This window comes from Macrobrachium rosenbergii, chromosome 2 (assembly GCF_040412425.1).
Source record: "Macrobrachium rosenbergii isolate ZJJX-2024 chromosome 2, ASM4041242v1, whole genome shotgun sequence".
NCBI lineage: Eukaryota > Metazoa > Arthropoda > Malacostraca > Decapoda > Palaemonidae > Macrobrachium > Macrobrachium rosenbergii.
Window position 1 is genome coordinate 71,366,616 of NC_089742.1, and position 72,089 is coordinate 71,438,704.

The 72,089-nt window shown below is 40.3% G+C and overlaps 1 protein-coding gene across 3 annotated transcripts; it reads left to right on the forward strand.

Moving 5' to 3' along the window:
* Positions 1–16,291: 16,291 nt before the first annotated feature.
* Positions 16,292–58,101, forward strand: TBC1d7 (TBC1 domain family member 7). 3 transcript variants are annotated; one of them, XM_067120667.1, is made up of 3 exons: positions 16,292–16,432; positions 38,688–38,780; positions 52,640–58,101. In XM_067120667.1, exon 3 carries the CDS (start codon positions 52,957–52,959, stop codon positions 53,935–53,937), a length of 981 nt encoding a protein of 326 aa, XP_066976768.1. In that variant the 5' UTR covers positions 16,292–16,432; positions 38,688–38,780; positions 52,640–52,956; the 3' UTR covers positions 53,938–58,101. The 3 variants fall into 3 exon arrangements, with proteins under 3 accessions (XP_066976768.1, XP_066976770.1, XP_066976769.1); XM_067120669.1 differs by having other exon boundaries at positions 16,312–16,546; XM_067120668.1 differs by lacking the exon at positions 16,292–16,432 and adding an exon at positions 16,523–16,657.
* The last annotated feature ends 13,988 nt before the right edge of the window (positions 58,102–72,089 follow it).

Sequence of the window (72,089 nt, forward strand, 5' to 3'; positions counted from 1 at the left end):
GTAATGTTAACCTTCATTTCTCTTACATTTTTCTATTTTAAAAATAGTGGTTTTTCAGAACAACTGTTAACATTATTATCTGATAAGAAGATTATTTTTTATTATTAATTTTCGGTTCCATTTTCCAAAAATTGAAAAATTTTCCATACCAATTTATTTTTGTCTATACACGATTACTCATTGAAAACAAGAATAAACCAATTATATTAGTGGTCCTTTCCCTTAAGAATATAATTTTTCATTATCCAAGCACAATAGATTCGAATGTCTGGAAATAAAATAATTCATGAAGTAATGAAAATCAATAAAGTAAGAAAGGAATATACTCCGAGAAAATGGCTTCATCAAGGTATGTTATGAAATGAAGACTAGATTATTATCAATTCATATTTCCGAGATCTTTGTGAACACCATTTCAAATTGCGTATTTAACTACGAAGATTTTATGTTGGAAGAGTCATGTATAATTTTTCACTAAGACAAAACCCTGTTCCTTCCCTTTCCTCTGCCACGTTATACTTTTCTTTCATTTACGTTTTCCTTTCTTCTGTAAAGCAACTTGGTGTTAAGATGAATATTCTTGTTATTAAGGAAAATTTTTTTTCCAATTTGTACTTTTATTAAAGAAATTTTATTTTCCCCCAAACTTTGCATTCTGCCATGAGGTCAAGTGCTGTTTTCATTTTGAGCATCCGTAGTAATCGGGTGATCAAAGGCAAACGACATCTAATCATGCCATAAGAGAGAAAGCAAGAAGAAGAAGAAGAAGAAGAAGAAGAAGAAGAAGAAGAAGAAGAAGAAGAAGAAGAAGAAGAAGACGGCAATGTGAACAGAAGTGGAAAGAGGAACTACCGAGGAGCGAAGCGAAAAGAAATACTGTACTTCAGTTGTTGTTCGCTTAACTCTCATCAGCCTTTTCCTTCAGGATTTTGAAACTATTTCAGACACTTCTAAGGATCCTAATAATGCCATTAACATGTAGCCGTTTATTTCCTTATGATTTATTTCTGGATCGATCCTCTGAACTTTGACTATTTTAAAAAAAATGTGCACATAGTTGAATGTATAGTCGTTAGAGAAATTCTTTGTGAGAGAGAAAAATGGTATGGACGAGACGACCCTTAGTGTTACTGATGTGTATAAACCTGTAATGTTATTTTTCCCCTGTGAATCATAATAAAGGAAGGCTGGAACAAATAAAGCTAAGATTATCGTCCTTTGTTAGGTGAGGGTTATCCAAGCATCATGTCACATGTCACGAAAGAGTTCAAACGTGAACGCACGAAGGATACTATTAATTTTAGGATATGCAAAAACCAAATCATATCAGGAGAAACGGCCAATGAAGTAAAATCTCCCAGTTTGTTGAAATAAATAGATTATTTCTCACTGTTTTTCATTTATCCCCGGGAAATAAAGTCTACATGGGACTTTTAAATGGAAAACCTAACGTGACTTGAATGATGTTATCTCATTTGGAGCTCAAAAAAGTTTTCCTTCGAGAGAAACAAACAGGCAGATAATAAAACGATACAATAATAAAAATTAGATTTATGATAATACGAGGTTACAAGACTTGATAAGATGATGTTTTCAACATAAGAGAAACAGTGCCACAGTGATAAGAGATCACGAGGCCAAGTAGATTGTTATGTTTGGTTTGCATGATAAGTCGAATTTCATTTTTCATCGCTACATTTGATAACCCTTAGAATGTCTAACAGTATCATAACACGGAGATTCAAACGATACAGGTTATGGAGTAATAAGCTAGTGATAATAGCGTGCTGAGGTGTAATAATCATGCTTCAGCAAACGGTGATAAAAAGTAATAAGCAAATAAGATATGATAAGAAGCATTAAGTAGGAACGCTAAAAGGTATCTTCAAAAAATAAATAGGAGACAAAAACTAGACGATAAGAATTGATATAAGATAATAAAAGACGACAATAAACAGATATAAAAAAGTGATAAAATACAATGAAAACATACTCAAAGCAGAGATGAAAGACAGTCAAAACTGGATAATCTAATAGAAAGGTACAACATCCCCATAAAATAAAACAAGGGGATGTGAGAAGCAAGAAGCAGTTTAAGAGAAAGACTGGATAAGAAATGATAAACTTCTCACTTTGTTATAAGGCCGAGGAAAGGTAAAACAGAAACAAGAAAGAATTAGGCAAGTGGTGACAAGGGTATGCTGAGAAATAAGGATCGTTTCACAGAATGACAAAACGAAAAAGGAATACGGGGATGATAAGAAATGGTCAGGCAATAATAGAGGGTAATGAGAATCGGCAAGATCATGAAAAATCGTATCAGGAGAAATGAACAGATGGCGATAACAGACAGTTAAAGAAATAGGCAATAAAGGATGACACGCAAAATCCACGAATAAGGAATAACTATAATACACGTGGTAACATAAATTGAAGTGGTAACTACCTGTGACAGGAAAAAATAATGAGACAATATCTCTACAAAATGAAACACAAATTGTATGCATATATTTCTCTCTGTAACCATCTACCAGCCAGGGACGCATATTCCCGAGATGTATACTAGTATTGCACCAACCCCTATTTTTTTTACCATGCCCCTAGGTTAGGCTAGGTTAGGTTGGGTTAGGTTGGGTTGGTTATAAACGTCAGTAGTAATTTGGGTGTGAGAAACGCAATGAGATCATTTTCAAGAAAATTCTATGGTTAGTTTGTAAAATATGGCGTCCCGCTTTTTTTCAGGGAAAGGTGCAACGCCCGGTTACATCTCGGGAAAATGTGCCCTGGCCCAGCCTCTTTCAACTCTGGCCTCTAGATAAGTAAGCAGAATGAAGGTACCTTGCTCCGAGCTTCGAGATGGTACATGAGAATGAATAAGATAACACATGTGCGATAACACGTCAGATAACAGATTGTAATAAACAGACCACCATGTGATAGCATTCAAGAATTTCTCGTCCTCTCATGTAACCTTGTAACACCTGCCAGACGACCCATCAATCATTTCCCGGAATTTTCGACTCCATTATTTTTTTTATTTTTATTTGCCCCCAACGACAGGTTTAAGAAATTTCTTCCTCGTGTTTTTTCCAATTTTCTGTAATCTTCCTAATTTCAAGAGGCGTTTGTACTTTCTTCTGAGTTCAGTCACCATTATTTTGTGGTACTGCTTCTCATTTTCTATATAGCCCAGTGTGTATATATTTTGTATATACTGCTTCTCATTTTTATATATAGCCTAGTATATATATATATATATATATATATATATATATATATATATATATATATATATATATATATATATATATATATATATATATATATATATATATACATTATATATAGTGTGTGTGTGTGTATGTGTGTGTCTTTTGCAGATGATATAGCTTTTTACAGATATATACTTTTGTACGGAATGAGAAGGAGCACTGATATACTTAAATGATTGTTTAACAGAAGCGGGACTAAGAATGAATATACGAAAAACAGAAATATTAACGGTCAGCTAACAACCTCAAGCACCAACAAACATCATGACAAGGAACACAGTGATGACGGACACCGACTCATTCAAATATCTAGGACGTGTGTTTACAGAGCAGGGCGATAAGAACAGAGAGGAAATCACTGAAAGAATAAAGAAATATAACAGATGCTCTGGAGCTCTGTATCCAATGACGAGAGATGCGTATATACCGAGAGAAGTAAAGAAAGCTATATTTGAGGGATTGTTAACACCAATAATGACATACGGATCTGAGAGCTGGACAATGACAAGTAAAGACAGAAATAGGGTCCAGACCTCAGAGATGAAAAGCCTGAGAACAATAATAAACAAAACAAGGAGAGACAGAATGAGAAATGGGAACGTTAGGAGAACAGTAGGAGTGGCACCTGTGATGAACAAGATTGAGAAGGGACAGCTGAGATGGCTGGGTCATCTAATGAGAATGGATGAAAATAGAATTGCAAAGAAAAGATAGAACTGGATACCTGAAGGCAGGAGATCGATAGGGAGACCTTGTAAGCGCCGGAAGGATGGGGTGGAGAAAAAAAAAAGTTAAAATAAGTTCTTCGTTGGGCTATTGGGTTCCGTTCTCAGCTAGCACCCTGCTGGCCGCGAGTTCAAATCTCCGACCGGCCAGTGAAGAATAAGAGGAATTTATTTCTGGTGATAGAAAATAATTTCTCGCTGTAATGTGGTTCGGATTCCACATTAAGCTGTAGGTCCCGTTGCTAGGTAATCAATTGGTTCTTAGCCACGTAAAATAAATCTAATCCTGGGTTGGAGGAGATCCTGACAAAGCACAACATGCCAACAATTGAAGAGCTTAGAAGAAATGGAATATTGGAAGCCAGAGGAGATTGGGGAAGACGACTGACCCCACTGACAGGCTGAAAGCCTACATGGGAGTGGAAGTAAAAAGTAAGTATGGTATACTGTATATATATATATATATATATATATATATATATATATATATATATATATATATATATATATATATATATATATATATATATATAAATATATATATATATATATATATATATATACATATATACATGTATATATGCATATATACATCTGTACATATACACACATACATACATATATATACACACACATATATATATATATATATATATATATATATATATATATATATATATATATATACACATATATATGGCGGTAATATAAAAGAGGGTCGAGTCGCAAGAACTAACCTTAGGAACGCCAAGTCCTGTCCTGAAGCTCGGAGCAAGCGCCTTCATTCTGCGTACTACATAGGGGCCAGTGGCGATAGTGGCTGGAGCCTGGTTCCATGGTGGACGATATCTTTCCCACAGTAATAATAAACATATGGCTATACATTGGATGTTGTCAGAGATTAGAGACCGCAGATTCCTATAGAACCCGTCTGAAGATTTATTTTTAAATGAGAGGTGAAAATTGGAGAAAGTACAATTCTAAAAGTTGGACAGCTAGGTGGGAAGAGACCAGGTGGAGCAGATGTAAAATAAAAGGAGGAAAGCAATGCAGATGGTGCTACAGTACACCTCTCACGGCACCATGCAGGTGGTACTCAGTTGCAGGGTCTGGGGTCTGTTTGGGTTAGATAAGGCGTAGAGTGGCTTGCTTTACTTAATAAAAGCAATAAGAAAAAAATAGAAAGAATAAACCGAGAGTAACCCCGTGGAGGTGGGGGGTGGTTGTTTGCTAGTACCGTCAGTGCACATCATGTGGTGCACTGCAGGCATTACTTAAGGTTCTTTGCAGTATCCCCTCGGCCCTTAGATGCAACTCCTTTCATTCTTTTTACTGTACCTCCATTCATGTTCTCTTTCTTCCGTCCTGCTTTCCACCCACTCCTGACAATTGTTTCATAGTGCAACTGCGAGGTTTCCTCCTGTTACTCGTTTTGAAAATTTTCTACACTCAATTTCCCCATCAGTTCAAAGACCTCATAATTATGTTCCAGCGCTCGGCCTTCGGCCTAAATTCTACATTTCTTTCTTCTGAACCGAGAGTAGTGAAACAGATCAGGAGGAATGAGCAAAAGAGATCAAGAGACATCGGAATGCAACAGAAAAAGCAAATAACAGAAAATGACAAGAAATACACGTTAAAATATGGCGAGGTACACGACAAACATAAACAAGTCATGAGAAGAGGCTAAAGAAAAGTAAGAGCTAGTTAGATATGAGAATGCTGAGCAGCAGATCAAGATATGAGATCTTGATAAGCAAATAAAATAAAGCAAAATAAAATCATTTATAGAGAATGGGAACGGGAACATTACATGACCTTTAGCAATTATAAAGAGCTTATGAAGAGTGAAGTTCCAATATACTCGTACAGACGCTGATGAGTAGATGAAGTTAAAAGGTAAAGAGCATCAAATAATTGGGCTAAAAGATGAATGAACACTGACAATGAAATTATTACACAGGTAACTGATGATAAATTAACAACCAGTAGATAGAGTCGGATGAAATAATAATGAGTAATTAGAAAAAGATAATGGAGTCGAAAAAGTAGTAACTGAAAAAGAGGTTAAGAAGTGATAAATGATCAACCATAAGAAGCGATGGTCAGTGTTAATTAGGTATCATTAAGATGATGATAAAAAATTGTAATGAATGAGGACATATGATCAGCAATAAGAGTAATGGTAATAAATAATATGGATAAGCAGAACGTAATATAAGATGATAAGAGACTGGAATGCCGGAAGGGATATTTTGTAGCAAGCGTCCACAGTCTGTTGGTCTAGCAGAGTCAAGAGGTCCACATCAGGCCTCTCACCCTCTTCAATGCCTAAAACCAAACGCCAGGAATGGCTAATAAGAGATGGAAGGAAAGAGTAGGGTGGCGATAACGGGTGATAAGGGATAACAGGAAGTGATAAGCAGATACTAATTAGTAATAAGAGAATCATCAAGAGGGGAAATATAAACTAAACAAAGTACTCATCATATGGTGTTATGAGAGCACACCCATTAAACAAGCATCTAATAACAATATACAAGGAAGAAGAAAAATCAATGATAATAACAAGAAGATAAGGTATGATAAACATGAGACTGCAAAATTAAAACTATTAAGCAAGGTAGTAATAGAATAAGAGTAAGCAATAGATACATGGCAAGTAAATATGTACGCTGCTTCCATTAGTTCCATTTAACGATGTATTCTGAGCCCATCAGAATGCATCCACCCTCGTAGATACAGACAGCTTACTGCTACCGTCAAGACCAGCTGTTCGTTACTTCTGTTACTGTATTCCCAAATTCTGACATTTGAGTGAAGGCCAAATATCGATGGTTCATCTGATTCAAAATTATGTCCATTTTCACGTTAACAACAAGCATGATTAGGCAAGACGAAAAGCTTGTATAAGTGTCTGAGAAGGAACTGGGGATGTTTTGTGAAAAGCAGGATCAACTGAATACAAACGGTTGAGTCAAGAAGGGCGCCTGAAGGGGCCTATTAACGAAGAGGAAGTAAATGGTCGGGCAGAGGGATGGTACGGATCCCCTGGGGTTACAACATGAGATAAAGAAAATACAGAGGTAGTATCATCGTTTACAGAGGACAGAAAAAGTCATTAGAAGGAAGTTGACATGACAGGGCTTTGTGTCAGATCACGTCGATACCAGTGACAGGAGATTTTCCAAACTTTAAGGTAAGATGATCAGATATGAATGAGATAGCATTAGTTCAACCTGATAGTCGCTTTGGCAAAGGGTTTGGAACTGTACACTACAAAATTTTAGACAGACCGGCTGTCTCAAGAGAAATATAATAAAAACAAAATATGAAAAAGAAAAGACTTTGTAAAATGATTCGGTGCTACTTTGGCTTGTTATCTATACTTCACCTACTCCGAGGTGCTAGTACTAAACACCGTATGGTAAATGTAAAATAGACGGCCTCGCGAAGATATTGTTTGTTAATATAATTTGTCGACCACATAATATAGAAATGGTGTATATAATACTTTGATCCCCAAGGAGCTAGTACTAAACACGGCGTCCCAAGGAGCTTCCGCCATGTTTAGTACTATTATAGCACCTCGGAGTAGGTGACGCGTAGATAACAAGCCAAAGTAGCACCAATGACTCTAAGTCAACCTTGAACTTTTAAGAAATCTAATGCCTAATATGGAAATGATAAGCATATTCCCACGCTTGGACATTAAGAGATTATCTTTGATATTCTGAGGTAAGCATGCGAAACGTGAGTGTGTAGATTACAGCACTTTGAGAATGAGTATGCGTGAATAAGAAAGGTAAATAATAATAAGTAAAAATATAATTAGAATGAGTTTAAGGAAGAGGAAAACACATGGCAAGGGAAATCGTGAGAAAGTAATGGATGATTTACAGTTCATTAACTTAGAAAAAGTTTCGATACTTTTCTTTTATCAAAAAGTAGATACAGTAGCGGAAGCATAAGTTCTTCAAGTGATATGGCGAGGTGGAAATTCCGGTGAAAGAAATTGAGAGAGAAACTCAAAATAAATATGGAAAAGAACAAGAGAAAAACAATTAAAAATGGCCGAAAGAAACCGTGCGCAAGCTGTGAGTCGAGTAATAGTGGACTAAAATTGATTTTTTCTTGCATGTTGAAAGATCAGCTGAGATTTTGAGCATGAGTACGCACTGGAATGTTGCCATTTAGCGTTCGTTGTGCACAGAGTTTCTCAGTATACAAAGCGCTTATCAGAGGGCATAGTGTTCGTTATAATCATGGTCGAACTTCGACCAGCTACAGATAAGGCATTTCGACAAGATAATATGTTTCTTTTTAGCGCCTAGAATTCACACCCATCATATGTTCATGAAAGATCTTGTGGCAGACTATGGCTGATTTATACATACATACATACATACATATATATATATATATATATATATATATATATATATATATATATATATATATATATAGATATATATATATATATATATATATATATATATATATATATATATATATATGGATATATTTAAATTTCCATAGCTTTTAAACTTCTTAGGGATCAGGCACAGCACATAGATATGCCCAGTATCACTCTAAGAATTAATGGAGTAATCTTGATCTCATCGCCGTTGTATGATGATTTCAACTCAACCCGTTCATTTTTTTAAAGATATGTTTACCTGCAGTATATATATGTATGTGTGTGTATGTATACATACACACACATATATATATAAATATATATATATATATATATATATATATATATATATATATATATATATATATATATATATATATATATATATATATATATATATATATATATATATATATATATATATATATATATATATATATATATATATATAGCAGGTAAACATATCTTTAAAAAAATGAACGGGTTGAGATGAAATCATACAACGGCGATGGGATCAGGATTACTCCATTAATTCTTAGAGTGATACTGAGTTATATCTACGTGCTTTGCCTGGATCCCTAAGAAGTTTAAAAGCTATGGGAATTTAAAGCTTCACGGTAACACGTACCGTCTTTGGCATTTCGATAACACGAAAGAAAACAGATTCGATGGCTGTGCTGCCATTGGTAGAAGAAGCATGACCTCCATCAAGCGGCCTTCTTGTCCAAAGGGTTTGTATGCTGATATTATTCCTCGTCTGTCTTTGAAAGCTGAATTTGTCCAGGGCTTAAATTATGTTTCACCTGTCTGGTTAGTCATCACATTTAAAAGGTATTTCCTCCTGCCGAAACAGAAGAGGTACTTCAGGTCCCACGAATCCTTTCGCTTTGCCCTTCGTATCCTATCGAGGAGTATTTCAAGAATTGACTTTGAGTAAAACAGTTTACTGTAATTGTTCTTTTTGTGAAACAATGCGTTAAAAATGCGTGTTTCCTATGACAGTTAAGAGTATACTTTATGCGTTAACTTTAAACGTATACCATGTGCTATACATACATGTTCATATATATATATATATTCATTCATATATATATATATATATATATATGTATGTATGTGTGTGTGTGTGTGTGTATGTATGTGTGTATGTATGTATGTATATATATATATATATATATATATATATATATATATATATATATATATATATATATATATATATATATATATATACATATATATATATATATATATATATATATATATATATATATATATATATATATGTGTGTGTATATATGTTATGTATGTATCTTTGTTTGTTTGTATATTTTTCATTTATTAGAAACAGTAACCATCTATATAGCAATATGTCAGTGGAAGGGACCCAAGTTCTTATTGAAAAGATACATTGTCTTAATGCAAGCGTGAATATGCACGATCGTTACCGGAACTTATTAAATGAATTTAAAAACAATATTTCGATAAAATGAGTATGTAGGATAAAAACATATACAAAGTATGACCGAATGACGTCATCACATATCGTATCATTTGTTACTAAATCAAGGACGCGTATAGGTTCTTTGATAGGAGTTCATAAATAACACAGTAACTCTCTCTCTCTCTCTCTCTCTCTCTCTCTCTCTCTCTCTCTCTCTCTCTCTCTCCATTCAAATACCAGGCAATACTATTAGGGAAACAGATACCCTTAGAAGACTCCAATTTCTATTCAAATTTCTCCGCCCCATTTAGTCTAAATTGCAGAACGTGACAAGAGTTCAATAGAGAATATTACTTGTGTAAATAGAAACCGCTCGAGGATATTCCGCCTCACAATGGTTTAGTTTTAGCATCTTCTGCCACCATAAGTGAACCCTTGAATTGGATATGAATCGTTTATCAATTGTTCAGCAAGCTTTCTTTTGTAGACCATGCAGTGCTTTTTTAAAACCTAATCTCTTCGGATAAATACAGTTGCAAGTCATTCGCTAACATAATCGTTGAACTGACTGATATTTAGCTAATAACCTTGTGTGTGTGTGTGTGTGTGTGTGTGTGTGTGTGTGTGTGTGTGTGTGTGTGTGTGTGTTTTACCAGGCTTATAGGTACCATTTGGCAAGGAAAATGTTGGCCAATAATTTTCGTCAAATTTGCAATATCTTTTTTTTTCCCCCGACGGTCGTTTTCATATTCTGAGATATCTTATCATCCAAGTTGGCAAAATGGAAAGACTCCAGATAAAAGGCCCAAGACGATCAATAAGAAGAAACGAATAACAGTATACCGTTACGGAATAACGCTGTTGCTTATGAAGGAAGAGACCATCAGCCACGCAAGAGCTGCACGGACATACCGTTAATGCACGTGAGGTGTCTGGAATGACGCCAAGAAGCAACGAAGGTGAAGAGAGGAAGCGTTGCTCCTTTTGGCTCATAAAATAAGAAAATGGCTCCCTGGGGTATGTTTTGACGACCTCCCAAGTAATGTTCAGCCTCCTTTTCTGGGAAGCATGGTTTCAAGAGAAAGCTAGTCACCAAAATGTTGCTTGAAATTCATCACGTAGAAAAGACTATTGTCCAACTGAGGATCTTAATGTACGCGTAAATATGCACGGTCGTCACCTGAACTTATTAAATAAATTTAAAAACAACGCTTTGGTAAAATGAGCATGTAGGATAAAACGGTCATTCCCAGTATGACTTAGATGGATGGAAATCGTCAACAAAGGCCAAAAATCTTTCTCAGACAACAAGGAACCAGGTGTCGAATGGAGGATAACTGACAGTAGGCATTTCTCAAAAGAAACAGAAAAATGATAAACTACCAGGGAAAGTCACCAAGTTATGAGTACTTTACCAAACTTACCAGTTGGGCGGGGCCAACACTTTTCGCCTCTGTCATCAAGAATGCAGCCGGGGCCAACGACCCCTCTCCTCAAAACCAATCTCTCAGACAACCCTGCGTGATGGATATTTATATACAATAATATCAATGCAAATCAGAAAAACGAACTCCTCAATGGTGGACAAAGATTTGAAATAGTGTAGCTGTGAATTATCTTCTCCGTTTTAATCATCAGTTGCAAAAACGATGGTTTCTTTTTAAGACAGAAGAAAATCATGAATTTAAGTTCAGGACATAATCTATAAGAAGCTGTGTGTGTGAGAGAGAGAGAGAGAGAGAGAGAGAGAGAGAGAGAGAGAGAGAGAGAGAGAGATCCTTCTCTACTATTGACTTTATCGAAGTAAGTTCTCATCCGTTTTGTTTAACAAGCGACTCATTTTGCTTCCCTGCTCTATAACACTCTCTAGTTTTCATTCTAATTGAACAACAAGTCTTTAGTTGCTCTTTCTATTAATTAATTGTTCCCTTTTTTACCTCTTGCTACTTTCGCTGTGTATCTAAAATTACTCTTTGCTCTCATAATTGTATTATATGACAGCAATATTGATATCAAGATTAGTATTAACACCAACAAAAACTCTCATACCATTACCAAACTTGAAGTCATTATCACCACCAATGGGAAATAAGATGTCAACCCAAATATCAATACTGATATAAAGTACCAATACTGATATAAAGTCTTATGGGCGCAAGAATACTCTAAAAATGGTTCTACACTCATTTCCGCAGCCGACTGATCAGAGAGGCAGACACTTTGCTTAACCGGGATTAATGAATCCTTGTCAAAAGCTGGATGTTACAGACTAAATACAAAAAAAGTCTTACCTTCTAAAAACATAACAAACATCTCACACGTCTCGAACTCTCGCCATACCCGAAACTAAGAAGGGCTTGGGTAAAAACATGTTTTGTCAGGCACCTACTAATTATCTTGTCTACTATGAGACAAAACATCCATGTCTCGCCCCCTTTCATTTATTAGGTTTTTTCCCTTTTACTTATTTTCCATCTCCACTTTTATTCACACTAGGCTAATCCTCCATTTGTATATTACTTTAACAACATCTGTATATGCGCCTGTTTTTTTTTTTTTTATTTTTGACAAACTCGTATCTCTAACACGGTGTAGGCCCTGGGAGGTCAATTCCGCAAACTTCGTTCAGTTCCCAGATTCAGTTCCCATTAAGTAGCTACTCACACCTAACCATTAGCTCTTCATTTACTTATTTATTTATTAATTTATTTATCTATCTATCTATCTATCTATCTATTATTATTATTATTATTATTATTATTATTATTATTATTATTATTATTATTATTATTATTATTATTATTATTATTAACTTCACTGTTTCAAGACGCCATTCCCTCGTGAAAGTGATGGACGTCTTTGTGACTAATCTGAATTTTTGAAGGTGTGGAAACAATACAGGGGCAAGGTGTGAAAAATTCTCCATATTCATTCTAGGTTGGGAACCAATTACTGGCTAGGCCTGGCATTTTCGCTGAGCCAAACGTCGTGGACGTCCGTAGGTCGAAGATTTTGTTCCTTTGGTGACATGAGTCAATGGATGACTATGACTAGATATGATGCCTTCAAGTCGTTGCTAATTGCAGAGTTTCCACATCACCATCATCAAGAAAGCAAAGTGTTGTAAATTCGGACTTCATCTTGCATCTGTCGTACCACCAACAAATTTCTTTTGAAAGTGAATAAGGATAAATTTCACTTCTGATACCGGAAGTCACGCGCAGGAAAGGCCCTGGAATAATGTCTTAAATGCTCTTGCAAAAGACCTAACCTTTTTTTATTTATTAAATGTGGCTTTATTGCAGTATTTGCACACTCAACATATTATTAGCATCCGTTAACGTACATCGAGCTGTTTTTCATTTTAAAGCTATGTCGATCATAGCTATAACACATGACAACGTCTCGTGTAAAATTTTTGCAGATTCGTACGTAATATAAGAGGTACTCAATTTTTAAGCCTCATTTAATTCTCTCCTGATCAAAGATGAACATGAATTTGTAAACCAACATGTCTGTTAATGCATACTTCTGAGAATCTTTTTCATTTGTGCACATACCTTTACTAAGCTGCCATTCAGTCCAAAATAGGTTTTACACATCAGGGGACTCTTCCACAACGTGTAACAGAATCAAAGAGAAGTTAAGATTAGATATCCGGTACACTGCAACCAATTTTTTACACCTTAAATGCTTCAGCTGTATACAAATCACTTGTATCTTTTATATCTCTTACTTTCGTTTACAAGTTATCGTTGCACTTACGACCGAATTTGAACTGTGCATAATATACTGAGCGCTAAACTGAAGCATTTTCTAGATTACATGACGTTATGTCGATATTAGCCAGTCTGCTTGTTAATTATTATTCTGATCATAATGTGTTTTTAATAATAATAATAATAATAATAATAATAATAATAATAATAATATTATTATTATTATTATTATTATTATTATTATTATTATTATTATTATATTACTACTACTACTACTACTACTACTACTACTACTACTACTACTTGCAGGTTTGTACATCATTTTTTTCAAAGAACATACCGTAATATAGATTTTTCACTTATTTCCACTTGCTTTCGAGTGTCATCTGGAGAACAATCATATGACAGAAAACTTAATATGCATCAGATATAAAATGGGCCTTTTAATGAGATATTTCCGTTCTTGAAGAGTTGTTATATTCTCGTGTGAACCTACATGTCAGCCCAGACGGAAAACAGATTTCCCCTTATTTATATTGCATACGGAAATATACATAAAACACCGGGGGGAGGGGGTTAATCCTCTTCAATGGGAAGGGGTCCCGAGCCTGGAATGGTGGAGATGGTTGGGTCTTTGTTTGGGGTCGAAGGGGATCCGTCCGTGAGACATCTGGCGCGGCCGGCTATTTAGTGGACTGTACAGGGTGGGGATGGCTGCGGGTTGAGGGGGAGGCTCTATGGGGGCATTGGTCCCGCTGCATGATGGGAGAGGGGAAGGGGAAGAAGACTATGAATCTGTATCCCCCAACAATTCAAAAGGTAAAACAACAGAACTGCTACTGCCACGTTCATGTTTTAATGGCTGAATCTTGGATGAACCCTCGTGCAGCAAGCATAAACCTTACACAAGCACCGTCACCCTCAGGTTTGATATATTTTGAAAGTATATGGCATAGAATGTTTACTGATTTTATTTGCTTTCGATGTCTTCGAAAGGCAATCATAGGCTATAATTGGCACAAAACACAATAAGCACTAGATATAATATAGCTACATTTTTAGATATTTTTTATGCTTTATGTATTATCATATTCTCTCATTGCTTACTATCAACTGAAACAGAATGTCCAAAAGTTGTACAGATTTTCCCTCGTTTAATTTTGCTTAAACATATACAAAAAACTATTACGTGATAAGATAAAAAAAATCATCCACTTCCTGCGTGATTCATTACTGTCATGTGATCAGAACCGTTCCATGAGCTAGAATTTTATTTATACTCTCTTCCTCGATTCTGTGATGAAACAATGATGCCAAAAAAATTGACATCCAGATACGTTTTGGCATGAAAAATAAAGAAAAGTAATTAAGTACACTGCATTATTTCTATCTAAAGTACGTGTAGTCATTTGATATCCTGTATAATTTCAAAACTACAAAATTCTCCATAATTCGTGGACAGGGAATCTTTACTATTGGATGTACTCGTAGTTGTGCAATTCCTATTGTAGCCTACAGTAATGCTGATATACTGACTTTTTTTTAAACCAAACAATTTTTATGATTATCATGATGTCATAAGCATTCTGTGTCTTCATGTCTTATGTTGTTTTTTTTTTTATAATAAGAAACTCTTGAACAAATCAATTAGTTTCCATCACGCCACCATTTGATTAAATAACCACCTAAGATGTCACACGAACTCTCTCTCTCTCTCTCTCTCTCTCTCTCTCTCTCTCTCTCTCTCTCTCTCTCTCTCTCTCTCTCTCTCTCTGATTCTCACATTATTTCTATATATTCATAAATGCATTTGGATGTAGATGTACAAACGAACCTCCAAATAGGTAGAGGCTGCGTTTATCATATCTATATCAATATAAAAAAGATTACGTTCTTGACATGTCTTTTAGCCTTTCAATAACTTTTCCTTTTCAGCAAAGATTGTTTTTCTAATACACACACAGAATGCTCTTCATAGTTCGTACTACTAGATGTAATTTTGTCCATGTGGCGAAGGCACAATCTAGGCATAACTGCGTCCATAACAGAACAGCCACAATGTTAATCAATCCACTCAACATACATGCTTTGATAAATGACAATCACTTGTCACAATCAACAGCTAGCGAAAAACTCTACGGATGGAATATAACATATCTCATCATACTGCTTTTTTCTAGTACGTATGTGAATCATCGGGTGAAATCTGGTTTCATGAATTCCAGTGTTAATAGAAATGGCAAGAAATAATTGGGTAGTATTTCCTATTTGTGTACCGGTCCTTGCATTATGTTGATGTTACACAATTTAAATTCAACTAAATGTTAATGGTGTGTTAATTTTGCATGAATTTTGTCATTAGTGTGGGAAGGTGCTATCACTGAAAGTCAGGGTCGATTTATGAACCAAGTCTGCACCTGTTAGCCTACCCGTAAATAAAATTAATATTCCTCTGAAAAGAGGAGGAGAGAATTGTGCCAAGAATGCCAAACACGTAGTAATAATAATATGAAAACGAGAATGACTAATTTTTTTAACGGTAACAAACACACACATACATATACCTATGTATATATGTATATGTGTATGTATATGTATGTATATGTATATATATATATATATATATATATATATATATATATATATATATATATATATATATATATATATATATATACATATATACAATTTATAATTAGGTTAAGAATGTTATGCGGGAATAGGAGGTGCCGTTGCAACTACAATTGTCAATCTCCAACAGTACACTGACGGTCAGCAACGAACTTAAGTCGTTACCCCCGTACTTTAACGGTTCGCAAACGCCTACAGCAGAAAAGAAAGAGAAATTAAAGGTGATTAACAAAGAGAAGCCTATAGCTAGCACATTTGAACAGACACACCACGAAGTTTTCCTTTAGTCATAAAAAATGGAGCTGGAATCCGCTGCCCAAAAGCTTGAGCTACGTGTAAGTAGAAGTGGGTTGGACCAGGCTTCCAGCTACTGTTGGCCCATTTCCATTTTCATAGGCTGACCTTCCGCTGGTACAGGCGAGGAAAAATGTGATCACAGTGTACATGTAAGCGTACGAATTTAAAAATGGACCCCGGCCATTCTAGATAAGGTTTCTTTTCGTCCCCTGTGATTTGAGACTTCCTCAGGCCTAGGGGGAAAGATTGTGGATTAGGCCTACCATCGAAAGGTTAGGTTAAAAAGTGACATGCTGACTGGGCTGAGGGAAGGGTTTTCTGGTAACATAGAAAGAGGTCTGGCAGACAGTGACAATTTAATTAGCTACCCAGTCTTATATCCAAACTTGGTAGAGCAAAGTATTAGCTCCACGTCGGGTAGGGTATTGGTTACTTTGGAAATTGACTTTTTCTACCGTAGGCTATTTTGGTTGCTTATCAAGCATGTACCGATATTTTTTGTCGCTCGACTGATTTTAACCTGTAATGAACATCAGAACTGATTATATTTTTGCTATTGTGCATGTGCATTGTTATAGAGCAACTTTTGGTGAAACATGGAGTTTCCTTTGCCGGGGGTCTGAGGGCCAGAACCCCCAAGTTAAATAATTCAGCCTACTACGTTAGGTTAGGTTAGGTTACGTTAGGTTAGTATGGTTCCTTTTATAATAGATTTCTTTAATCACTCCATTCTTGAGCACATGGGTCAAAAATGTCTATCGTATTTGCGGAACCATTCCATACAGGCCTTGCAGAGCTAATACTGAGAAATACCCCAAAGTTAGCTGCTGATGTAAACTAATGTAGCAGAAATAGGTTAGTCTAGTTCTAGACTAGACTAGATGTTCCTAGCATGGTTTTACTGAAATAGAAAATAAGGTGGATAAAAAACGTGTGCAGGTGATATAAACAAAATGTTCGCCTTAGGCTTTCAATTCTTATACCACTGGCAAGGTGCTGCCCACGATAAAACTGGAAACTAGCCTGCCACCATTTCCCACTTGTTCAGTCACTACCAGTGTACGTGCAAAAGAGGCACCATGTTTAGTAGTACAGCTATGCTCAAATCTGAGGCGACACAACTCTTTTAGTATTGTCCAAAATCTCAGACTCAGCGTAACGTTGCCAAGTAGGCCTAGTGTTAAATTTTTTTTTCTTATATTCCAATGTCATACATGTTGACAAGTTTGCGAATTCACAGGTAGCACTATTTTCCCAATGGTTATGTAAATATGATCCCTTTTATGCACTGGTATAATTTGTAACTTGTGTGATTTGAGCTTTTTTTTTTTTTTTTACATTGCTGAGCTCAAAGCTAAATATAAACAAAAGATATAATAAACATAATAAAAAACATAAATAAAAGGCAGTAAATATTCCAATCAACGATTGGCGGGTACTAGGCCGCAGTAATAGTTTTCGGTTTTACCTGGCCCATAGCCTATGTTAAACTTCCGGTTGTTGCTGCCTGTACCCAGTCAGGAAGGATGTGGTGTTAGAATGCATCCCTGTAAATACTAGCTTTCTAGTATAGTTTTTAAGAAAGGTTAGCCTATATGTCCTCAATGGCCAGATGGCTTGGGATGTGCCATCTTAGGTTGGGGTAGCTTATGGTAAGGTGTATCCATTCTAATTAGCATTTTATAGGCCACCTACAATGCTTATAATATTCTAAAACTCCATTTTGCCCCATTTAACTTATATATACATTATGCTGTTTCTGCCCTTGAACTCTTTAAATGATCAAACCTTGAATTCAAGGCTTGATAGTATGTTATTGATGAAATACTTTGAGATGAACAAGCTGGTTTTAAAAAAGGCAGGAAATGTACAGATCATTTATGTGCATTATATTGCACAGTTGTGCATGAAATTGGAAAATCTGCTCTGGCTTTTGTTGAATATGAGAAGGCATTTGACAGTATCCACAGACAATTTTATGTCAAATCTTTGGTCATTATGGTCTTATTTAAAGATAATTGAAATTATTCATGAAAAAAGTAGGCCTAGACACTAAGCTAATGTAGATGGGGTCTTGTCAAGTGAACTTACATAGATGGGGTGATACTTAAAGGAATGTTCTTTCACCTGTGCCAGTTGCCCTTCTCATAGATTTTGTAATGAAAAAAATAGTTGGCGGCAAAAGAGATTTAAATTGGAGTAACAGTTGGAAAGGTCAGGCTGAATACAATATGTAAATCAGATAAACAACTTTCATACAACAGTAAGGTTATACATTTGAAAGATAGTGGAATTTAAGGATAAGTTGCATTCTTGTATTCTATTTTATGACTTCCAGCACCCAAAGGTCAGGTTAGGTTGGGAGTTAGTCCTTGTCAGAGAAAACCTGATGCCTGAGATTAGGTTAGTAGGTATCTCTGTATTTAGCCTTGTGACTCTTTGCCCTTTATAATGTGTTTGGTGATTGATCCTTTTTATAGACATGAACCATATATTTCAACAACTGATTATTCAGTGACGTATTCATTTTATACCATTTCTGTTGGTGCAGTTCACTTGTTTTAGGTTCTCCCCATACCCCTGCAAACCCCAGCTTTTCACAGGGGGGCAGGGTTCAGTTAATAACTGGAACATATAGGGGCTTCAGTAAATGCAAAGATGAGTAGTTTGTAACAACAGTAATGGTAAAAAATGCATAAAACATGAGCTGCCAAAAGTTGGTTCCAGTTTTTTGGCATGAAATTTAATTATTATTATTACCCTTTAGGAGGACATGACCAGCATAGGGAGTAGGTTTGCTGGATACTACTTTGATTAGCAGGCTTTTTTTTTTTTTTTTTTTCTCTCTCTCCTCTCTCTCCTGAGGACTTTGGATAAGAACATCTTCATGTTGTCAAGAAGATACACCCTTGCCTGACCAACCAGGGTATTCTCAGGACTCCCCCATTAACCCTGCTCTTCAGAAGGATTTCTGGGCTTTAGTATTTTATGAAGACAGTTCATATACACAAAATGTGGAGTGAAATTGTGGAATCCAAGGAACCCTGACTCCTCCTTTCCATCAGTGTAGGCAATCTATATAATATTAAATTTACACCTTTAACTTGTTGCCTACTACTGTCATTTTGTTTCCCTGTAAATATTACTTACATCATTTCTGGCCAGTGTTAAGGGCCCCTGGCCAGGTTTGATTGGCATGTAACCCTGTTATAACTACTGCCATATTTTCTCATTGTCAAATGCCGTTCTGCGGTGAGAGGTGTTAAAATGCAATTTCAAACATGTAAAGTGTAGTTTTTGATGTTGCTCTGTTACCACTAGGTGGCAGGACTTTCCCAAGGTCATTTTACATTTTTCAATCTACAGTATTATTTATTCAGTATGTACAGAAGTTACTCGGTAGACATAAATGTAAATGGCTGCATTCCACCCCTCCATCTTGCACCTAACATGTCATGTATACATGTTCACAACATTAGACAATGATATTTCACTCTTGAAAGCTGTAATGATTGTCTTGACAATTAGTAGGTACTAGTTTGCCATACCAGGATGAGGATGGGCACATTTTTAACAGTTACAGCAGCCATATTGTGTACATCTAACCTATAGTGTTGTGGTATTGGGTAATATAAGCTAGGTCCTAAGCCTCTGGTAATCTGTTTGATGAATTTAGAGTTTAGGATACAGAAAGTTATATTAAAGCATAGGATACAGAAATTTGCATTAAACAAAGCCAATTAGCTGAGCTTTTATTCTGATTTTTATCATTACTTAGTTTTAATTTTTTTAGTAAATGTATTTAATGTGTACGTTTGTTCTAGTGTAGAAGCACATGCCTTTTGCATATTTATTTTTAAAATTTCATTTTTCATTCATCATTAGTCCCAGTGCTTGGCCTATGGCCAAACTTGGTACTCCATTTCATTTTAATCCTTTGGGCCAGCCCTACGAGAGCCATTAATCAGCTCGGTGGTCTGGTTAAACTATGTTAATGATGATAATGAGCCTAGGGCAGGCATTGGTAGTATAATCACCTAGGCTATCTTGTAGGTTAGCATAATTGGGTACATTAACCTAGTGCATGTAAAATAATTGGCAGCATTAGATGAAAATCAGAGGTTTAACCTATGATCCAGTGCTTTGGGATTTGTAATTGAAGGTAGGTGGTTTGGGTTATTCTTTCTGGGCTCGACCTGTGTCACCCAGTGAAATGGTTCCAATAGCACACATTTCTAAGTATAACTATTGCTAAACATACCAGAGAAAAAGCTATCCACAATGCTGGGGTTACTACCCCCGGATCGAGCACCATAATGGTGTTGGTATGCACTAGGGGTGAGTGGACACCACTATCACAGGTCTTCATCCTATAGATCTCTCTATTCTCAAAGCCCCAAATTTGGGTGAGCCGTACCAAGGATTGCCTTCCGCTCACCCACTAGGCACCCTACGCGACCGCCATTTTCATTCCAATTTTAGCACAAGCCACGCGAACACGTAAACTTTTTGCATTGTGATTGTGTTCTGTTTTTTGGCAGCTCATCATGTCCTCCACCGAGAGTTTCCTACCATCTAAGTTGAGTACTATTTCTGATTGGTTTGTTTAACGCAAGAGGCATTGTAATTATGAATTGTACGTAAATATTGTTTACCAGTGTAAACAGTTCTGTTACGCATCCGAGCGTGGGCTGTATGTGTGCCTCTTTCCTGTTTTCGACCTTCATCTCGACTTTTCTATTAAAAGAACGAATTCTCCTAGTTTTTATCTATACTCCATTCAGTTTGGATCTTAATTGGAGAATTTACCATGTCGCTGGTAGGAGATGAGGATCCGGGTATCATGGCAGATCTAGGCTCGCCCCTTTTCTGATAATAGAATTTGAGTCTTTTTATTGGTCTCCTTCCTCCACCAGCGAGCTGGTACCTTCTCGATGGTGTAAATTATTTGATCATGATGATAGCTGATATGTACAAGGATGGATGACATGTCCATTCCTGGATTAATTTATGCATGTGATTCAGCGTCAGGGGAGTCCATTTTGGTACCTAACGTTACCAATATAACCCATGTTTCCTGGACCTTCTCTGCCGCCGAGTCAATTATGTATTTATATATGTATTTATATATGTTAGTCTTTAGGCTAACCCACATCACGAATGGTTAACTTGTATATTTTTGTTGTTCATATACTAGGTAGTTTTAACTCTAATATAAGGTAGTTAACTAGCCTAACCTACCGAGGCTAGGCATGACAGTGCTCTTACACGATATTCAGGCTACCTAGCTCTCCCGACCAGGCCGTCTTACGGTTTGGGGGGGGAGTTAGGCTAGTGAGGGAGTTTCCCCGTTCACACTTAGCCCACCTGACCAGGCCGTTAGGTTTTTGGAAGGTGAGGTTAGGCTAGTGAGCGAGTTCCTCATTCACATTTAGCCCACCTGGCCAGGCCGTTAGGTTTTTGGAAGGTAAGGTTAGATTAGTGAGAGGGCTCCTCACTTCATATTTTGCCACCTGACCAAGCTATCTCGGTTTTGGGGAGTGTGGCTGAGTTAGGACGTAGGTCCTTCTCTCCCCACACCTGACCAGGCCAAGATGCTTTGGTTTTTGGAGGGTAGGCTAGGATCAGTTAACTCCGTATTTTTGTATGTAGCCTGGTCCCCGTGTATGTAGCCTGGTCCCGTTGCCTGTGCACATCCTCGTAAGGAGGTTATAGTCGGCTTCCCCGGAGGTTATAGTGCTACCCACCTGACCGGTCGCTATTCGCGGGTTTCCGCCACTCAACTACCTTTCCCCTACGGGCGGTGTTTCGTTAGCTCGCTTCTAATTGCTTTTAGTAGTTAGTAGCTGGAGCGTCGAACATTGTCCCGTGGATGCATAATAACAGTTACGGTATGTTAGAATTCACTTCTCCGCCGGGCTAGTCTGATCTTTTGTTGTTTTTTGTCCATTTAACCACTCCGGTGGGTATGGGTCACTGTTGTTTGGCGGTTTCCATTTTATGGTTTCCGCCATGGGCGTTTGAGAAGGGGCTATATGCGACCCCCTACTCCGCCCCTATTACGCCGATCCCATATTATGAGACACAATGAGATTTCAGTGACTAATCACGGCGGAGTATCATAGATTACATGTTTATAACATATATATAGTAATTAACCATTCGGTAGTATAATCTATGTTTTTAGACTTTTGCTGCCAGACTCAGTTCTGGCGGGTTTTGCCTTATTGATTCACATGTATCATCACCCATAATCTATGTTAAGGTAAAAAGTGACCGCCGGACTTAGTCCGGCGGGTCTTGCCTTAATGATATTCATGTACCATCATTCCACTTACAGATGGTACGTTGTCAGGAGCCAGGGTGCTCGGCCGTTCTCCAGCAACCCTGCGGCCACGAGGTGTGCCGCTCGCACTCCAGCTGTGCAGTGCATGTTGGGGACCTGACTGTTTGGCACCCGGATGGCTGTGAAATTTGCTATGCTCTTTACGAGCTAGTGTCCGATGACTCGGTAAGTGATAGGAGACTGCTAACCTTTAGTCTCCTTTTTGATTTTGATGGCTCATATAGATATATATATGAAAATTGGGAGAATATTTTCAGTAAGTCCTACCTTCTCTTCCAGTCTAACCCAGCAATCCGTGCCTCTTCGCTGTCGACCCTGAAGACCTGGGTCAGCGGATTTGGGAGGAACGTTGCATCTGGCAACCCCTGCGTGCTGTCGGAGGAGATCTGTAATCTCCTCTATCCAGGTGCCCGGATCTCCGCCACATTACCGAGGGAGTTGGCCGCCCCACTCATCGAGAAGATCAGGCAAGAGACGCAGCCCTCCCAAGACGACAACCTGTGCGGAGAGGTGGCGGAAGAGGTGGCGGCTATTAACATCAACCTGGAACCCATGAGTGTGGATGACCAACAGGTAGAAGGTAGGGTGGTAAGTGAGGCAGGTGAGGTTAGTTTAAATAGAACCCTATTTAGTTCACCTTCTTCTTCTTCCTCTTCCTTCCAGGGATTTCAGAAGTCAGCTAACCTTGGGGACATATCTTGGTCTGTTATGCCCAAGGTGAAATCTCTGAAAAGAAGGACTTACCAAAGTCCTCTAGACCTCAAAGGTCTAATCCGCCAGCTCCCTCTAGGTCGTCACTGGGTCCCAAACCGGTGGCGTCCTCAATAAAACTACTCCCTCTTCTAAGGGTCGAGGTCCAGAGATTCAAAGGCTAAGCCCCCACAGCCTAGCTTTGACTCTGAGGCCTTTGTCGAACTGCTGATGCAGAGGATCAACTCAAGGTAGAAGCTAGGCTACAAGATCTTTCGACTCAGCTTGTCACAAGCTTGCAGACCTCGGAGAGTCAGTGCTGTCATTGGCACAAAAGGTGCAGGCCCAGGAAAGCTTGCTCTCCGGATTCATTCGATCGAAGCAGCACAACAATCACATGTTGTCCCCGATGCCTCCAAACTGCCCCCCTTTGATAAGGGAAACATGTGGCGGCTGGCCCCGCATGCTCCCCTGCATAATGGCACACTGACTATTGAGGGTTTGGGCACTCGTCATCTGGAAGAACTGGAGTTCTTTCCAGCCGACCTAGTGCCTCCCTATCCAGGCTTTGCCAGGTTAACTGAGGAAGCCTGGATTATGGTCTGATAAGGTCCCTAAAGAAACAGTCATTTTCCCAGGGACCAAGCTCAATCCACCCTAATCGCACTCTCACCGACTGCGAGTGTGAGAACACGAAACTTACTCCCTTTAAGGGAAGTTTCACGATGTTCTCCGTGGTTCCCTACCCCTGCGACTAAGATTGCAGAGCTGACCCTCCAGGCTGGGATAGATAGCAAGCCATCCAGATCCTACTTCCCTTCTCTTCCCGGAGATTCGGAGTGTTGGTTGGGAGCTCTGGCAACTAAGATTGATCCAGTGTACCTCCACCCTGTTCAGCGAGCATCTTCCCAGAATTCCGGAGGCTCTGCTCAAGGCGGAGTTTGAGGCTAAGTGCAGGTTGAGTCGCTCCTGCATTCCATCACCATCTCAGAGGTAACGGCATTAGCTTATAATGACGAACCTGTTTCAGGTCCTCACGAAGTCGTTATTGGCGTCCTTCCAATCGGACCTTTATGACTTTGTGGTTGCGAGACAGAACTGCCGGAAACACATCTTCGCAGACGCCACCATCAGGCATGAGCCCAATAGACTCATGAAGAGCTCTATCTGGGGACCTAACCTCTTCCCAGAGGATGAGGTCAATAATGTTATGGCAGAGGCAACTAGAGTGAACCAGAGTCTTCGCTCTTGCTGGGGCCTTCCTTTCAAAAGGAAGTTCTCTGAGACCTCCGGACCTCAACCTAAGGAAAGGAAAAGGTTCAGGAGATTCCAGGGCTATAAGAAACCTCAGGCTCAAACAGTGCTTCAGGCGGTACCGGTCTCACAGATCAGCCAGCCTTCTACATCCAAGTCACAACCTCAGCAGCAGTTCGTACTGATGCAGCCGGCTCAGCAAGCTTCTGCTCCGCCAGCCTTCGTGACATCCCCAGCTTTCAACGCCTCGTTTGAAAGCCAAGGGGCGTTTCGGGGCTACAATAGGTGTGCGAGGGGAAGCAGGGCTAGAGCTGCCTACAGAGGTAGAGCAGCATCCAGACCTCTCTCATGTGGAAGAGGAGGCTGTGGAAGCAGAGGAAGTAAGGCCTCTCCCAATCAATGAGACCCCACAGGTAGGCGGGAGATTATATCTCTTCATGGACCATTGGACCTTCAGCCCATGGGCCCACGGCATAATCTCCAAAGGACTGGGATGGAGCTGGAGCAAGGGCCTCCTCCCGCCAGTCAGATTCCATCAACATCCATCCAAAGACTCACTGGACTTTGCAAAGAACTTCTGCAAAAGAAGGCAATAAAGAAAGTCAGACGCTTGAAATTTCAAGGCTGTCTGTTCAGTGTCCCGAAGAAAGACTCAGACAAACAAAGAGTAATTCTGGACCTGTCTCGTCTCAACTTATACATTCAATGCGACAAGTTTCGCATGCTTACAATCTCGCAGGCGGACCCTACTTCCCGTGGGGCCATCACCACCTCTATAGATCTTTCAGACGCTTATTATCACGTCCCAATTGCGAGAAACTTCTCCCCTTACCTAGGGTTCAGACTAGGAAAACAAGCATATTCGTTCAGAGTCATGCCATTCGGGCTCAACATAGCACCCAGAATCTTTACTAAACTGGCAGAGACAGTAGTCCAAGAGCTACGGGCCCAAGGGATTATGCTGGCTGCATATCTGGACGATTGGATAATTTGGGCATCCAACGTCAAGGAATGTCGAAAAGCAACTTTCACAGTAATCAACTTCTTGGAATACTTGGGTTTCCAAATAAACAGGAAGAAATCCCGTCTAGTTCCGGCGGCTCAATTTCAGTGGTTGGGAATCCAGTGGGACCTAAACACACACAAACTGTCACTTCCGCCAGCCAAAAGGAAGGAAATAGCCAAAGCTACCAGACAGTTCCTCAAAAACAAAAGAGCCTCTCGTCCCACCCAGGAAAGAGTTCTAGGCTCTCTTCAGTTCGCTTCAGTAACAGACTTGCTACTAAAAGCCAAACTGAAGGATATAAACAGGGTATGGCAGAAACGAGCCAACAGCAGAAACAGGGACAAGCTGTCTCTGATTCCGCAGATATTGAGGAAGAGGCTTCGACCATGGTCGACAGTCAAGAGTTTGGCAAGGTCAGTGCCTCTTCAATTTCCCCCTCCATCACTAGTGATCCATACAGATGCTTCCCTAAGCGGATGGGGAGGATACTCCCAACACAAGAAAGTATTCCGCCAGTTCCATATCAACATTCTAGAGGCAATGGCAGTATTTCTAACATTAAAGAAACTGCATCCAGCCAGACAGATTCACATCAGACTGGTGCTGGACAGTGCAGTAGTGGTGCATTGCCTAAACAGAGGGGGCTCCAAATCGAGCCATATCAATCAAGTAATGATTGCAATTTTCTCTCTGGCAAGGAAACATCTTTGGCACCTGTCAGCTACCCACCTGGCAGGTGTTCGGAATGTCATTGCAGATTCACTGTCCAGGACAACCCCGCTGGAGTCGGAATGGTCCTTGGACATGACGTCGTTCGAGTGGATTTGTCTTCAGGTACCGGGTCTCCAGGTAGACCTGTTTGCCACAGAGAGCAACCACAAGCTTCCGTGTTACGTTGCTCCCAATCTAGATCCTCTAGCTCATTCCACAGATGCGATGTCAATCAACTGGAACAGATGGCAAAGGATCTATCTGTTTCCACCAATAAACCTGTTGATGAAAGTTTTACACAAACTCAGATCATTCAAAGGTCAAGTAGCACTTGTGGCACCCAACTGGCCGAAGAGCAGTTGGTTTCCTTTACTGCTAGAGTTGAAGCTCCGGCACAAACAGATCCCCAATCCAAGATTGACACAAGTAGTGCAAACTCGGACTGTGCCAGCTTCCTCAAGAATTCTGAATGCCCTAGCTTTATGGACTTCATGAAGTTTGCAGCGCAGAAAGACGCTAACATTGACCCTCTTAATACACTGTTCATAGAATCAGATAAGAGGGAATCTACTCTCAGACAGTATGACTCAGCAGTTAAAAAGTTAGCATTATTTCTGAGGGAATCTGAAGCTCATGAAATGACCACGAACCTAGCAATCTCTTTCTTCAGATCATTATTTGAGAAAGGATTGGCAACTAGTACTATTACTACAACAAAATCTGCTTTAAGAAAAATATTTTTACATGGCTTTAATATTAACCTTACAGACTCATATTTTTCATCAATTCCTAAAGCATGTGCTCGTCTTAGACCAGCAACCCATCCACACACGGTTTCCTGGTACTTAAATGACGTACTTAAATTGGCATCAGACACTGATAACGAATTATGGTCATACCTGAGTCTGTTAAGGAAAACGTTATTCCTAGTAAGTCTAGCCTCAGGAGCTAGAATTTCTGAACTGTCTGCTCTTTCTAGAGAGCCGAATCATGTTGATTTCCTCCCGTCAGGTGAAGTTCTGTTGTCTCCGGACCTCAGTTTTCTAGCAAAGAATGAGGATCCACAAAATAGATGGTCTCCTTGGAAGATTATTCCCCTTCCACAGGATCTGTCTTTATGTCCAGTCAATACTTTAAAAGCTTATTTAAATAGAACTTCTAAGAGAATTTCAGGCCCTCTTTTTGTTAGGGAAAATGGAGGTACCATTTCCTTAAAGGCCATCAGGTAACAAATTCTTTATTTTATTAAACAGGCAAACCCCGATTCAGTACCTCGGGTACATGATATTCAAGCGGTGGCCACCTCAGCTAACTATTTCCATAACATGAATTTTGATGACCTTAAAAGGTATACGGGCTGGAAATCACCAACAGTATTTAAACGCCACTATCTTAAGTCCCTAGAGGCTCTTAAATATTCCACAGTAGCTGCAGGAAGTATTGTTCCTCCTGGTCCAGCTCAAGACTAGTTTATGTAACTTCTTTGTCCTTTTGGTTTGTAATCCTCGTTTACCTATTGGTATATTCTCTAGCCTACCTGCCTCGCTTGCTTGCCCTGCTTCTAGCCTTTAGGTCAGGCCTGCTTCACAGCCTGACTCCTACCCGTACCGTGGATATCCTGTTTTCAATCATAACTTGTTAGCCTTAAGTGTCTTGGTATTGGTTATTTTATAATTTTTAGACTGTGTGCCTTATAGTTTTGATTATGTTGTTGATCTTATAATTTGGGACTATTAAAACAGTAATTTTTCTCTTAGTTTTATTTAGCTCCATTAAGGTAATCTTTGGGGCATACCACCAAGCTCTTGTATGGCTGATTCTCTGTTACTATTTCACTGGGTGACACAGGTCGAGCCCAGAAAAGGGATTTTGACAAAGGAAAAATCTATTTCTGGGGGAAGACCTGTGTCACCCAGTGACCCATCCCTGCACTTCCTTTCCCACCCGGGTGGTATACCAAGCTTGGTGGGTGCTAATATTGGGATGAAAATGGCGGTCGCGTAGGGTATCTAGTGGGTGAGCGGGAGGCAATCTTTGGTACGGCTCACCCAAATTTGGGGCTTTGAGAATAGAGAGATCTATAGGATGAAGACCTGTGATAGTGGTGTCCACTCACCCCTAGTGCATACCAACACCATTATGGTGCTCGACCCGGGGGTAGTAACCCCAGCATTGTGGATAGCTTTTTCTCTGGTATATTTAGCAATAGTTATACCTAGAAATGTGTGCTATTGGAACCATTTCACTGGGTGACACAGGTTTTCCCCCAGAAATAGATTTTTCCTTTGTCAAAATCAATCCCTTTTTTGTTTCATTTCCCTTAAAAATGGTGAGGAATTTATTTGTTTGCATGGTTTCTTTTATCAGAGTTGCTAGTTTAACCCTACTTAATGTTAATTTGCACAATTTGTCTAGGCCAAATAAATGTATACACTCGTAAATCTACAAACTGTAATAGGATGACAAATTCATTTGCAAAAACATAGAGCAAACAATTTTTCGATTGCTTATCTTGTGGTGTTGTGTGTTTATCATTATCATTGGTTGGTAGAGTGAACCACTTTTTTTCTGTGTAACCCTATCCGTACCTCAACAGTTTTGGTGGTGACAATAATCACAGAACATTCGTGTATGGATTAAGGAAAATGAAAGTGTGATCAACACAGAGCATTGGTGAAGTAGTAGTAAAAGTATATGCTTCATATGTCATGTCACGAGAGACAGAGAGGAAAATAAGTTGAATGCATCAGAGGCTAAAAGGGTTTAATCCTAAAATAAGTGAACCTCACCAAGTAAGTAGTTCCTGCCTGATGCAGGAAGGGGATTTTGTCTCCCTGGACCCTTTGAACTTACATAACCTCATCTAAGAAATGAGTTCTACCTGACTTTTGGGATTTGCTTCTTATCATATAAGATGCTATGGCATACCTGACCCAGGGCTTTGCAAGGATAATAAAGATGCTTTTAAAATTATGGATATATATGTTATGAACCATTTTGTATGGTATTGAAGAATTTATTATTGTGGCTGATGGAAACCATGTTTAAATTCCAAGGAAACCTGAATAGAATAATAAGTCCGAACAACATAACTCACTGGCACCTCAACTTAACAGGCAATTAGGTTGTCTGCCCTCCTGGTAACAAAATCCACTAAGTAACAAAGGTTGGTTTATTGCCAACACAGCACAGTACCCTCTCTTAGGGGTACAGTGAACAGCGATTCCATATAAGCTTATCAGCTTGCTTCTAAAAATGTACATACAGTACAGTACTTTAGGCTTAGCCTAACAAAAACATAGCCAATTGCAGTACTGTACAGTAATTTAGTTCTCCCTACTTAACAGGCGTGGTTACAAGATATGTGAAATATATTAAAATAATGCTATTTAGACCCCCCCCCCCCCCCGCTCTCTCTCTCTCTCTCTCTCTCTCGTAAAGAATTTGGCATTTGCCCTCAATCACAAATGTTCCCTTATCCTCTTTTCCTGCCAGGAGCAACCAAATTTGCCGAACAGCAGTACCAATATGCAGTAAATGTACCTCATTGTTGAACTTCTCAGCTCCAGAGATCCTTTATTCCTCATGGTGCTGGACTGTGGAAGACTCTCTCTGAAGATGTGCAAATGGAACCTCAAAAGTTCAAGTGGAGATGCAATGCTTTACTACCCTGAAACAATTCTCCTTGTACTGTATTCTGATAATTTACCTAAATTTTTATCTATTTATTTATTAATAAGTTAATTTGTTTTTTATTTTCTTTCTGTATTTCCCTTACCTTCTGTTACTTCTTTTTAATGAACACCATATTCTTTAGAAGTTTGAGATTCAAATTAGTGGCCCCTGTGGGTTTGTTCCATATGAATAGGGTTCATCTTCTGAATAATAATAATAATAATAATCTTTCTGTCATGCTTGTATAGATAGACACTTTCCCCAAAAGTGGGCGGGGCTAGTCACCTACCCAAATCAAAAGTAGTGCTACTGCAGATTTCAAAATTTTAGCTGTCGTATGAGTTGAAACTAATAAGTGTAATTATTTGGTAAGTATATATAAAACTTTATTTTATAATATATACTTACCAAGTAATTATCTAGCTATAAGTTTCTACTTTAAACGGCAGCCTAAGATTTGAATATTCGCAGCAGCACTCTCTTGTCTTGGTGCAGGTAAGTGGTCTGCCCACTTTCGGGAAAGAATAGGTACAACGTAGCTGAAGAGCTCAGTTTGTTTCTGCCGCTTGATGACTGAACATCAGTTGTTCAGCAGCTTTGTTTTGTTAATTCAGGAGTAGTTTCACCGGATGGTTTGGTTGTCTATTGAAGGATTTTGTGAAGTATTCTTTCATTTGGTAGCCTTTGAGCTATATTTTCATAGCTTAGCTTTTTTCAATTTTTTGGACTGATTTGGATTATTATGTCAGACACGAGTGTGACCAGTAACCAGTATTGCAGCAATGGCTGTAATACTAGCTTGACTTCATTTAAATATGACGAACATTCTATTTGTTTTCACTGCTGTGGACAAGTATGTTCCCCCAACTTGACTTGCGAGGAATGTAAGGATTGGGACGTAAGCAAATGGAAAGTGTTGACCAGTCATTTGGATAATTAGGGAAAGCTAGGCTTAGGAAAGTATCCTCTACCCCTAAACCAGCTTTTTCGACATCTTTGACTTCTCATTCCCCGATTCCTACTTCTCTCACTTTTCCTACAACTCCGTTACCTGGCTCCTTTCCCTCTGAACTTAGTGCCTTCACCAGTCTCAGAGTTCGGATGGGTAAGAAATTCGACGCTTTAGTAAGTACTGTTGCTCAGATAGGAACTTCTGTAAGAGTTCTTTTGGACAAAGCAAGTGCAAGTGTCAATGCAAGTGCTGGTGTTAGTGTTGTGGAGGGGATGGCTACTTGTCCCACTGATGCTCCTTAGACAGAGGTCCCTGCCAAACTCCCCTGCACCTGGGAGGAGGCAAACTGTAAGTCCAAGGGAGGTCGGTGGGGTTTGCCCATGAGTAGTTTCCTTAGCCAAACCTCTTGAGGTTTCCCAGATTTCAGCAACCAAATGCTGGAAAGGTGTCCAATTGGATCACACCTTATCTTCCAGTGGTTCGGATTCTGAACCCAAAGGACAGGGTCAACGTTTTCAGGAGTCTTCTAGGCCTTTGAAGAGGCATGTTGTGGACATGCATCCAGCGGTACCTCGTAACTGCCATAAGGATCAAGAGCCCTCTTGCAGCTATTGGGACAACAGAGAGCTCCCATTGGTTCGTAAGTGCCCATTGGCTTGTAAGCGTCCAGTGGCTCCCAAGTGCCAATTGGCTCCTAAGCACGCTTTGGGATCTCCCTCTCCCATTGGATCCGAGCTCCCATTGGCTCATAAGCCCTGCTGCAGGTTCAGTTCGTGCCATAGCTCCAGACATTCCGTTGACTCCCAGCTCTCCAGGATTGAAACACGAGTCTGAGGCTTCAGATTCAGATGTCCCTATTGCTGCAGGTCAACCTGTTTTGGTGCCATCTGTGTCACAGATCCCCAAGGCCATGTCCTCTTCACCTGTCGCTGATCGCACAAAGTCTGCAAGTACATCAGCACCCCAAAACTCTTCTTTGCTTCCCATTCACCAATATTTGGACAACATCCTGGAACGGTTGAAGAAACCCTCATCTTCGAAACCAGAAGAACTGCAGCAAGATTTGGCACTTTCCACTGTATCTTCAGTAGAGGAGGAACCTGAACGAGAACAGCCTTCATCAGCTTATGCCTCATTATTGAATTATTTTCTGTTCTACTTCCCAACATATTTCTCCACCGCGGCCCCTTCTTCTCTGGGGTCAGCGTTCTTGTTACGTCAGTCCTCGAGCACCACTAGACTCCCGAAGGTGGCTCTCTCCATCTCGTCCAAGATGTCCAAGAAAACGTTGTCGGGGATCGACTCTTGGCTGTCTGAGAAGAGGGAGTTGGGCAAAGCTGTATTTTGTTCTCCTTCTCGGTTTTCCAAAAGGAGGTATGTATTTTGTACGACCGGGGAAGCTCCTTCCTTGGGAGTTTCTGTCTCCTCTCAAGGGGACTTCTCTGGTCTGATTGACCCTGCTCGTCATTTGGCCTTCTGATGCAGCAAAAGTTATGTTTTCGTCTTCTGAGCCTTACCACCTAGTTAGGGATATTTTTAAAGTATTCGAAATCTTCAGTTTCCTTGACTGGACAGTGGTTGCATTAACCAAGAAAATTGAGGATTGTTCATCCCTCCAACCCTCCAAGACAACTTTGCAGCAGACTGGCTTGGAGTCCTGTCGTGTGTGGACAAGGCGATTTGAGATGGGCCACAGGAGTTAGCTGCTCATTTTTTGTCATGTATGCTGAAGGAAAGACATGTGGTGTTCTTTCACCACTAAAGGAGTGACACCATCCTAGAGATCTACTCTTCTTTTCACTCCTCTGAACAGTACCAGCCTTTTTCCTTGAACGACATTAGAGGGGGTAGCTATAGAATTCCAAAAGGTTACTTACAACTTGCTTCCGCAGTCGTCCAAGCAAACAATGAAATCTAACCAAACACCTGCAGTTTCATTTAATCCCCAGCCTTTCTCTCCTCTCCAGCCACGGCCCTTCTAAGGTAACAGAGGAAGAGCTTCTTCGCGCCCACTCACGAATCCCAGATCAGTTCACCCCATCAGCAAGAAGTCCTCTTCTAGACCAGTCTCTAGCAAGTGAGACTTCTGTCCTCCGTCTACCTGTGGGCACCAGACTCCCACACTTCTGGAGACAGTGGGAGGCCAGATCGATAGAACCATGGGTACTACGGGTACTCAAGGAAGGATATGCGATTCCCTTCAAAGAGAGTCCACCTTTGTCGCCTGTGCCCTTCGCCTTCAAGGCGAACTTGGTAGGCTCCGAGAGGTTTTCGGTCCTCTCTCAAAGGAAGTCACAGTTCTTCTCTACAAGAGAGCTGTAGAGGAGGTAGAAGACTTGTCATTGGAGGGGTTTTGCAACCGCCTCTTTGTAGTCCCCAAAACCTCCGGGGGTTGGAGGCTGGTCCTGGATGTAAGCGGTCTGAACAGCTTCGTCCAAACCACGAAGTTCAGGATGCAGACAAACAGCTCAGTTCTCGCTGCAATTTCCCAAGAAGATTGGATGGTCTCGATAGACATGAGAGATGCTTACTTTCATACTCCAATACGCCGGGATTCCAGAAAATTCCTGAGATTCATCTTTCAGGACAAAGTTTTCCAATTTAGGGCTCTATGCTTCAGATTGTCAACAGCCCTCAAGTCTTCACCAGGACTAATGGGTGTGAAAGTTTGTCTATATCTGGATGACTGGCTCCTATGATCATCATCCCAAAAGAAGTGCACGGAAGACCTCAAAACCCTTCAGTTAGCCCGGAAGTGGGCATTTTAATCAACCAGGAAAAGTCCCAACTAGTCCATTCTTAGACAATAGCCTATTTGGGGATTAAGATTGGCTCTCGGGCTTTTTAGGTTTTTCTGTCAGAGAAGAGAGTACTATCATTCACCTAAAAAGTCCGTTAGAAAATTTTCTGAGTCTTCAGACCTGCTTTGCCAACAACTGGATGAGCCTGCTAGGGACTCTCTCCTCCATAGAGATGTTCGTTCCTTTGGTGATACTGCATGAGAGGCCTTTGCGGTTCTTTCTGAAGGCCAGTTGGAACTAAAAGATTCTTCCAGATTCCTTTGTGTTTCCCATCACACAGGAAATAAAAGATCTTCAGTGGTGGCTCGTAGAAGGAAGGTTCCACTCAGAGAAGTCCTATCTTATCTGAACCCGAAACCGAACCTCTCATTCTCCGACACATCAAACCTAGGTTGGGGAGTGACACTAAATGATTGGAAGTGTCAGGGAAGTGGTCCCATCAAGAGGGGAAACTGCAGATAAATCCGGAGTTGAAGGCGATTCACCTGGTGCTTCAACATTTTGCTGCAGTAACTCGAGACTCTGTGATTGCGGTTCATTCTGACAACACGACGGCTCTGGCTTATATTCGAAACCAAGGGGCACTCACTCTCTGTCACTGCGAGTTAGCCAGGGATCTCTTTCTTTGGGCGCACATCAGCAGTACAGAGATTCTCACTCGCTATGTTTAGAGCAAGTTAAACGTATTGGCGGATGAATTGATCGCTGAATCCACAGGTGTGCACCGACCTGGAGAAACATTGGGGAACACTGTGGATAGACTTATTTGCAGCGTCCAGGAACCATTGCCTCCCCCTGTATTGCTCTCCGGTGCCAGACCCTCAGGCTTGGGCAACGGATGCAATACTTCAGGTTTGATCACACCTGGAAATGTATGCCTTCCCTCAGTTCAGTCTAGTAAGAGATATGATCAACAAATTCAAGACTTCTCATCACACATCGATGTTCCTAGTAGCTCCTTTTTGGCCTCAAAAGGAGTGGTTTCCAGATATGGAACTTCTGTCGGACTTTCCGCGGCTCCTCCCACAGAGAAAAGATCATCTCGGACAACTTCACTTCAGCATTATAAACAGTTTGTCCACTCTCGCTCTAACAGGCTTTAAACTGTCAGGAAGCATGATAGAGCGAAAGGATTTTCAAGAGAAATTGTGAATGCTATCGCAAAATATAGATGTGACTCTTCTTCAAGGCTCCACCAAGCTAAGTGGGCAGTTTTTAGGAGATGGTGTAAAGAATGTAACATCTCTTCTTCTACCTCTATAGCCCCATTAGCTGAATTTTTACTTTACCTAAGATCTTCAAGAGGCCTTTCAACGTCTGTGATAAAGGGTTACAGATCTATGCTGAACTCGGTATTCAAGCATAGAGGTGTGAACATTTCCTCAGAACCAGACATTTCAGACTTATTCAAGTCTTTTGACACCAGGAAACGGAAGTCTCAGCAGCCAGTGTCTTGGAACCTAGACATAGTCCTACTTTGGTTGTCAGGCCCTCCTTTTGAACCTATGCCGATGTCCTCCTTTAGGGATCTGTCTAGAAAGACACTTTTCTTAATCGCTTTAGCCACAGCGAAGAGAGTCAGTGAGTTGCAAGCCCTTGACAAACAAGTTTTTTTTGCAAGAGACAGCTATTTGCTCATCTGTTTTAGACTTCTTAGCCAAAAATGAGTACCTGTCTAACCCTTGGCATCATTCTCTTTCTGTCCAGGGTCTTGCAGAACTGGTAGGACCGTTGGAACGAGAGCGTATCATGCCCAGTGAGAGCATTAAGATTTTACTTTGAGAGACCCAAGAATATCAGAGGGGATTCTCGCAACCTCTGGCATCCTGTCAAGAACCCTTTACGTCCTCTCTCCAAGAATGCTATCTCTTTCTTTTTGAGACATTATTGTAATCTCACTTGGGAATTCAGGAGAATAATTTACAGTCATTAAAGGTAAAAGCACATGAGGTATGGACAGTAGCACTTTGTTGGATTTTTAATGCAATCCCTCTAGCTACCATAATCCAATGGACTTATTGGAAGTGTCTCTTGGTCTTCACCAACTATTATCTGCATGACGTTGAAACTGTGTTCAAGGACCATAGTACGTGGTGTGGCACTAGGGAATGAGGGGTAGGAGTGATCCTCCTTTTTCTCTGTCTCCTAGCCTTGATTAAGGTTGTTGAAGTTTTGGGAAGCTGGGGGTACTTAGTACTGGAGTACCCTCAGATCTTCGTTTTTAATGGATGGGTAATACTGTATATGTTTTTTAAATGGTGTACAGGTAATATAGTTTTCTGGTCGTCTATTTTTCGCCCAGGGCAAGGGCAATTGTTTTGTTTAAGCTTTGTTGAGTCATAGAAGCACTCCCTGACCACAATGCTTCCACTGAAGTAGAGGCAGTCCTGACACTACTGGTCATGTCCCTACTGGATGGGCAACGACCAAGAGTCAGTATCTTCCTGCTCTTGCTTTCTCCCCAGGTAAGGTTACAACAAGCATTCCTTTATAATATTTTTTGAGTAGCACATGTCCATTCTTCCACCTCCTATCAATGTGGGATTCAGCTATGTACGTAATTACTTTTTAAGTTTTATAGATAAAAATTACATTTTTATAATAAAATAGGTGTTATATATACTTACCAAGAAATTACATGAATAGGGCCCATCCCTCCTCCCTGCACATGAACATAGGGCATAAACAAACTGAGCTCTTCAGCTATGTTGTACCTATTCTTCCCTGAAAGTGGGCGTGTTACTTATCTGCAACAAAACAAAAGAGTGCTGCCGTGAATTTTCAATTCTTAAGCTGCCGTTTAAAGTAGACACTATAGCTATGTAATTACTTGGTAAGTATGTATAAAACCTCATTTTATTATAAAAATGTCATTTTTTAACAGTGATTTCCTATTCTGTAGTACACATACTCATTGTAACCACAGGTCTTAGAATTTCAGAGCATGTGCTTACTCAAGGAAATAAATCACTTAAGTAAAATTCATGCAAGGAAATTTTATACATTTGATTAACAGTGATTTGCAGTGTTGTGATTGCTGTGATTGCATATTCTGAAGTACAGTACAGTAAATGATGTGCTCTATATGCATATAATTACACTTTAGGCAAACATCTCAGAATATTTAAGTATGTGATAGCCAGATGAACAGAGATTGACAGCTTTTAAGTTTTGAATAATTGCTTTTTAAGCACAAGTTTACCAGTGCACAGCAGGTACATAACATCAAGTAACTATATTGTACACTGTAGTAGGACCTTTAACACAAAGGGAAAAATAAGACTTGACTTGTAAAACCAGAAACCCAGATGCACAAAATTTTTGACAAAATCCGGTAAGTTGAGGCCTGTTAAGTTGAGGTACCAGTGCTTTCACTATGCAGCTTTTATTGCAAGAAACATGTAAAGTTTTATGAAGAACTTTTCTTATTTACCCTTAGGGTTATCTATTTTAATGAGCCTTTTCGAGGTGTTTTTATCTTTTGTCTTTCTTTCATCTATTTATGTGTCTCATCCTCTCAAATGCAGTCCTTACAACTTTTCGTTGGCCTTTGTCTCCTGCATTTCCTTAGCTCCCCCTTTTCCACAATCTCCTGAAAAATGTCACACATCATATCCCCTTCTCATCAGGTGCCTAAACCATATCAGTCTAGACTCTTTGGCCTTCTTTGACACTTAAGTGAGTTTTACCAATTCCCAGATGTACTCATTTCTATCCTTTTTCTTCTCATCACTCGTCCATCTGAGCATCCTCATTTCTGCCACATCTAACTTACTTTTTTCCGTTTTCTTGAACTCAGTGTTTGAGCTCTTTATCCATATAACTCTGCATTTATTATTTAGCCCATAGACTTAAACACACTCTAGTTGTTCACTTCTGCCAGCTTAACCTGGCTTGCTGGTCTTCGTCAATTCTATTCATCACTCATTCAGTCTTTGTTCAACTTATCTTCAGTCTTCTACTTTATAATGCATACTGTATCTCCACTTAACAAGATTCTCTCCAGCGCACACACGTTGCACCTGTTCATGATGCAGTTGGCCTTGCATGGCCATGGGCTTAAGGCAGTTAATTTGTTGAGGGTTATTGATGACAATTGCATAATTTTTGTGATGAAAAACAGTGTGCTTCCAGTGGTGTTTTGTTTTCATGGATGAAAGGTTTAATTTTGTTAAAAGATTGCTTTGTTTTTAATAATGCTATGGGATAATACTGTATTAGGCTTGCCTTTTCGCTTCTGCAAAATATGATTTACAATCCATTTTTTCACATGAGAGAAAAGGCATGATATTAGATACCAATACTATAAGGAGGTATTTTGCTTTCTCTTATGATTTTTGTCATTCAGTATTTGCTTCCAGGCATACTAAACCCTAATTCTGTATCCTTTTGGTTATTTTGCTTGATTAAATGACATTTGATATTCTTGAAAATATTGATTTTTTTTCCAGAAAGAGAGTATGATAGGCATAAAAAAACTGCTTTCCAAAGAATATCCCCATGCCTCATTGTAAAATTTTCAAGTGTAAAGCTCTGGGAATTTACAAATATAATGTTTAATGTGTTTTACACTTGCTTTTTATTTAAAGTAATCAGAAGTTCTTTATTGTGAAATATTTTTCTGCCTTAAAGTACAAAACATTTAGAAGTAGTATTGCAAAATGCACTTGTCAGCTATTGGAGGTTCACATACTACAATAAGCTTTGTAATTGTATCCTTAATTTTTTATTCTTTTTTTTACAGTTCAGCAAGGCAGAAAGTGAACTGACAGCACTTTCGTACAAGATCGATCAAGAATACAGTACCTTGGCTGCTGAGGAAGGAAAAGGTTCCATTGTTAGTATATAAGAATTTTTTATTTGGGATGAATCTTGCCTACTGTTAAAGATAGCTTCCATCTCCGTGCCAATAGGCAAGTCGGCATTCAAACAAAGATCATTTGGTTGATCCGGGAGACTGTCTAGTTCACCTGTTCTCCACCAGGTGTGTTTTGAATGTTTTAGCTCTTGTCAGAATTCTCCTTGCTGCCATTGTGTACTGTATAGGTGCTTGTTGGTATTTCATGATTTTTGGCTGTTTGCTCCTGTCATGGTATTGTACTATTTTAATCTTCCTAGGATGTCTTCCACTGGAAGCAAAACTAAGAACATCAGGTTCTGTAAGAATGATTACTGTATAACCAGAATGTTGAATTTTGAGGTGGATAGACATACTGTTTGTGCTGAGTGCATTGGGTATAGAGTGTGATCTAGAAATTAGATTCGAGGAATGTAGGAGTTGGTCTAAGGACTTGATGCTTCGGTTCATCAGATATAGGACGAGAAGGGAAGCAGATAGATTGTGGAAGCAAATAGTTATTGTAGTTCAGGTCCTAAACCTGTCATTTCTCTCTCCAAGTCCTTTGTCTGTAGATATCGCTATTCAGTCTATGACTTTTTTCTCTCCTGGACCAATGCTTTATTTAGTATTGATACTTCCTTTAGCTCTGCCTTCTGCTCCCCTTTCAGTTCAGGGAAAGCATATCAAGAAGCTAGAGCAGGATGTAAACATTATTTTAGAATCAATTAAAGGTATGACAGAATGTATGTGCCAGGTCCCGCCATAGTGTGCAATCATTTTTGAGTTCCCTGTAAGAGGCCAGGTGTTGGTGCCCTCACCCATATGTAGCCCAAGCGTAAAACTGCCCAACGACAGTTGGAAGAGTCCGCTGTTAGAGAACTGGGTTGGTTCTCAGGGTGATGGGGTTCTGTGCCCTCCATCATCTGCCTCTCATTTTTTGGTAAATGTAAATCTTCACACCATATTTTGAATTCTCTGTCATTGGCATCTAGTATGTACTGTAATGAGTTTATCACTGATAGGAATAATTTTTTAGGTATAGACGTTGTTGTTAATAATAATACGTCTGTAGTGAGTTGTTCTAACTCTGTTATGTTAACTGAGGCGATTGATAAACCAATCTCATCTATGTCTACTTTCCATTCTAAAACCTTGTCTGCTATTCCTGTTTCTCCTTGAAATGCACCTGTTCGTTCTTTACGTGCTGTTTCTTCGGTTATTGAAGAGTCACTTCCTTCTGATTCTGTTAATGTTTCTCTTTCCATTCCTACTATGGTTGCAGATTCTAATGATGTTTCCAGGCTAGATGCTATTTGTAGCTGCTTTACTTTCTAAGGATGTGTCATCTGGGAATGCTTTTGAGTCGGTTGAGATGCATTTGGATGAGGTGGGCGAGTTAGGTGTTATTGTCACTTCTCTTCCTCCCTCTCCCCAAAATTTCATGGTTTCTTTGATGCCTGGTAGCACTTCGTCTTTAGCTTAGCCGACTTCTATTATCTGAGGTGAGCAGCTGCAGACTGCTTTTCGTACAGTATCCTCTTCCAGCGAGTCAGAGATTTGTTATAAGGAGTTGGCTGCTTTTGCCCCGACTCCACCACTGGTGGAAGAGGAGGTCGAATCGAGGAGTCTCTTGGTTTTTTTATGTTTGTTGGAGCATTGTGCTTCAGTTTATCCTCATTTAGTAGAGAAAAGAAGTTCTGTTGAGACTAGTCTCTGTTATCTTTTAGTATTTCGTTGCTTGATAAGTCTTTCAAGTAGCTCAAGCTTTCTCCTTCAGTTAGAGCACGTTTTAATGAGGTATCTTGTATTGTAGCACACAAAGCTTCCTTTAAGTCTGCCAGCTCTAGTCTTCTTGTTTTTTGAAGTCGTGGAGAGCCACCTCTTATGATACAGGCACGTTACCTTGTTTTTTGAAGTCGTGGAGAGCCACCTCTTATGATACAGGCACGTTACCGGTGCTTAAACCGTCTTCGGTTGACAATTCTGATTTCTTGCTTGTCTTCATCCTGTGAAGAGACATGCTCTTGAGACTAGCAAGGTGCTTTGGTCTAATGCATCGGCAGAGACTTTGTCCTAGTCTTTGTTTAGAATTATCGAAGTCTTGTCTTTTGCTGAGTTTTTGCGCAGTACAGTCGCCACTGCTCTGTGCCATCTTAAGGAATATCTGGTGCCAGCAGGTATCAATGCATGAGAGGAGTCACTAGAATTTTTGACTCGCCTGGACAAGGCTATTTTGGACTCGACTGGTGATTGTTCTTTTTCTTTCACTAACACGGTTTTCAAGAGAGAACAATTCAGGCGTCTAAGGAGAAAGGGGCGTATATGCCAGAAAAATAAAAAAACATAAAACGTTGCTCTAGTCATGCTCTTTCCAATGGTATGACTTATAAGCCCCTGCACCATTATCTATAAGAGCTATTCTAGGTTGAAAACCAATGTTTTTTTCATCTGAAAGATTATGGCCAAAATTGGCTTGTGCGGTTAATTAGAAAGGGATTTATGCGACTCAACTCGGTGAAAGGTAAAATGTGGCATACTACAGCCGTAGATTGTGCACATACAATTTGGGCTTCTTTAACATAAAGAATTGGGATGCAACTATGTACATCTGGGACAAAGCAACAGCAAAGAGGGGCTCTATTGACTGGATTAAGGATAATCATGACCCAGAGAAATAGACAAAACTAGTTATTTTCACAGATGATACAGTAGTTCTGGACAAAATAAAAACTTGAATGTGACACTCTCATTACTCAGGTTGATTCATGAGAAGTGTTTCTTCACCATTGAGCATTACTTCTTAGTTCTGGGACATTCGTACATGCCTTGCGATTGCAATTTTGGGAATATTGAACGTGCACTTAGAAAGCATGCAAACATTGAAACAAAACAAGACTACATTCGCCTGATAAAGAATGCTGTCAGGAGAGGCTTTAAAGCCAAGGAGCTTGAACAAAAGGACTTCCTTAATATCAATGAACTCATTGATATTAAGGAAGTCCTATGTTGTAAAAACACGTAAGGCCAAGGAAATGAATTTTAAGGGATTCAGGGGTCGTAGTTTATGATTGTGGCTACAAGGAAAGCTTTAAAATAAAGGGGTCGTATAGTGAAGATGCCCCTCTTTATAATATTCGCATGATGAGAGGGAAAGCGAAATTCAGTGCAAAAGCCTTCAACCTTGTGGAAGTTGCCTTGCAACCAATATAAAATGGCCCCATTCATATTGCCAGTGACAAGTTGGAGGACCTTGAAACCCTTTGCCTGTACATAGCTCCTGTAAAGCAAGAGTATTTCCGGCAAATTATTGCTGCACAGAGTACCCTCCCCGCCCCCCCTCCTGAGCCTGCACCTAAACAGGGCGTCCCAGTCGTCGTGAGCAAGATGAATTTGCAGAGGATGACGATGATGAGGTGCAGGAGATTCTTTTTGACTACTAAGTCAAATCAGTGGGGGGAGGGAGGGGGGTTGGCGTTTGGAGCAGATGCAAGATCTTCGGGAGGGTGAGTGTTATCATTAATTATTTTGTTTTATTGCCATTGCATTAATGTTTTTGTCCTTGTTCATTCAATTTACAGTCTTATTTTTTTTTCTAATGCTTAATCATTGCTTTAGGGTAAGATTGTGTTTGTTGTTTTTGTGTTTGCTTGCATGCATGCAATTTTATTATTATCTTATTCCAATATTATTTTGTGGTGATCAATGTGTTACAAAATATTCTTATTGTACATTTAATTTTATAACAATGTTTTTTTCATTGTACTGTTTAATGTTGCATATTATGAAAATGCTGTTTGCCTGTGCTCCCTTAAGGCAAATTAGGGAATTCTTAGGGTTAGGTTATTAAAATGAAACAACGTAACAATAAAAAAATACCTTTATTGTTATTTTATTTTATTATTTTTTTTTTTTTACTTAAAACTGTAAATTGCTTCCATTTTGCTATTTTGCGTATGATTTTACGAGAGCTTGTGCACCTGCAGTACATATTAGGGACTTCTGAAGGTTGAGGGATTAAAATGAAACAATGTAACAAGAAAAAATGCCTTTAATTTTATTATCTTTTTTTTCTCGTAAATTCCTTCCTCTTTGCTATTGTGCGTATGTTTTGACACGCGCTTGCAAATCTGGAATACAATTTTAGGACTTTGGGGGTAGTTGGGGTTGGAATGAAACAACTATCCACCAAAAAAGTCTTTATTTCTAAATTACAATATAGAAAAATATTCGTTTTTATTGTACTATTTTGCGTGTGTTTTTACACGCGCATGCGCGCCAATAATGCAATGGTGTGTTCTGAGGGATGCGAGGGGTTATGGTGAAATGATTTTATAGCAAAAAATCTTTATTGTCATTTACAACCCAAAAAGTATTAATTATTTAATGATTTTATTTTATTGTCTGCTTTGATGCACGCTTGTGTGCGCGCAAACAATTCCCAAACAAATTTTGGGGGTCTGTAAAAATTCCAACATCATAATCTATAACTTGCCACAAGTTTCATCTTAATATCTTTAATGGTTTTCCTGCTACAAACTTTTAACTTTAACCCTTTGTTTCTCATTTTCTATGGCCTTTTTATATTTTTTAAAAAATGGCATATTGGCCCCTATCTCCTTATATGCCTGAATTGTGCTTCTATTTTCCATCTAAGGTCCCTCCTACTCAAAAGATGGCAACAGTTTTGGTTTCCCCTTTGGATTGCCTTCTTAATCCAACTTTTTGTTCCTGTGTAATATACAAACCCTTGGTCTTTATTAGAGGAATTACCTTCAGTGCAGCTGAAAACTGGCCGTTAAACTTTTAACAAGGTGGTGTGGTAGTTAAATATCGCACAACCGAGTGGGAGTCCCACCTGCCCAGTTGGTAGATCGTCGCTATAGCTTTGGCCGAGCTATAGTGTGGTTGTGCTGCGCTCTCCTCTGCCCTGCTTGCCATTGTTTTTGCCTTGTTTACTTTGTTGAACATCGCTTCCTTTCCCGGTGGGATTGTTTCATTTTGTGTTTTCTTTGTGTTGATGTGTTTGTGTGTTTACTTGAAATATGGATAAGCAAGGGTATGGACAGTGTTATTACAGTAATCCCTTGATTATCCAATTTCACCTTATCCAGAGTTCAACATCATCCGGACATGACCAGACCCCAGGGACTAGTGATATAATTTTTAAAAAATTGAAAAAGCTGCTCTTCGATGATTGGCAAAGTTACGTGGGTCTAAGTAAATGTTGGTAAAACTTCTTATGCTCATAAACAGGCTGAGATGGGTTTTGGGGTGGTGTTTGGAGGGCTGGAAAAGTGTTTCCTGGGTCAGGGGGTGGTCAGATGGCTGGGCATAATGGGAGGGGAGCAGTAGTAATGGTGTTCACAGGAATAAACATGCAGAGAAGGGGTTTTTAGGGAAGGGTGACTGGGGAAGGAGTTTCCCAGGCTGGGGGTTGGCTGGGTGGAGAGAGGATAGTGGACACGAAACATGGTAATCTCCTGGCCAGCCAGGCAGGAACACAACGGAAGCAGCCCAGGACATGACCACCAGGAGACGGGGGCTGCTTCGGGTGCTCGTTCGTGAGCCGCTCCGAGTGCTTGAGATTCTATGGAATATCAAGTATCCCGATCTGGTCTGGGAGTATTTCCTCGGCCCAGTTCGGGAGCAGTGCGAGAGAAAGGGTCCAGGCACCCAGGTGTCTCAGCTCTTCCTGCCAGCACCACAAGTGCTCCCCAAGCGCTTGTCGGTGCTCAGTCTTGTTCCCAGCCTGGTGTCTCGATCCTGTCAGTTCGAACACCAGAAGAAGCAGGGAAGAGATTCCCTTCGGGAGTTCTGCGGGACTTCTAAGGGACTGACTCTCTTCAGGGAGACAAGTTTCTCTCGTTGGCTCTTCCGCCCTTGGCGAGAACCACCGCATTCTCCAGTGGGGTCTGGCGTTTTAGGCAAGGGCCGCGCCCTGTTGCTAGTCTTGGAAGTCTGCGTCTAAGACTCGTTCTGTGCCTGGCTCTTTTTCTGATCTCTTAGGAAACTGAAAGCAGCCGTTCCCGATCTTTGGGAGTCTCATGGGTAGCTCGAATTCCATGAATCATGAGTGCTCTCCTGACGAGAAAGTGCCAAGACACCCAGGTGTCTGGTGCCGACGCCAGGTGTCTCAATACTGCCCGCCAGCTGCTTCGGTTGCTTGCAACCCTTGCAGTTCCCGAGGGGCCGAGTGTCGGGGGCCGCCGTGGTCCTTGCTTCCATGACCAGATGAACTCTTTTCTTCAGAGAAGGAGTTCATTCAGGTCGAGACACCAAATATACAATTATTCTTGCCTCGGAGGGTTCGGCCAACTGCAGTTCTGTGGGCAATTCTGGTGCTTAAGAAGAAGGACTTTGTCCCAATTTCAGATCTCCGGTTTTGTAAGTCCCGAGTTAGCTCGACTTAGGAACAAAGCATGCTTGGTTCTGTCTTTCTCTTGCAGAAATTTGCCAGATACCCAGGCTGGGGTTAGATGGGTGGAGAGAGGTAGGTGTTTGACTTCATTAGAGCCTTTTTATGTTTTGTGTGTTTTACGTTTATGCTTTTTCTGTTTTATTAAAGGATATCACAGTTCTGTAGTGTAATGTGTAATGAAGTAATCATGCACGAAAAAAAGATATACTGTACTGTAATAAAATACAGTAATCATGTGCAACACAATGAAAGAGGAGAGAGAAAACAACCTTCCCCGCAGTTAGAAACACACCTTTGTATGTACATATAGCATATAACACACAAACAAACACATGCAAATAACAGTATACATACCCACCGTCCCTATCTCCCCCCATCATACCATTCATATTATATATACATTTGGACACTATACAAATTAGATCTATCCCTTTTAACAAGGGCATAGGTAGTGCTACTTGCAAGACAGTTTTGGGTTTGACCAGAGAATCTGCCTTCTGTCTTGGATTCCCTTACAAAGGATTTTATGGTCCTCCAATGTTTTTTCCTTAAGTACCCTTTGTTCCAACACGATATACAAACCGTCGGTCCTTTACATTAGGAATTACTTTCAGCGTAGGCTGGAAATGGCCATTAAACTCTTGAACAAGGTGGTTAGGCAGTAACTACTGCCAGGTAGGTGGGAATACCTGCCTGCCCAGATGTAAACATTCCAGTTTGCTTTCAGCCGTCATGCATTGCAGACGTGGTTTCGGATCTCTCCGCCTGACTGTTGTTAAGCTCTTATTATCCCGGTGGGATCTTAATGTCTTTTTCTGTATGTACTGTGCGTGTTTGATATTTATTAATACAAACCCATGATTTGTGATAACCTTGCATAGCCGTCATTCCCCTGCGCTGTGTCTTGGGTTTGACAGCCAAGGGCATATTTAAAGGAGCGTAACCAAGTGGTAATGCTTCTCTTCCAGTAGCCCTTTATTTAGATACTGAAGGCATTCCCCTGTACAATAGGAAATATTAGATTGGGACGTAATATCTTCGCTCCCCTACGTTGATCAGGACGTAAGAGTTCACTTCCCTTCTTGGGCTTCTGCCCTCCGTGTACAAGGACATGACTACTTCCTTCTTACTTGTGCTGAGTGTTGTTTTCGCCATCTGCACTTAGAGAGTTGCGGGGCAGGTGGGAGGTTGCGGATGTCGTCTGTAAGTTTCACTTCCACAGTGCCCTTGGTGGCCTCCCCTCCGTCCTTTTCCCTCCCGTAGGTTCTTCCTTATCTCTCCTTCAGTAGAGATCTCTCTCCTTCCCCCTCTTCGCTCGCTTACCAGGCAAAGACTGTGGGGGGGCAGTTGGGCGACCTTTTCTTGGGTACCTCCTCTCGCTTCGTAGGGCAGTTCCCCTCGTAGCGAGAGGAGTTTCCCTCTCTAATCATCTTTGCTTTTTCTTTCAGGTTGACAGTGAGCATCGCAGACAGCAGTAGTTGGCTGGATATCTCGGGGGATATCTCACATGAAGGAGTCCCAACATTCATTTAGTGTTGCTTCGGGATTGACCACAATACCTGGCTGGATGACGTAGTTCCATATCGGGATCGTTCCGACTCTGTTCCCGCCAATGTGGATCGATCACTGTCATTGCTGGCCTTCATGTATGCTGTGGCAATGCCTCTGGGATATCGTTTGTCCATCTGCTCCTGCTATTCCCTGTGTTATGCTCCTGTTAACTCGACGACAGTCTCTGGGCAGCTCTTCCTGGTCTCCTGCCGCAGCTGTCCTGATTGTTCCTGTCGCTGCTGGTGACTTTCATGTGACGTTCCTGGCCATTGCAGTAGCTCCTGCCTTCTGAACTGCTTCTGTAGCTCCTGCATCAGCTGTCCTGATCGTCCCTGCTGCTTCTCCTGGTGGTCATTCCCAGGGCCACTTCCATTGTGTTCCTGTCAGCTGCCTTGGAGGTTACAATGTCTGCCATCCTGTAGAAGATGTTGGCGTGAAGGTGTAGGAAGTCGCCTTGTGGAAGTGACATTCCTGGCTGTTGCAGTAGCTCCTGCCTTCCGAACCACTACCATAGTTCCTGCATTGGCTGTCCTGATCATGCCTGCCGCTTCTCCTGGCTGTTGTGCCCGGGGCCGCTTCCGTTGTGTTCCTGCCAGCTTCCCTGGATGTTACGATGCTTACCATCCTATAGAAGATGTGGGCATAAAGGTGAAGGAAGTCGCCCTGTGGAAAGTGACGTTCCTGGCCATTGCAGTAGCTCCTGCCTTCTGAACCGCTGCCGTAGCTCTTGCATCAACTGTCCTGATCATGCCTGCTGCTTCTCCTGGTGGTCATGTCCTGGGCTGCTTCCGTTGTGTTCCTGCCTGGCTGGCCAGGAGATTACCATGTTTCGTGTCCACTATCCTATAGAAGATGTCGGAGTGGAGGTAAAGGAAGTAACCCTGTGGAAGTAGCCGCCGTCTTCTTCATCTTACCTTTGATTTCGTCTTCTGCTGCCTCTTCCCTTCCTCTCCCGAGGTCCAAGTGGGTCCCGGGAATTGGACAGACCTCCATCGGCTGAAGGCTGCTTCTTCCCCTTGATGCCCTTGGACGTCTAGGGACTGCCTCCTTCCGAGGAGGCGGTGGGTCTCTCAGTGGCTCTTCCCGACCTTCAGGTTAGGAAACCAATTCACATACCCTGGGTTTTGTGTTTCCGGAGCTGCGGCCGCGCAGACCTCAGTTTATGATCCCGTTCCCAGTCCTAGAGGTTCTGCCTCTAAGACGGGGGCTGCTTCGGGTGCTCGTTCGTGAGCCGCTCCGAGTGCTTGAGATTCTATGGAATATCAAGTATCCCGATCTGGTCTGGAGAGTATTTCCTCGGCCCAGTTCGGGAGCAGTGCGAGAGAAAGGGTCCAGGCACCCAGGTGTCTCAGCTCTTCCTGCCAGCACCACAAGTGCTCCCCAAGCGCTTGTCGGTGCTCAGTCTTGTTCCCAGCCTGGTGTCTCGATCCTGTCAGTTCGAACACCAGAAGAAGCAGGGAAGAGATTCCCTTCGGGAGTTCTGCGGGACTTCTAAGGGACTGACTCTCTTCAGGGAGACAAGTTTCTCTCGTTGGCTCTTCCCGCCCTTGGGCGGGAACCAATTCACATTCTCCAGTGGGGTCTGGCGTTTCGGGGGCCGCGAAAGCGCGGCCTTGAGAGGCCGCGCCCTTGTTGCTAGTCTTGGAAGTCTGCGTCTAAGACTCGTTCTGTGCCTGGCTCTTTCGATCTCTTAGGAAACTGAAAGCAGCCGTTCCCGATCTTTGGGAGTCTCATGGGTAGCTCGAATTCCATGAATCATGAGTGCTCTCCTGACGAGAGAAAGTGCCAAGACACCCAGGTGTCTGGGTGCCGAGACGCCAGGTGTCTCAATACTGCCCGCCAGCTGCTTCGGTTGCTTGCAACCCTTGCAGTTCCCGAGGGGCCGAGAGTGTCGGGGGCCGCCGTGGTCCTTGCTTCCAAGAGCGTTCTCGACCAGATGAACTCTTTTCTTCAGAGAAGGAGTTCATTCAGGTCGAGACACCAAGCTTCTCCCTTGCCTTGACAGAATACGAATTATTCTTGCCTCGGAGGGTTCGGCCAACTGCAGTTCTGTGGGCAATTCTGGTGCTTAAGAAGAAGGACTTTGTCCCAATTTCAGATCTCCGGTTTTGTAAGTCCCGAGTTAGCTCGACTCTTAGGAACAAAGCATGCTTGGTTCTGTCTTTCTCTTGCAGAAATTTGCCAGATACCTCGGTAATCAAGGTTCGTACTAGGGCACTGCCTTGTCCTTTGGACAATGGCCAAGACCTTGGGGTCTTAGTCATATCGACTCGACCTTGAGTTCAAGCCAGCCCCCCCTCAACTCCTAAGAAGTCCCAGGCTTCGATAGAAGATTGCGGAACATAGCCCACTCCTACCCTTCTAGGAAAGTGTGCATAACTGTGTCTCTTTCCATCCTCTTTCCCATAAGGGAGGAGGGAAGAAGGGAAGAGAGAAAGAAGTATCGACTGGGAAGAAGTTCTCCTACTGGATGAAATGATACTTATCAAGTCTCTGGAGCTGGCAGCAACACTGCCGAGACCTGGGAATGGATTCCTTCAGGAGAAGTATCTATTTCTCTTAGGTCTCGGTAATTCTTTTCATCCCGCTTCCTCTCCCGTGCTCCCTATTCGGGAAATGCCAGCCTGGCTAGAGCTAATTGTCTCTGTATCCTGTCATCTTGAAGAAGCTTCTCCATGGCGGAGTCTGAATGGAAGCCTGCTTTCATTCCTCCATCCTTCTTTCCTCTTCGAAGTATGAGGAAGGAGTTAGGCTAATGCTTGACTGAAGGAACCTTCGAATATGCTTTCATAGTCCCATCACATCATGTGTCTACTTATGGATTCACCGATCGAGGAATAGGCGCACACCTGTAAGACTTTCTCTTGAAGGTGTGGGACCGAGACGATTAGTACCTTCTCATCACCATCGTAGACTCAAGGCAGCCTTCTGGCCTTCCGAGAATTCAGGATGAGTTTTGCGACACTCAGTGGTTCGTTGAACAACAAACCACAGTAGTGGCATTTGTCGACAAACAAGAGGGAATCGTTTTTGCCTCCTGTTTCATCTGTCAACATTTGCAGGTACTCGAGTGTTCTATAGCGCACTCAACATCTCAATTAGCCAGATGCATATCCCCGGTGGGGATGTATTGGCAGGCAAGCTTGGCCTCGGGTTTGAGTGATCGGGACAGAATGTGCTGCTCACTCAAAGATTCACGAAGAGATTGCTTGACTGAGAAATCCCTACCATCTTTCTGTTGCCTCCCTGCACAAGTCGGTAGTTTTTTCTCACTCCTTCATACCAGACCCAGGGGCCGGTACGGCGAGGCATACTGTCTTTCTGGGAAACTTGATAGCTGCATTTTTCCCTCTGTATTTGTCTGTTTCGCTAGGGGTTCTCAAGTATTGCTCACCCCGAGTTACAGACAAATGTTGGAAGACTTCACCTCTCGCCCGACCTGATAGCCGAGGCATCAAGAAGAGTTCTGCTTTACCCAACCTCCTGTAGCAGCTACACAAGAAGCAGTTCTTTGGGCAGTACATCTTGGTGTGTTCAGGACTGGGAGACCTTCCAGCTTCCCTTGCAAGCATAGGCTTTCTCACTGAGCAGCAGCGGCTATTCCTGGATATCTCTTGAAGTCCTCTGCAACACTCCCAGGGACTGGAGCCGTCTTCACTGGTGGGTGTCGTTGCGGAACTCCTTCTCGGGTCAGAGTCGCTCTTCAAGTCTGGACTTCCTCGTCTTCTCTGCCGAGGGTTGCTTCTTTCCCTTCCATTTGTGAAGAACGTAGGCCCTTGCGACATAGTCTTCCATCTGAAGTAGCCTCCTCCTCAGTCAAGATTTAGCTACAGATGAAAAGCTTCTTCGGTCTTGATGTCCCAGGGAACTGTTCCCTGGGTGGCATGTGACTCTCATTTATGGTTCCTGTCCCATGCTGCACACGCCTTTACGAGAGTCGTCGGATAGAGATGTGCCCTTGTAGGACCATCTCTCTTCTTGCTCCGGCCTGGGCGTAGAAGATGGAAGAACAGGTGAAGGGGATCAATACCTCGACTCCTTCTCAGATGTCGTAGGTGGACTCCGAATCCTTCAGCATCTATTGTCGGGTTCGAGTCGTCCTTGTTCCCCTCCTCTTTGGACTTTGTATTAATGATCCAGATCATTTGTTACTTTGTCCTTTAGGGAGCTGTGGTACTTTCCGAAGAGGCTTGACACTCCTAACCTGGATGTCGTCAACATTTTCGCTAGTACTCTCTCTCCCAAGGAAGAAATGTCTAAGGACACATCTTCCTCCTGACTTCATGAAGCGATCGAAGGAGGTACTTAGCAGCTGACAACAACAATACCAGTACCTTCCACCTGAGAGCTCACGAAGCCGAAGGCTTGGTCCATCCCTTACATTCCAGAAGTTTCTGTCAGGCTGGAATTAGGACATGGTCTCGTGGACCACACTCTTGTCTTCCTATGGTCTTGCCCACAGGCCCTTGGAACCTTTTTTCCTTGGCCCTGTGGTGGCTGCTCAACAGGTTGTGTTTTCTTACCTGGCTCCTTCAAGAGGATGAGTAGCATCTCTCCGAAGGTGTTGGTTCTGGAAGTGAGAAGGATACCGAGAGTGGCTGGCCTCTCTTCCTCCTCCTTCCCCATCCTTCTACTTCTCCTCCTTCGGGATGAGAATAGGACCCGAACCAACACATGCTAGACCTGGTGCTGATGCAGTAAGACTAACATCAAGCACCCATTCTATTTTTCTCCTAGAATCGTAGAAGCAATTCTGCTCCTTCCTCTAGCGAGGGGAGGAAGGAAAGTCTGGCAATAAGGGAAACTCTATCTCAGCTTTTCCGTACTGCCTCCAACTCTTAAGATTCTTCCAGCCTATTTCGTACGAGACAATTTCCTCGCTCATGCAAAAAGGTCCAGTATCTGACATTTGATCTTGCAGTTTCTACACTCCAATCAATATGTCAGAGGCTTGGGTACTCCTTGCTCTTTCGACCAGGAGTGCAGAACTGTAGTCAGTTTAGGAGACTCACTCAGATTCCTCCCTCCAACCAGTGAGTCTTCCTAATGTAAGGGACCGACGGTTTGTATATCGTGTCGGAACAAATCACAGTTTTTGAAAGTAAATTGTATTTTTCATAACTATACAAACCTGAGGTCCTTTACATTACATATTATGCCCACCTCATGCCACTGCTCAATCTGAGCTTGGACCGAAAGACAAACTGGAATGTTTACATCCGGGCAGACGGGTATTCCAGCCTACCTGGCGGTAGTTACTGCCTAACCACCTTGCTCAAGAGTTTAACGGCCGTTTCCAGCCTACGCTGAAAGTCATTCCTAATGTAAAGAATGTCAGGTTTGTATAGTTAGGGAAAATACAACTTACTTTCAAAAATTGTGGTTTTGTAATGCAGGCTACTCTGGCCCAGCCCCCTACTGCTCTGATCAATCATCTCACCAGACTGGTAGGGGGTTACAGGAATCATGAAATCCCCTGCTTGCTTGTACAACCAGGCTCATGACATTTCTGGGTGGTGTTCAACTCCAGTTGAAGGTGATGGTTTGGATTTCCATAGAAATAATAACAAGTTTTAAAAGTAATTTGTATTTTTCATAGGTGTACAAACCACAGCCTTTTATGTACTTGAATGCACCTCAGCTGTCCCTATGTGTCCCTGCGGCCAGAGGAAAAGTGGCTAGTATCAGTAGGTGAGTGACAGGTATCCCCTTGCTAGCCCTCCTTAACCACCAGTTAACTTCCTTGTTACCAAGTTCAACAACTGATGCAGCTTGCTTTGATGGATACTCGTATATAAAAGGCTCCGGTTTTAAAATTTGTTGTATTAATAGACTGCATAAAGTATATAGTAATATTTTGTGTATACTACTACGCCTTTTTCCACAGGTTCCATCTGACCTCCTGTGCAGTGTTAAGAATCTTCGGGCAGAATTAAACCAAGTTTCAAAAGATTTGTGCGAAGTCCAAAAACAACAGCATGAAGTCATGTCTACTATTCAGGCACAGCTGAAGGTTTATTGTGGTCAGTTTGATGAATTAAGTAAAGCAGCAGGTGATGTTGCATTAGAATAGGAAGGTAAATATTGTAAGTGAATGTTGGAGCATAATGTCATTCTAGATTGGTGCCAAATATAAAGCTCTTTTTTCTTATACTACATATGGCATAACTTGTTTATGACAACCTGTGTCAGGGTATTTGAACAATGGGTGATGAAAAAAATTTCAGGAGCCAGTTCTATGGGAAAGTTGGATTACTTGAAGTTGAGGAGAAAAGAGCTCTTGAGGCTTTGTTAAAAGAAACTCCTCTGAATGGAAAAGAATTTTCCAATTTTGCTCGGCGTTCTATTGTTCCTGTTGCATATAGGAACCTAGTATGGAAATTAATGCTAGGAATTACACCACGCTATGCAGAATCCCAAGATTATGTGACCCAACAGCAGACTTTTACATATGAAGAACTTTGGTGTGCCCTCAAAGCCCTTAGGCTTACTAACATCAGTTTAGGCATTGACAGCATGAATGGCCATGAGACATATACCATATTAGACTCAAAGAAGGTTAATACAGGGGCCAAGACTCATCCTGAAACCCCATATCCAGAACACTATGTTCTGATGTGGTTGATGAGCGAGGCTAAATTACTTTACAATCCAAGACAACAACTTATGTCAAAGGAAAATCAGCACTTTATTTCAATTGCCCGGAAAGTTTCTAGCTTCTTTGATAATCCAGTTGAAATATATCAAGTATGTTCTGCACTCTGGGAATTAATTTTGAAAAACCGCGCTTCCATTGAGGATGCTGTTCAGGAAGCTATTGGAGTACTGAGAAAAGAACATGATATTTATCATCTTCACCTGTTAAAAACTGGATTATTTTCAAGTTCTTTGTTGTTTGATCAGTGTTTTTCTCTTTTTTGTGAGATTTTTCCTGAGTCGGCGATAGAAAAGATATTAGACAAAGTCATTGCTAAAGCTTTTCGAATTTTGTCTTTTGTTACTGTGGCTTTACTGGTGCATCTTAGACGTTCTGTTGCCTCAGTGTCTAGCGTTGAGGGAATAAGGAGCTTGATGTCACAGATTCGTAAAGAAGAAGCTGATGTTATTATTACTGCAGCACTTGAACTGTGGGCTATAACACAGTCTGGTTTTCCGAGAGCACAGCGCCTCACTTCAGTTACATAGCAACAGTTAGAATTCAGATTGTCTTTACTTGGACAAAAGAACTGATATTTTTTCTAGTCGTCTTACTTTTTTCATAAGTCTGTTGAAGTTCCTGCTGAATAATAATGGGAGAGAAATTGTGATTTACTATACAATAATTTTATTCTTACATTGATCATACTTATGGTAAGTAGTTTGTAGCCCTTTCATCACCGTTACTATCTTCAATTTCATCTGTGGTACAGTAAGATATTTTACTTTGTTGGCTACCCTAGATCTGAAATTTGCTGTACTTGACAGTAATAATGGCAGAAGCTTGGTCTTCTCATAACTTGTTTTTAAATTTTTGTATTACATTGTATATCAACAGCCCATCTGAACTGTCATTCACCCTTTGAGTTGGAGTTAGTGACATTGTTCATACCAGGAGCTGTAGTTTTTATCAAACAATCCTAAGAACTTCGAAGTGTACAGTAAAGAATTGTCAAATGACATTGGTCATTGGCATATTTAGGTTTTCTTTTCAACTTGAAGTAAACTCTGTCTTAGGGTTGTAATGATTAAGATGGGAAGTGGTTTTGAAAGTGTGCTGTTGAATCTTAAAATCCCTGCTCTCTCCTATCAAGTAATCTAATTTAATGAAATTGGAATAAGAAGTATATGGCTGTCTATGTTTGCATTTTTTGGTCAGTGTTTTGTTAGAGTAAATGTCATTGTGCTCCTTCACTTTCCATTTTATATTATTATACCAAGAAAGTTCTTTGTTTTGTTGCTGTTTTCACTTCCCTTCTATATACGGTAACTTCTTTTATTCGCACTTGTTGGTCTACAAATAGTTTAAACAGCTGTGAAGGCCAAGAAAAGAATAAAAATGTACTTATCCTGTTCTAGGGTACTGTAAAATCCTAGGTAACCTTGTTCACCTTATTTGAACAAACCCAAAGTCAGTGAAACCCTTAGAATTCACAGAAGTAAGAACATAACACTGCAATATAGAATAAGTGTGAAAAAACCTATTTTACTTCAAATGCATCATTAAATATGCCATCAAGTAAAATGTCTAGCTTTAGACCATCAACATGATACCCAAACTGTGCAGTGCATTCACAATCAAGACACTGTGTTATGCACAAGTGTTCCATAGGTGTTATATGTTTGTATGTATTGTGTTGTGTAGAGATTAGAAAGTAATAAATCCAGTATTCCTAAGACAGGCTACCCTTCTTATTTTCTATGGTATCTATTCTATAGTAAACTCTCTATAGATGTACTTTTGTACATAGACAGGTCCCTACTCAACTCACTTGAAATATGTAAGAAGTTTCATACAACACACAAAAGAAAACTCTCTCTCTCTCTCTCTCTCTCTCTCTCTCTCTCTCTCTCTCTCTCTCTCTCTCTCTCTCTCTCTCTCTCTCTCTCTCTCTCTCTCATATTATATTTACCCTACAGTACTTAATACAGGCAGTTTTTCTTCACAAATGTAGGAAGTAAGTTTTGCAAAAATCCATGAATGCATAAAAGAAAAATTGAAACCTCAGTTGTTATCAGAACCACAAGGAAAGGACAGATATCCCTTTAGGATGCAAAGGACGAATGGACTGTTCATTAACATGTTTTCTGTGCCTTGAAATTATAATTTTCATCAAAATAATAAAACCAGAGGTCAAATAATATGCTGTTAGTACATGCTGCAACACCATAAAAACCCAACAGCCATTATGCTGTCCATACCAGCTAGGGTATGCAGTTGCATCCTGCTAGTTGTCAGTGTTGAATTTAGTGGTTTTCATAATTCTTTCTGGTATTATAGCCACTTTTTGTAAGGTAGTTTAAAAGTAAAACTCAGAGTAAGTAGATGTTAAAAGCTGATGTAAAGTGACATATGATTGTTTATGTAAACTTCACTGAACATTTTATGGGCAGTTGAATTGAAAACATTTTCACATATGATGTACCGATTTTCACCAAGTATTAATATTTATTTTTTTTTAAGATATTGCCTGTATTAAAACTTTCCACATAAACAACACACTACCCAAGAGAAAGAGAGCTAGAGGAAAGAGACTGACAGACACACAGACATTCAGTATGATTACCAGCACATTCTAACTGGGACAAGTTACAGACTAAAGAGCTGTGAGCATTTTCATCTGTTGTGTATTTATTGATTTACGCTGAAGTAGTAATGACTTTATTGATGAATATTACCTATCTTTTACATCATAAAGATATACAACAAGAGAGAGAGAGAGAGGAGTTAGTTATTTAGTTAGTTTTTTTGTTTCCTTTGCCCTACCAGTTGCCTCCCTATCACCCCTTTCCATTATAACATACTCCTTTACCTTGTATATACTTTGCTGCATTGGAACTTATACAAAAATATTTTTAGTAATTCAGCTTTTTAATGAAATTGATGATGAATAGCCTATTAAGACAAAGATTGCACACCAAAGATTTTTCATTGAAAAAGGTGCTAGTAAAGGCGCAGTGCAGTAAAGGAAAAGTTAATATAAGGAAGATTACTGTAAATTCTATTGTGATAAAGCACATCATATGATGTGCTAAACTTTCCAGTACAGTATTATAATTAATAATGTTAGAAGGTTCCGGATGGGAAAAGCGCAGCCTCCATGTTCAAGGCCACATCAGAAAAATAGCTTGTCCGATTGTACTGTCAGGTAATATTCACCCAGTTTTTTACTCTGCTGTATTGTTGTATAATGTATATACTTTATGGATTTTTTGGGGGTTACAGCATTTTCCCTGGGTAGCATGAAGTTGAGTTTTATTGTTTTGTGAAGTACATATTAAGAGCTGAAACTTACTCAGTTACTTGAATAAACGTTTCATCGAGTATGAAAACAAACTGAAGATATTTCTTTGTGCCTTTTACTTTATTGCTCATGCCTAAAATTGTTCTGGCAAAATGTATGTAGAAATTAACAAGCTCAATTATATTCTAAAAGCATGTGCTGTTAACTCCTAAAGAAAACCCTCATCAGATTAAACAGAAAAGTGATTAGTGAAGTTTTCATGCAAAACGTTCACTTTAGAATTATCTTTTAAACACCAATCAGTTGCTTGCCTTATACACTGAGTCAGTCACTTTTCTAGCACATCTGTACTTTTCATAATAAGTCAGATTGAGTTTAAGATAGTACAACAAAAAATGTTTTACATTAGAGTGTCATCCTGTAACTTGGCAAGCCAATGGTTGTGTTTCTGTTTTATAGGTCATTGTTAAGTCCTGTACAGCAAACTTTCTTAAGAGGGTTGTGGCTCTTTGCTCATGTAGCTCCAGTTTTGAACAGGCACTAGATTAATAACATCCAACTGTTTTCTTCCACCACCAGATACCAAAGATGCTTGCAGATGCTAGTTCTTTGTCAGTCCTTTATCAAGTGTGAGTTTAATTAGGTTGACTGAGGTTAAGTGCTGATTGAATGTAGGCTGCTTGGATAGTTTACTTAGTCTAGACAAAATCTGCAGTTGTTGGTTTCATTATTAATACCATTTGATGACTCGAGTCTTTAGACAAAATCTGCGGTTGTTGGTTTGATTATTATAATGCCATTTGATGATTGGATATTATGAAAACAGCGGTAACTCAAATAATGTCAGTCACAGTTTGTTTATGATGAACAGGGTTTTACACTACAAATTAATTCTTGTTGCAGTTGTGCCTAAAAGTGTTCATTGTATGATCTTGGTTTATTAGGTCTACAGTTGATATAATGACCAAATGATAGTGGTTAACGTTGTTGAAGATGAAAGTCTTGATTTCCTTAAAATTTGTGTAGGCCTTTAAATATTCTTAGTTCTGCAGTACTGCAATGCAGGAACTGGATTATGGAATTGAAGACAGTTGCCCTACAGGTCATTCAGAAATGTGCATGCTTAATCTGAAGGATATATTTAAAGAGGGTCTAATACATAAATGAAAATTAATGTTTTTCCTCAGTCATATGACCAAATGAAAATTTCCTTGAAAATGAGGACCATGTTCTGCAGCTGACCTAAGTAAAGAATTTGAGCCTAAATAATTTATTTACAACCCTGGCCATCTTGAGGGTCAGAGTTGTTAAAGAGCAGATTTTTCTTGTACAGTGGTTGTAAGTACAGCAAGTCTGTTGTCTGTCATTTATTGTGAACTGTATCATTCCTAGTAAAATATTAATACTGTCTATCCTTTATTGTAAACCTTAACCCCACTTGCTTTTGGAAAGCATGACACATGTACTTTATACTGTACGTATAAAGTACTCATTAAATTTATGGTATTTTATTACTGCATACAGTAACTGGCTGCATTTTCTCTTCACTTGCGAATTACTTATAGTTTGAACTCTAAAATTTTGATCATTTAGCAGTTTACTAGGGAGTCAGTGTTAGTGAAATATTAAAGCAATTAAGATTCTAGTCACAGTTTATATTTTACAGTGTATTATGATTATTAACATTCAAAACTAGGTTTTGTTTCCTTTTTTTATGCCATGCTATAATATTGTCACAAAGACAAATTACTTTATTATTTGATACAATTTCTGAATAATTTTCAGTGGTAGTTACATATTTTAACCTAGATAATTTTGTCCCCCCAGATCCTTGACCCATTACTGTTGTTGGGAGCCTAGAGGATGGCAGCTGGGAGGCAATGTCCCGTTGCTTTGATGATGTTAGATACCAAGGCCTTGGAAGCTTTGCACCTCAGCTGCTGACCTAACAAATTTTGATCAGGTTTTTTGCTCTTGGTAACAGTTTCATTTTTTTTCCCTTCTTCCATCAAAGCAGAATCTTAAGATGAAGACTGAAATTATTTATTTTGGATTCTTTGTTGGAGGTTGGAGATGGATGGCATACCTCTCTAACCATAAAATGGGAATACCTGATGTGGCTGAGCAAAGGGAAACATTATGACAAACCTTGGACTCAGTACTGGGCTTGATCTCAGTGAATTGATGACCCTTAAGGCATTGAGGGTATGGTATATTATTTGGAATGAATCTTACCTACTGTTAAAGTTAGCTTTATCTTTGCACCGTTTGGCGCGATTGGCATTTAAAAAAAAAAAAATCAAAATACACTTGGCTAGCCCTCTCAGACTGTCTCTGTAGTCATTTGCTTCCCACCAGATGGTGCTGGAATTTTTACATTCTTGTCCTATTTCTTCATGCTGACCTCACATACAGTTGCTTGGATTGGCATTAGAATATTTTGATGACTTCTGGATAATTTTCTCCTGTACAGTATTGTGCTTGTTTCTGTTTTTGCTTTATGTCATCTACAACAAACAGAGATGAAAGCCTTAGGCTGTATAGGAAAGACTGTGAAAAACAAATGTTTAGATTTTGAAAGATGACCACGTAGCGTATATTAGACTAGCTGCTCAATCGCGAGTGTGGTTCTCTTGATATGTATTCTGAGTGACCACTGAGGATGTAAATTTTGTGTAGTATTGGAAGATGTTAGAGGCCAATATTCACGTAGATAGTTAGTTAGGGAACACCAGAAACCTAATCATTTTCCTTTCATCTTCTGGTGTTGCTTCTCTTCCATTAACCTACCTGATAGCGTAGGTTAATTCCTCCCTCTCTCATTCTGCTCTGCCTTCCTTTGCTCCTTATGTGGGTCGGGAGAAAAATAATTGACATACATTCTTTTATTAGTTAGGATTTCGATCAAAAATGTTATGGCCTAGATTGCTGCCCCCCCCAGTTTTTGACCTTTATCAGTTTTCCCCATGAGACAGGTGTTGGAGCCTTGGCATCTGTCTGTAGCCCGCCCTCTGGACTGCCCTGTGTCAGTTGGTTGTCTCCTCTGACAGGGAACCGAGACATGTCTCGGGACCAAGGTTCTGTGCCCTTTGACACACCTCTCACATCCATTTTTCCGGTTTGGGTTTGGCACCAAATGACTCCTGCCGAGTTTGGAGTTTGTCTCTCTTGTTTGTTGGCTGACCAGTGATGCCAACTATAACAATCTGAAATCTGTAAGTTGACAACACTGGCTGGCTCCCATTCCATCCCTTTTGGAGAGTGTGTTGTGATTTAGGCAGATGGTAGAGTCAGGAATTCAAACATTAAGTTTGCTGCAGTTGTTCTGAGCTGTGTGTCAGTTCTGCTGTTTCTTCCGCCCCCCCTATCGACCCCAAGCAGATGATAACCCCCCTTACTCAGTTTTCCTCTCTATCATCTTGTATTCATCACCTTGTGACTTTCATTCCTTTTTGTATAGTGGCTCTTTCTTTTCCACTGCTTACTTATCTAGAGTGAGTTAGCTTCTCAAGTGTTTGCCTCTCAGATGTATTCATGGTTACTCAGTTCCGACTGTTGAAGGGTTACATGGTGACGCCATGCAAGAATCCTCTTCCTTCCCCTTCTCCAGTACTTACTACCGGCTGACGTTATGTGGTTCTCCAGTTAGACTTGAGGGGTTTCACAGGAACCTTGTTTCAACTGCGATTTGGTTGATACCCCTTTAGTATTTAAACAATGCATAGCTCACTTTGTTCCGTTTTCACTTCCTTCTTGCCGAAGCTGAATCCAGTAACCAGTGCTCTTTGGTTTACATCTAACTCAGCTCTTGTTAAAACAAATAAGAAGTTAAGACTGATTTTGGTAGGATGCATTATCATGAATGTAGAGACTTTGGGAGATGGATGAACAGTTGAAGAGAAATGGAAACTGTTTAGTGTGTGCTGGCTTTCAGATGCCACTGCATCTGTTTCCACTTTTGAAGCTGCTTAGAGGTGGGTTACATCTTACACGTTATACTTGCAGTTTCTAGTTCTTGGACCTAGGAAGCGAAGACTCCTCTAATAGGTAAGGTAATTTGGCCTAACTGTGAGGGAAAAGTACCTTTGAATCCAGTATTTCATTCTTAGCGCAACAGCTCGATTACTGTAAGAGTAATACATCATTGATATGTACTGTGTAGTATTTTTGCTTGCATTTGTAGATTATGTATGTATATGTATATACATATGTAGATATAATGATGTCTGCTCTGTCTGCATCCCCCCCATTTTGTAGTCTGTTATAAGGCATATAGGTAAAAAACCAACGTAGGTTACAATACATTGAGCTAAGCTATCCCATGTTTACTATACCTTAGGCTAGGGTAACATAGTCCTAAGTGCCATAAGTTAGACTTTCATACCTAAAAACAAATACTGGCCTAATGGCTTCGTGCCAAACTTCGGGATGTAGGGGTGGATATATCAATCTATAGCAGATAAATAATACATTTAAGATATGATGATGATAATAGTCATATTAGTTCTGTAGATGATAGACCTACTTCCAAGGCTGATGGGAGAAATGCCGTATTCCTTTTGCAACTCTGTTGTAAAGTAACAGAAACAGTTATGTAGAATCTTATAGGTAGCCCTCCTCAAACATTAGTGGCTGTTTTTTACAGTTGTCCATCATTGTCTCCTTAACCCCTTAGATGTCTTGAATCAGGAGGTTAGAAATTCTTTTGCACTACCTTTGAAGTCTTCCCTCTAGGCCCAGGGTCTAACCCCTACAGCCTTTTTTGCACCAAAGTTCCATGTAGAATTTCCCAATTTACTCTCGAGTTCTGCTTCAATAGAGTTGTGGCTCACATTCTCAGTGAAAATTTTACACATGTAACCTTAACTGAAGTTTTGAACTCACAGTTCAAGTAGGCTGTGTGCAGATTTTCTGAAGTTTCTTTCAAAGTGTCAAGTAGAACATTTGGTAATGGTGGTTCTAAGGGAAAGATACTTTGTACTTTTTGTTATATTTTACCCCCATCAGATTTGCAATGTCCTCTCCACACTCTTCACACAGAAAAGTTCAGAGTTTGGAAGGGTAGTTTGGTTAGTTGTTATGCAACAAGGCCATTGAGCCAAAGGCAAAGGATAAGTTCTGTCAACATGTAGGACACATACTTCCACTTCCCGGTACTCCTTCAGTCGAAGTAAAGTATTCTCCCATGAGTTGAAGTCTTAGCAGTATGGATTCATCTGCTTGGCATCAGAGTACTGTAGTTCTTCCATATTTGGGTGACTGGTTCATTTCTCACTAATTTGTTATGATGGTATTTTTGTTTTATGTCTAGCCTTTGGAGTGGACATTTTGTCAAGGTTGACTATGTTTTTCTAACCCAGTCAGTTGTTTAGGATGAGGATCAACCATCTCTTGTTGAAAGTTTTTTTCCAACAGATAGAAGGATAATTTTTACAACTGTTGAGAACTAGGCTATATGGGTTGGCCTGTAGACCTCAAGAATCTTTACACTGTCCTCAGATGTCTTGGAGGCAGATTAAGGGGCCATTCTGAGAAACATTTGATGTCAGGAAGTGGAAATGTAAACATCCTACAGCTCTTTAGTTTTATGCAAGTCTTGATTCTTACATAAGACAACAAGGAGACACGAATCGAGAATTTTGTTCAGGCTAGCAAAGACACTACCTTTTCCTTTGGACAGAGTACAGCAACGTCATTCCATTTCCTCATTTTGTCCTAAGAAGAAACCTTGGTACTGAAGACCAACTCAGCAGTAAGGGCCAGGTCTCCAGTCAAATAGTCTCCTCTGACTCAGGTTTGCCAGAAGTTGTGGAACCTTTAGGGAGACCCAAACACTCATCTGTTCATGACTGCCCAAAACACTACGCTAACAGTTTACGCCCTCCATGCCAGGATCTTCAGGCATGGCCAGTGGATGCCTTCCTTCTAGAATGGTTGAATTTAGACCTTTAGGTTTTCCTCTGTTGGCTGTGTTTGAGGAAATACTAAAAAAAAATTGTGAACTTTGCAGATAACAAAGATAATTTTCTTGCACATTCGTGGCCCCAAGGGAATGGCTCTCATATTTTTTTTTCCTGTTGGTAGATGTTCCTCGTCTTCTTTCATCCTGAAAGGATCTTTTCAGAAAATCTTATTCGAGAAGATTCCATCAAACCTCCACACATTTCATCTCACTGCATGGAGATTTTCAATTGCCTGTTATAAGCTAAGGGCATTTCTAGAATGGCCAAGGAAGCAATCCTTAAATCTAGAAGGCCCTCCATTGTTAGACTAGTATATCAGTGGCAGTGGTTATTTTTTATCTTGTTGCTTGTCCTGAGTGATGTCCAGCACCTATTCTGCTAGATATCTTGATTTAAGCTCTACCAGTATCTCAGATACACAAAGCAGTTTTCTGTCACAGCGATCAAGGATACCACTTCACATTGCTTTCAGTATTGCATCATGCTGACTGGTATATTGCTCATGATTTAAAGTTTGAAGAGGTATTCAATTTTTTAATCTTTTGTGCTGGGAATTTCATCTTCCAATCATGTTTTAGAATGAAATTTAGATGTAAGTCTTCAGAAGTTAACATAACCTCGGTTAAGCCCTTTGATAAGGCATCACTTAAGGACTCTGAAGACACTTTTTTTTAGCTCTTGTTGCAACAAAGTGTATTAGTGAGCTTCAAGCCCTTTCTTGTATGGGGTCTCTGTTCTAGTGACAACCCCTCTCTTTTCTTTCTTTGCTTAAAGAAAAGATACAGAGGAGGAAGCCCTTCCCTGTTTTGTTACAGTGATTAATTTAACTGTTTTCATAGACAGTTAAGAAGTGGCTGTCTTTATGTCCAGATTAGACCTAGTAAGAGGTTATAGTAGTGACCTTCAAACCCTATCTCATTGTTTGGCTTGACTCTAGTGGCAACCTCTCTCTTTTCCTTCATTGCTTAGAGGATAGACTTAGAATAATAAGCCCTTCCCAGATTTGTGACAGTCCCTAATTTAACTGCTTAGGCAGCAATTAATGGCTTTCTCATGTCCAGTTAGAACTCTTAAGGGTTTACCTGGACTGTCATAAACCTGTAAGAGGAGAAGTTAAGAATTTATCTGTGGTCTTAGAAGGCTAAACACTCTTATTTCCAGGATGGCTAAAGTCTGTGCGCACACAGTCAATTCCTGAGTTTTTACCATTTTTGGAAATAATCATCATGGCTTCCCTACCGTAAACATGTCTTTATTTCCTTTACAGCCTTCTTCCAGAGATGGCTGTCCTGCGGCTTAGGGGAGTTATAACTGTTTTTGCCTCATTATTTGCAAATGTTCAATTTTAGCTTGAGGTGTTAAACCCTTAGTCCTTTCGTTGCGGCGGGGACTCTTTCTCCTGAACCAAATATGATAGTAACCTTGCTTTCTAACTTATTGTTAGTAGTTAGAAATCCCGCTACTGAATTTTAGGAGCATGAAGGTACATTTTTGGTGTACAGGAGTGCACCTTCTTATCTGATGGTGGTAGTTGTCTTTAGTTTTGGGCTGTCAGTTATGGGCATTCAACTCAGGCACAGGAGTCACCAGTACTCTACGAGATAGAGTCCTTTTTTCCCTGTAAGGATCATCTGACAAGTCTCGCTACGAGGGCCTCACACCCTGTTGTGGATCCAACGTCTGGCGACAGTTCTTACCAGTAAGGATCACACAACAGGCAGGAGTGTTGAGAAGCTTTTTCTCCCCTTTTGAAAAAGCTTTTAGTTCGCTTGGCTGAACACCGTTTCTGTGGCTGCACTAACCCTCCATCCTCATTCAGTGTGGTAGTCAGCTAACTTTAAGAGTAGGTAAGATTCATTCCAAATAATGATAATTAATTAGAGTATTTGGATACTTGGGTACTGTTAAAGTGGAAACCCACCCAGTTTCCTCACATCTCATTGGTTGGTCATGAAGAAATATGACAAGAATGTAAACATGCCAAGTATAAAGGACCACAAAGTAGTTATAGCTGAGGCTGAGATCATTGGCAAAGCTGTAGGAACAGACGACCAAAAGGACAGCCATGGGAAAGCGATGTAGTGATGGATCTGTAAATGGAAGGTACTAAAATAGTAGCGGTTGTGACTTGAGCACAAGTCCAGCGGGAGAAACTCGGCATCAAGCCACTGGCAGTAGCTTCTAGCATCTTGCATGCAGGAGCAGAGCAGCTAAAAGAAGCCCAGCACAAGGATCCCAGTCTAGCCAAGAGAGCCAAGGTAGATGCAGAATTCAAGACTGTGGGTGAAGGAACTTTCAAGTTGAAGGTCATTAATGGCATATTATAAAATTTGTTTTCCAGAGCAAGGTGACTAGAGAAGTGCAGCAAGTCCTAGTGCCAGAAGTATATCATACCAAAGCAAAGAAGTTGGCCAACAAGTCCATTGTCAGTGGTCATCTTGGAGCTAAGAAGACTGTTGACCACTTAACCTGCAGTTTCCATTGGCCAGGAGTGGTTGGGATGTCACCAGATCCTGCATGCCCTGCAGCATTAGATAGATGACTACTGAAGGGCTGTACCGGAAAAATACTGCTGGAAATGTTACCATTAATAACGGAACTATTCAAGAGAGCATTGGTAGACCTAATTGGACTTATATCACTATTGTTGGAGAGGGGCAGCTGGTACGTCCTGACAGTGGTAGACTTTGATACAAGCTACCCAGAGTCAGTGGCACTCCCTAAAATATAACCAATCCTGTAACAAATGTGCTACTTAGAGTTTTCTGTAGGGTAGGATTCCCCAAGAAAACTCATTGACTGAAGTGCCTAGTTTACTTCTGAGTGACGAAAGAGGTGAGCTATCTTGTGAGCTTCAAACAGCTGTTCATGATGTCTTAAAACCTGAGATGTAATGCATTTTGTGAAAGGATCAGTGGTATGTTTGGTACACAGACAGGATGCCGAATGCACTTTTGCCGAAGGACAGGAAGTTGAACCCATGATGCTGAAAGGACATAAAGCAGAATGGACAAGAGTCGACAAATATAAAAAAATATATAAAAATAAATAAGTTAAGCAAGATTTTAATATGTTTTTCATTGGATTTACAATGCGTACACGTAATAATAAAGTTTTTAGAAGTTTATTTAAAAATTGTGAGCTAAAGCTCAGAGACATTAATCCTTTTTCTTTATTATAAGAATTGCAAATAGTTTTTATTTTTTTGTTAACCCTTAAACGCCTGTTGGACGTAGCAAACGTCGACTAAAATTGTCTGTTGAATGCCGAGTGGACGTAGCAAACGTCGACTACAAAAAATTTCAACCTTCGGTCAACTTTGACTTGACCGAAATGGTCGAAAAACGCAATTGTAAGCTGAAACTCATACATTCTAGTAATATTCAATCATGTACCTTCATTTTGCAACAAATTGGAAGTCTCTAGCACAATATTTCGATTTATGGTGAATTTTTGAAAAAAACTTTTTTCTTACGCCCGTGCGGTAACTCGGCCGAAAATTTCAGAAATTCTTTCGTCATTTTGTCGTAATTTTTGCACTGTTCTATATTAGCTGTTACATAAAGTTTTATATATGAAAATGTGCACAATTTCATGTACAATACAACAGAAAATAACTCATGGTTGTAGCTTTTATCAGTTTTGAAATATTTTCATATAAATCACGATAACTGCCAAAATTTCAACCTTCGGTCAACTTTGACTCGACCGAAATGGTAAAAAATGCAATTGTAAGCTAAAACTCTTACATTCTAGTAATATTCAATCATTTACCTTCATTTTGCAACCAATTGGAAGTCTCTAGCACAATATTTCGATTTATGGTGAATTTTTGAAAAAAAAATTTTCCTTAAGTCCGCTCCAGAAATTCTTTCGTCACGTTGTCATAATGTTTGCACTGTTTTATATTAGTCGTTACATAAAGTTTTATATATGGAAATGTGCGCAATTTCATTTAGAATACAACAGAAAATAACTCATGGTTGTAACTTTTATCAGTTTTGAAATATTTTCATATAAATCACGATAACTGCCAAAATTTCAAGCTTCGGTCAACTTTAACTCGACCGAAATGGTAAAAAAACGCAATTATAAGCTAAAACTCTTACATTCTAGTAATATTCAATCATGTACCTTCATTTTGCAACAAACTGGAAGTCTCTAGCACGATATTTCAATTTATGGTGAATTTCTGACAAAAAAATTTTTTCCTTAAGTCTCTGCTGCGGGTAACTCGGCCGAACATCTCAGAAATTCTTTCATCATGTTGTCGTAATGTTTGCATCGTTTTACATTAGTCGTTACATAAACTTTTATATATGAAAGTGTGTGCAATTTCATGTAGAATACAACAGAAATTAGCTCATGGTTGTAGCTTTTATCAGTTTTGAAATATTTTCACATAAATCACGATAACTGCCAAAATTTCAACCTTCAGTGAACTTTAACTCGACCGAAATGGTCAAAAAACGCAATTGTAAGCTAAAACTCTTACATTCTAGTAATATTCAATCGTTTACCTTCATTTTGCAATAAATTGGAAGTCTCTAGCACAATATTTCGATTTATGGTGAATTTTTAAAAAAAACATTTTACGTCTGCGCGGTAACTCAGCCGAACATCTCAGAAATTCTTTCGTCTCGTCGTCGTAATCTTTGCACCATTTTATATTAGTCAATACATAAAGTTTTATATATGAAAATGTGCGCAATTTCATTTACAATACAACAAAAAATAACTCATGGTTGTAGCTTTTATCAGTTTTGAAATATTTTCATATAAATCACGATAAATAGAAAAAATTCGACTTTCGATCAACTTTAACTTGACTGAAATGGTCGAAAATTGCAATTGTAAGCTAAAACACTTACAGTGTAGTAATATTCAATCAATTAGCTTCATTTTTTCAACAAACGGGAAGTCTCTAGCACAATATTTCGATTTATGGTGAATTTTTGAAAAAAAAATTTATGTCCGCTCATTACTTAATTCATGCATCATTTTGTTATAATATTTTCTCTGTGTTGCTTTGATCGTTTTAAAATTTGTTATATACCAAAAATCATCGCAATTTAGTGTACAATACAGCTAAAAAAAATTAAGTCATTAGCTTTAACCGTTTTGCTTACAGGGCGATTTGTATACAATTATATACAATTTTTTTTTTGCTGTCATATATTCCAATATTTATATATGATAATGATATTTTTTTTCATTTCTGATGGTTGCATACTAAACTTCAGGCAATGAGAAAAAAATGAGCCAAAAATGAACTCTTAATCTTAAAAACTAAGCGTGCTGTGATTTTTGAAAAAAACTTTTTCCGCTTCGCTAACTCACCGAACGCCGCCGGCATACGGGAGACGTTTTTGTAAATAGGGCTTCGGCGTTAAAGGGTTAATGGTATCATATTTCTTGTTAGTCTGTGATATGTCAGTCCCTATAGATGCCTGCTCCATTAAAATTTCGTTCAATACATGCTCATTTCTAATAACTTTTAGTAGTTTGATGATTGTTGGATGAGTTACAGTGAATCTTTTTAAAAGCCTGATGCCAACCTTTGAGAGAACTGTTAATTCTTAGAAAATTATCATAAACTTGAGTGTGGACAGACCATAAATTAACATAAAAAATTGGTCTCCGATGCCCTCTCTGGGTTAGGTTATTCCCAACCGCGTACTTTCAAAATATACTAGAAAATCGCTCAAGTCATCACTTTCAGCAGTCATGGAACTCACTAATTTCAAATAATTTATGCACATGTGGGTGGGATAAAGGCAAGTACTTGTAATTGCTTAATGAAAATGGCATTGCTTAGTTCAACATACCATTGTTGTAGTCCACAAGACTGGATCGTCGTCATCGCCTTTCCCACCGTTATCCCTACGTTAAGGGGTCGGTTGCCTGATGCGCCTTCTCCACTGCCATCTATCAAATGCATCATCCTCCACCAAACCTCTTCTCTCCATGTCTTCCTTCACTTTATCTCGCCATCTAATTCTCTGTCTCCCTCTCGATCTTCTTCCTCTAACAGGTTCCTCCCAAGCCCTCTTCACTCCCTCCTCGTCATCCATCCTTAACACATGCCCATACCATCTCAATCGTGACTCTCTTATCACCTCTGTTATCTTTACTAAGCCTGCTCTTCTTATTTCATCATTTTCCAATCTCTCAAGCAGCGATATTCCCATAATCCATCCTCATCTCTGTTCTCTCAAGCTTTACTTTCTTCTTAGAGCCCATGTTTCTAATCCATACATCAACACTGGTCTTATCACTGTGCTATAGATCTTGACTTTTAGCTTGATTGGCATTTTCTTATCACATACAACTCCAGCCACATCTCTCCACTTCCCCCACGCTGCTTTTATCCTACTGTCCACTTCAGCCTCACATCCTCCCTCTTGGCTTAAAGTAGATCGTTAGTATTTAAACTTTTCAACCTGTTTTATAATTGAGCCTCTTCTTTCTTGTATTACTACTCTGTCTCCATCTTCCCTACTGCTCACTAAAACCTCTGTTTTGTTCACATTCACCCCTAAGCCACCCCTCTCTAAAGACTCCTGCCACTCTCCAACCCTTCTCTGTAGGTCCTCCTCATCTTCAGCAGTAATCACCAGATCATCAGCTTACAACTCCCACAGCACTTCATTCCTGATATCTTAACTCAACACATCCATGAGCAGCACAAACAAAAATGGGCTTAATGTTGACCTCTGGTGTAATCCAACACTAACTTCAAAGTTTTCTGTTTCCCCAACTGCTGTTATTACTTTTGTGCCCATTCTCTGATATATCATCTTGACCAGCCTAACCAGCTTTTCTGGGGTTTTCCTCTTCCTCAAACACCAAAACGTCACTTCTCTTGGGATTCTATCGTATGCTTTCTCCAGGTCTACAAATGCACAATAAAGCTATTGGTTTCCCTCTAGCCTCTTTTCCTGTAACTGTCTTACTATGAAGATGGCATCCACCGTCCTCTTCCTCATGAATCCATACTGCTGTTTCCCAATCTTTACAATTTCTCTTAATCTCTCGTCCAGTATCCTCTCTAAAACTTTCAATCCATGCTCTGTTAGTTTAATTCCTCTCTAGTTACCACAATCCATGACATCTCCCTTCTGCTTGTATATATATACCATTAGGCTCTCCTCCCAGTTCCTTGGCATTTCATCCTCTTCCCATTTAGCTTTTAATGAATCCAGCATCCATTTCTCCCCCTCTGTACCCAGTAATTTGATCATTTCAATTTGGAACTCAGATGGACCTGGTGCTTTACCATTCTTCATTTTACTTAATGCTCTCTTCACTTCTGTATCCTGTATCTCCATCACTGGTCCCTCCACCCTCTGTGCTTCTCCCATCTCCTCTCTCTCATTTTCAGTATTTAAAAGTTGTTCAAAATACTCTCTCCATCTCTATCCTTGATGACACCCAAGTTACCCAAATCCTGTCACTGCCTTTTCCTAAAGTTTGAAATCTTATGGATATCCTTTTCTCCTTCCTTTTGCTCCTAGTCTTTCATTCAACTGCTCTGCTGCCCCTCCAATAGCCATACCTACCCTCCTTCTCGCATCTCTTTCCTCTTCTCTGTACCATTCCTCTGTACCCTGTGCATGCTTTACTTTCCAGTCCTTAAATGCTTTTTATTTTCTTTTAATTGATTCTTGCACCTCTACATTCCACCACCACTTTTCTCCTCTCGACACTCCATATCCGCTGGTTCTTCCTACCAGTTCCTCTGCTTCCCCCACACATATTTCTCTCATGCCTGCCCACATATTTTCAACTGTTACCCTGTCCAACTTCTATGTTCCCCCTTTACTGCCATCTCTCTCTCTCTCTCACAGTCCTCCTAAACTGCTCCCCCTTTTCTCCTCTAAGTTCCCAAATCTTAATTCTAGATCTTCTCTTTTTGGGTTTCCTCCCTCTCATTTTCAAATCCGTCACCACCAACCTATGTTGTTTAACACATGCTTCTCCCAAGATTACTGTGCAGTTCGTCACATTGCTTTTGTTGGCTCCTCTAACCAGGATGTAATCTATTTTGTTTTGCACTCCTCCACTTTCATACATTATCAAGTACTTAACCACCTTCTGAAACCATGTGTTCATACATGCCAACTCAAAACTCTGAGCCATCTCCAATATATAATCCCCATCTTCATTTCTAATTCCAAACCCATGGCCTCCATGTACCTCCTCATACCCATCTCTTCTCTTTCCCACCCTGCCATTCATATCACCTCCTATTATTAGTTTCTCCTCCTCCCTCACTGTTCAAATGACAGCCTCAAACTCTTGTCTAAATAATTCTTCCTCTTGCTCTTGGCACCCCACCTGAGGACCATATGCTGATATTATATTTACTACTTTGTCCCCTATTATTATTGGAATCTTTAAAAGCTTATCATTTATTCTCTTTACTACCACTTTTTCATTCCAGTTGTTACTTACTATAATTCCAACTCCATTTCTTCTCTCTCATGACCCGCTGTAATAAAGCTTATACCCATTTCCTATCTCTCTAGTTCCACTCCCTTTCCACCTAGTCTCCTGTACACACAATCTATCTTCCTCCTCCTCTCCATCACATCTACTATCTTCCTCGGCCTTCCTGTTAAGAGTACCAACTTTCCACATACCTGCTTTAATCTTCCACTCTTTCACTAACCTCTTTTCCTTCACTAACTTCTTTAACCCTGCAGTACCCCTCGCCCATTTATCACGCCAGTAGGGGGATTCTGACTCGCGTCGCTTGCAAGGGATACCCTAGCCGCATTCATATTCCTCAAGACGACGTCATAGCCTCTGGGGAGATGGCTTGCTACTGCAAGATTGCAAATTTTGGATTGGTGAGGTCTTGTGACTCTCAATTGGACCGTAGGGAGTATCATTTTAAATTGATTTATTCCCTCGATCGTGACGAGTTTTCGTCTATTGACGATAGCTCCATAGGGAACTCTGTCACTTCGGATGAGGGAGATTTGCGCGCCCGAGTCCTCGAATGCAGTGACTCGGCGCGCGGGGTGGCTACCTCGTGGAGGGGTCACGTATACGGGCCCTTCGGCGGGAGGGCCTAATGACTTGGGATCTGTGACAGCCAAGGCAACGGTGGGAGTATTTGATTTATGATTGCTCGGGCACTTCGCCCATGCGGGAGAATGGCCATAAACCTTGCACGCCGTGCAAAAGGTCTGGCTGAAGTCTTTCCACGCTGCCCCTGTGGAGGGCGCAGGCGAGTTATTGGGCAGTTTTCTGGGAGAGAGAGGAACCAGTTTCTTGCTCCGGCACTGTTCGGAGGAATGCCCCATTTTCTTGCAATATCCGCACACCAGAGGCTTCGGAGATGGCTCACTCTTGGGCTGAGGGGCTCCTGAAATCCAGGAGGGGGGATGAATTTTCCTCTTCAGGGAGCTCTCCTGGGGGTGAT

What these genes read in the sequence shown, in the direction of transcription:
- TBC1d7 (XM_067120667.1), top strand. Translation starts at nt 52,957, where the DNA reads ATGGGTGATGAAAAAAATTTCAGGAGCCAGTTCTATGGGAAAGTTGGA.